The sequence below is a fragment of the Dendropsophus ebraccatus genome, chromosome 7 (assembly GCF_027789765.1).
Source record: "Dendropsophus ebraccatus isolate aDenEbr1 chromosome 7, aDenEbr1.pat, whole genome shotgun sequence".
Taxonomy (NCBI): domain Eukaryota; kingdom Metazoa; phylum Chordata; class Amphibia; order Anura; family Hylidae; genus Dendropsophus; species Dendropsophus ebraccatus.
In genome coordinates, this window is record NC_091460.1 from 103604046 (window position 1) to 103676134 (window position 72089).

Consider the following 72089-nt stretch of genomic DNA (forward strand, 5'->3'; position numbering starts at 1 on the left):
CAGCACTGATTCAACAATTAGGCTGAAGGAACAAGAGGATGGTGAGGGGTGTAGTGGTATGATGATGGAACAAGAGGATGATGAGGGGTGTAGTGGTATGATGATGATGGAACAAGAGGATGATGAGGGGTGTAGTGGTATGATGATGATGGAACAAGAGGATGATGAGGATGTAGTGGTATGATGATGGAACAAGAGGTTGATGAGGGGTGTAGTGGTATGATGATGGAACAAGAGGATGATGAGGGGTGTAGTGGTATGATGATGATGGAACAAGAGGATGATGAGGGGTGTAGTGGTATGATGGTAAAGGAACAAGAGGATGATGAGCATGTGGTATGATGGTAAAGGAACAAGAGGATGATGAGGATGTAGTGGTATGCTGAAGGAACAAGAGGATGATGAGGGGTGTAGTGGTATGATGATGAAGGAACAAGAGGATGGTGAAGGGTGTAGTGGTATGATGATGAAGGAACAAGAGGATGATGAGGGGTGTAGTGGTATGATGATGAAAGGGCAGGAGGATGAGGTATTAGATGATGATGGAGGAGGATGAAGGGGGTAGTAATATAAAGATGGAGGAGCAGGAGGATGAAATGGGTAGTAGTATTATGATGGAGGTGGTTGTAGTATGATGATGAGGGGCAGGAGGATGAAAGGGGTAGTAGTATAACACGGGGGGGGGGGCATCTATAAGGGGGATTACACGGGGGTGAATACAATAGGGCATGTACTATAGAGGACCACACAGAGGGGGGCATATACTATAAGGGGGTCACATAGAGTCAGCCTACCCACTAAATGAGGGTGTAAAGGGGCCAATACAGATGTGCGTGCAGTTTGTAAAGAGATGAGGATGGTGCCAGAGTGAGGAGTCTAATATGTCTGTCTGGCAGATTCTGTGGATTCGTGGCTCGGAGAAGTTCTCATAACGGCCCAGGGCAGATGGAGACGAAGATGAAAAAGGAAGAACTCCAATCAGAGAAGACGTCTCCTGTGAGTCACTTGATATAACTGCACGGTAATGTATATGGTGTATAGAGCCTGTGTAGAGCTGGGGCTACCTCCATATGACTATATAATATTTGCCCCTTGTATATTGGTATTATTGGTAATATTGGTCTCAGTATACAGGATTTGTATACTGGTATTATTGGTAATATCGGTCTTGAGATATATATATACCAATAGCATTGAGGAAGGGGGGGCCCAAGTTGACCTCTTGCACCAGGGCCCAAGAGACATTAGCTACGCCCCTGGCCATAGCACTTGCATTTTTTCACCTAGAGACCCACATGAGTCCTTTTTTTTGTGCCACTTATTGTACTTTGCAATGGCAGGCTGAATTTTTTCATAAAGGACACTACAAAACCAGAAAAAAATTCAATGTGTGGTGAAATAAAAAAAAACCAACTCATTTCTTTTATTTATTTATTTTTTTCGTTTTTACGCCGTTCGCCCTGGTGTAAAACTGACTTGTTATATATGTTCCTCAAGATGTTACGATTACAACGATATATAACATGTATAACTTTTATTGTATCTGATGGCCTGTAAAAAATTCAAACCATTGTTAACAAATATATGTTCCTTAAAATTGCTCCATTCCCAGGCTTATAACCCTTTTATCCTTTGGTCTATGGGGCTGGGTCAGGCGTCATTTTTTGCCCCATAATGTGTACTTTTGATCGGTACCTTGATTGCACATATACAACTTTTTGATCGCTTTTTATTACAATTTTTCTGGATTTGATGCGACCAAAAATGCGCAATTTTGCACTTTGGTTTTTTTTTTGCGCTTACGCCATTTACCGTGCGAGATCAGGAATGTGATAAATTAATAGTTTGGGCGATTACGTACGCGCCAATAACAAACATGTTTATTTATTTATTATTATTTATAACATGGGAAAAGGAGGGGTGATTCAAACTTTTATTAGCGGAGGGGGCTTTTTATTAATAACAACACTTTTTTTTTTTTTTTTACCTTTTACACTTATACTAGAAGAACCCCTGGGGGTCTTCTAGTATAAGCACTCTGATCTCTTATTGAGATCTATCCTGTATACTAATACAGGATAGATCGATGAGATAGGCACAGCCGGAAGCAATTGAGTGCCGAGCCGCGATCAGCGCCATTACGGCGCTGAGCCCGGCGGCAGCAGGATGTGTGGATCGCTCCTCTGGGACAACGTCTCGGAGGAGCGATCCACCCCACTAGACACCAGGGATGGCTGCATTCAAGTAACTCAAGTTCATGTCAACTTTGACAGCTGCATCCGATTACTTTATTGGCGGGCACGGCGATCGGACCGTGCCCGCTAATAGCCGCCCGGTCCCGGGCTACATGCCGCACCTAGGACCGCGGTGGTTCAGAGCTAAGCCTCTGTTTGGTTCCGCTCTGGGCACACGTAGGCGGCCCTGGACGTACGGGTACATCTAGGGTTGCCTAAGGGTTAAAAATACCCCAAAGCCCCTCCCCCAATAAAAGTTAAAATCATCCCCTTTCCCATTATATAAATAAAACATATAAAAATAAACAATCGTCATCGTGAAAGGCGAACGGCGTAAACGAAAAGAGGGAAAAAAGTGCCAGGATTGCCGATTTTTTTGTTACATTATATATAAAAAAATTAATAAAAAGTGATCAAAACATCAGAGCTACACTAATATGGTAAAAACTAGAGATCATGGTGCAAAAAATGACACCCCATACAGCCCCATAGGTGAAAAACTAAAACCGTTATAAGCGTCACAATAGGCCCATTTTATTAATAATTGCAAAAAAAAGGATTTCATAAAAAAAAAATATATTACATTAGAGAATCTGTGTAACCCTGCATATGGTTGTGTTCTGACTGACCTATAGAATAAAGATATGTCATTTTTACTGTATAGTGCATTACGTAGATACAGGAAGCCCCCCCCAAAGTTACCATATTGCATTCTTTTTTTTACGATTTCACCAATTTATATTTTCATAAATAATATTTTTGGGGTTCCATCATACATGCTATGGTAAAAATGAAAGACGTCATTACATAGTACACCTATTCTTGTCAAAAACAAGCCCTTACATGTCCTGTAAGCCCTGTAAATAGAAAATTGAAAGTGCTAGAGCTCTTAGAAGGGGATGAGGAAAAAACGAAAACGCAAAAATGAAAATTTGGGCGGTCCACAGTGTCATTTTGGGCTTGGTCTTCAATGGCTGCAGGACGTCTGACACAGTGTTCTCTGCGGCCACATCTATCCATGTCAGGAACTGTCCAGAGCAGGAGAGGTTTGCTACTGCTCAGAGAGCACCATCTCAGACTGAAAAGTGCTGTAAGACTGGAGATTTTTAAATAGAAGTCATTTAAAAATCTGTATAACCTTGTTATGTCAGTTGATCTCAAAAACATTTTTTTTTTTTTTTACTGAAGTACCCTTTTAGGCTATGTTCCCACTCAGTATTTTTGCTCAGTATTTTGCAACAAAACCCAGGAGTGGATTGTGATCGCAGCATATATAGGGTTAACTGCCACAATCTGAGCTCGGCTCTTGGCAGTTGTGGTGGGTGCCTGGCTATCACTGACAGCTTGGACCCGCCGTGAATGGAATGGGGGCTGATTCTGCCCAAGTTTCATCCAAGAATGTAACTGTACGTTCATGAGGTTATGCACTGCAAAAATGAACATACAGCTGTGTCCTTGGTCGGGAACGGGTGAATTTAAAAAAAAAAAAGAATGTGTCATGTTACCAGACTCATACAAAGGAAAACTCCGGTGAAAAGCTTTTCCATAGTAATTGAAACACATTACAAAGTTATGTAACTTCATTATTTGCTTCAATCACCTATCTGCCCCCCTTTTCTATCTTTTCCCCCTCAACCCCCCCCCCCACCACCACCAGGAAGTGAAGTAAACCCATTCTTATCTAATGACTGTGTGGTGTGGTCCAGGCCTCAGCCAGTGATGGTACTATTGTGACGCGATTGCTAGTTCAGCACACAGGTTGGGTGTTACACCTGCTTTGGTTTTTCCCTTGTCATCACATTGACTTATAGGGTCACTTAATATGGTGGTTTAGGTGGTTTCCTTACAGGAGCCCCCCCTTGGCTGGGTCCTTCCCGGAGGGATATCTGGCTAGTCCTGTGTTTCTAGACTCTTTGATGAGGCTCCATGAGCTCTTCTTTTGCATATTCATGTTTCCCAGGGGGCAATGCACCTAGGACTTCACTGCTTTGAGGGCTTTCACTAACAGCCGGCAGTGTTGTCGTTTGGCTGGTCTCCCTGAGATCAGCAATCTGTTTCTCTTATGGCTCTACTAGGCATTGCTCCCACCTAGCCAGAATCCTGCTCCACACTCATGAGGGGCAACACCCTGAAACAGCTGTATGTGGATGGTTACCTGGCCTTGGTTTTTCCCTTGTCATTACATTAACTTATAGGGCCACTTAATATGGTGGTTTTGGTGGTTTCCTTATAGGAGCCACCCCTTGGCTGGGTCCTTCCCGGAGGGATATCTGGCTAGTCCTGTGTTTCGAGGCCCTTTGATGAGGCTCCACCGGCTTCTTTTACACCTGCTTTTATGTTATGGCCTGTCGGGTTGGGATGGGCATCTTGGGCTCTTGTCACAGTGGTCGGGAGTGGGAACATGACCCACCCGGACTGTCGGTATCGCCGCCCACTGAAAGGGGAAATGTAGCCGGTATGTTTGGTTGCTGGTCCAATGATTACTGAGTCCCAGTATAATAAATAGAATGGTTTTACTGTTAAAGTGCAGAGGTAGAGTAGCAGTGTTGGTGTAGCTTAGCGTTGAGGAGAGTAGAGGAGTTTGTCAGGAGAGCCCCAACCCAGTCTAGTAGTGTGCTCTGCCAGAATTTGAGAAAAGAGTATTGAAGAGAAGAAGACTTGAGAAGAGAGTACTTTTGCCCAAGTTTTCTAAACCACCTTCTGCCCTGCAGTGTCGGGGTACCTGTCCTACGAGGGTAACACAAGCCCCAGACTATGTTATTTGGGGCGAAGCGAAGTGTCTGAGCATGTCCCGGATTCATCTGTGCTGTGAGATAGAGTACAGAAACCTTGGTTACGGTTGCTTTACTCTATTTGGGATACTTCCCTGCACCTTTAAGAGAGGTTCACGGCATGGGCTGGGGTGATCTCTAATTTGTCCTCCTGTAGTGGCTTAACACTGCATAGTGTCTGTAGTTAAAAGTTTAGGAAGAAAAGTCTCTGAGTTCTCCATACACATGTGTCTCTGACTACTTCACAGCTGGTCTGTCCCGGACAGGGAACCTGGCAGAGCCAGGCCCTGGCTAAGTACAGCAGGGATGCCTGGTCTCTGTGTGTCCTACACCTAAGAGGATCAGAGGGAAACTAACTTGAATGACGCTACACTTCCGTTCCCCATGTGACTACTTCCAACAGGGTGTGTAAGGGTCCCTGTGAGTGGTGGAGAAGAGAGTGCACAGAAGGAGAACAGAGATAGGTAGAAAGGAAAGAAGCATCTCCACTGGTCCACAGAATCACCTAACAAAAACAGTACCTGGTCTAAGCCCTGTTAGGCCAGCCTCCCTTTTTCAGATGACTCAGCTTGCTCTGATTGGTTGAATGAATGAAGGTTGTGTTAGGATCAGGACAGAGAGACACAAGGACAGGTGAGCCCTGAAGCTGGCACCCACCCCACTGCCCCTACCTACCTGCCTCAGATGCTCTAATTAGCAAACGGACAACTGGACAGCAGTCCCTGATCTCACTACAGTGAATACACAAAACAAAACAAGACAATACACAACACAACACAATAAAGGGAAGGTCAGAAGTCTGAGTCAAAACCAGCCAAGCAACAAAGTACCAAAATGTGTCCAGAAGAATAGTCAAGTAGTCAAAGCTGAAGTCAGGTAACCAGAATATGAATGCAGGAACGTTAGATCAAGTAACACTAGGCAAGCCAGCGACTTTCACAGGCAAGGCAAAGTAGACTGGGGAGGATACTTGTAGGTCTCAGACTTAAGATTACTGACAGGTGATTGGCAGAGTCAGCTGTCAATCTACAATCAGTTCAACACACAAAACAGCTATGCTGATGAGCCAGAGGAGTGAAACCCTGGCCTCTGCTACAACATGGAGTAGCAGAGCAGAGTAGGTAAAAAACATGAGAAGCAGTCCGGCTGCTATGGACGCCGTCGGTCCCCTAGCAACCGGCCTGAGCGGTTATGTATGCTTTGGCTGCATGCATCGGCAACGCCGGGAGCCGGATGCACGGTCCAAGTCCTAACAGGTTGAATGAAACCAGGCTGATGAATACTGTTATCTCTTTCCTCTGTGTAGATAAGCAGTTACACAGGACTGCCCTTCTCCCCCTCTCTCGGAGCTCAGGTAGTGAATGAGTCATTTGCTCTTTCCTCTGTCACTGCTGCCTGTCTCCCAGCATATCAAGCAACTGCACAGGACTCCTCTCCCCCAGCCCTGCAGCCCTGAGCTAATGACAATCGGGTTTCACTTAGTGTGTGTGTAAGTGTGTTGGGGAAGGGGTGGAGTGAGATTTAGACATCACAGGAGACAAAGTGCATCATGGGAAAACCCAAACCAGGAAGTGAAGAGGAAATGAAGACACCAACTGGAGCTTCAGCGAACTGCAAACAGTGAGAGATACAAAGGGAGACAGACTCGGGAAGAATGGTAAGTGTGTAAACTATGTTTATAATAGATTTTTATTTTAATTAGCACCAGAGTTGTCCTTTAATAATTTTACCAACATGCACAGTCACATGATATTATACTGATCCCAAGCATTAAAGCAAGTGGACCACACTCATGGGGGGAATCAACAAATAGCAATGAGGAACTATAGAGGACAAGCTTGGAATAATACATAAAGAAAATACCTCTACATAATCTAATTAAGGGCCCATGCACACAGAGCAAAAAGAAGTGACTTGTCAATTCTTTGGAGAGCGGAGGTGCATGAGAAATCCCAGTGAATGTATGTGACAGGCAGAATTTCAAATGGCAGGCTCTGCTTGAAACTTCCACCTCTTTTGCTCTGTGTGTGGGTCCTTACAATGCATGCATTGCGCAGCTGTTTATTACACAAACCTTCCCAGCCTCTGTCAGCTGCTACTAAAAAAATTATACCATGTGACCAGCTTAGGGATCCTAATTACACATAGGGCATATGCTCCCCACTCCCCCCTCAGCTATACCCCTGGCCCTGCTCCAGATTACATAGACACGGTATGGCTTGGTTCACATTTTGGTCAGTATTTGGTATTTTTAGTCAAATCCAGGAGCGGGAGTCATGGTACAGCTACTGCCTACTTACTTTTTATAAGTTAACAGATAGTTAAAAACAAAATATAAAAATTCTAAGTCAAGTGTAGGAAACTAGAAAAAAAAACAACGGATAAAGTAATGGATAACGTCCCAGAATCCCATTCAATTGAATTTCATTCCAAATGAATGTTGTTCTGTAAGTCCCACAAATTGTATTCTTCTTATTTTCTGCAGAAGAAACTTTGAAAACTTTACGAGGTGGAACAGAATGTCATTCATCAGTCTGCTAACCAGTAAAATAAAATACAAGACAGTGTTGGGCAGGCCACAATGTAATTTCATCAGCTTTGGGACATTATAAATCTTGTGTCTAACCATCAATATTGCACAGATTATGGCTTCAAAATAACACGTATTTTAACCTATTAATGAAAACAATAAGCCTAGGGCGATTCTTGTTCTAGGACAGCAAAATAAATGATGAGCATGGTTATTGCCTGTGGGAGACTGTCGAAAGATTGGTATTAATCCTTGTCATCTTGAGGGTTTCACTAGGGAAGGTCCATGATCTCCTCTGGCCTAACAAAGGACAGTCCTTGAACTTGAATGTACCCATGTTAACTTGAAAAATAGTCCTGTATGTACAAACCCCAAATGAGAACGCTAGAGCACTGCACATACTTTTTCATTTATTATGATTTGCTGTGGTTTTTTTTTTACGAAAACGAATGTTTCTTGACAAATACGTGTGTGTTCTCTCCTTGTCACAGTATTCTAATAATAGATGCACAGTTTGTCCTTGACACAGACATTCTAGTTTATATCCACTAGTTTAGTTTATATGAAATCTAGCCTTTATTTTTTGACATAGCACTTTATTTGAATATTAGGAAAAATAAAAGATTTTAATATATTTAAAGTGTACCTGTTGTTATAACTTTCAAAATCGAAATCAGTAGATGTGAAATAAAGCAAGTTTGCAATATACATTCATTATTTTCTTAGGCTGTAAAACAAAGCTGAACTTACCAGAAATCCAGGTCCCGTCTCCTGAAAGCAGATTTTCTGACTAGTGCTGGTTGAAAAACACAGAGAGTCGCGGCTCAATGTGTCAGTCAATTATATGACTGCCTTCTCTCTGTGAGCCCTCAGATGACCTGGGAAACACTGGACTTCCTGTTTTCTGACTGTTTCCTGTTTTTTGAGAAAAAAAAAGAGAAAACAGGAAGAGCTGTGTTTTCCATGATAACTAAAAAAAATAAAAAAAATGATTGGAAATTGCAAACTTGCTTTATATCATATCTACGGTTTACTTAGATTTTAAAAGTTATAACGACAGTAACACTTTAAAGTATACCTGTCGTTACAGCACTTCCTGTGTTTAGACTTTTTTTTTCTCTCAAAGAGTCTAAACACGGGAAGTCCCGAGTTTCCTTTTTTTCAAGCATCAAAATACTAAATCTGCCTTTAGGAGATTACAATACAAGGATACAAGAAATGGTGTGTTTACATGGAGAGATTTATCTGACAGATTTTTGAAGCCAAAGCCAGGAACGGATTTGAAAAGAGGAGAAATCTCCCACTTCACATTCCTATCCTTAAAATGCACTAACATTTTTAAAAAGCTGTATTGTGTTGTTTTTGATATGTAATTTAATGCGATTTAAAGGAAAATGCTAATAGTTGCACGTACACTGAAGGCTGAAGATTATGCCTCCTTTTATTAACCCCTTAAGGACAGAGCCAATTTCGATTTTTGCATTTTCGTTTTTTCCTCCTTGGGCTTAAAAGGCCATAGCACTTGCATTTTTCCACCTAGAAACCCACATGAGCCCTTATTTTTTGCGTCACTAATTGTACTTTGCAATGACAGGCTGAATTTTTTGCATAAAGTACACTGTGAATCCAGTAAAAAAATAAATGTATGGTGAAATTGAAAAAAAAAACGCATTTTGTTTATTTGGGGGAAATGTGTTTTTACGCTATTCGCCCTAGGGTAAAACTGACTTGTTATATATGTTCCTCAAGTCGTTACGATTAAAACGATATGTAACATGTATAACTTATATTGTATCTGATGGCCTGTAAAAATTCAAACCATTGTCAACAAATATACGTCACTTAAAATCGCTCCATTCCCAGGCTTATAGCGCTTTTATCCTTTGGTCTATGGGGCTGTGTGAGGTGTCATTTTTTTGCGCCATGATGTGATCTTTCTATCGGTACCTTGATTGCGCATATACGACTTTTTGAGCGCTTTTTATTACACTAGACACCAGGGAAGTGCTGCGTCCGGTAATCGGATGCAGCTGTCATGTTTGACAGCTGCATCTGATTACTGTATTAGCGGGCACGGCGATCGGACCATGCCCGCTAATACCGGCGGTCCCGGGCTACAAGCGGCACCCGGGACCGCCGCGGTTCAGAGCGGGGTCGACGCGCGGCCCCGCTCTGAACGTCCTTAACGGCATCAGGGCGTAAATATACGCCCTATGTCGTTAAGGGGTTAAAGGAAAACTATCAGCATGTTTGTGCAGAAAACCTCCTGACAGCTCCCGGTAGCTGCTTACCTCCTCTTGCCGCTGCTACCTAAAGAAATAAGTAAATTAGTATGTTAGGAGCACTGGGGGTGTTCCTTGGCCACCCAGAGCCCCATTAAGTAGGAGGAAACGGGCAGGCTGAGGAACGCCCTCAGTGCTTCTAATGTACTAACTAAGGATGGTCCGAACCTGCCGAACGTTCTGCATCAGATTCCTGCTGTCTGGCCGCTCCGTGCAGCGAGTGGATACAGCGGGAGGACCGCCTGGAAAACTGGGGTACAGCCTATGGCTATGACTGTATGCCAGTTTTCCAGGCGGTCCTCCCTCTGTATCCACCCTCTCCACGGAGGAGGAAGACAGCGGGAATCATTGCCGAGAGTTCGGGTTCCTACGAACACGAACCTCGGCAGGTTCGGACCATCCCTAGTACTAACGTACATATTACTTTAGTATTAAAGTCTGCGAGCATCAGAGGAGTGTCAGCAGGAAGGGGAGGTGAGGAGCTACTGGGAGCTCTCAGCAGCTTTGTCTGCACGAACCTGCTGATAGTTTTCCAGTTTGCAGCTCTTTTGTAAAAAACTGTTTTATTGACATGCAAATAAGGCTCTTAGTGTACCAATATGGCTGCTTGCCTGCTTCTCTTACCATACTCCTCTATGAATACCGTGTCAACCAGTGCACCTAACAGAGGAATGGCACAACGGAAGGCTAATAAAAAGTAGTGTAATCTTTAGTGTAATCTACTACTACTAGCTTCTATCAACAGGTTAGGATGGCCTTGACACAGGTTTGGGAGTTTTTTTTTCTTCAAATCATCTGGTTTAAGGAAATTCTATAGATTTGTAGTTTACCTCTATTTAAAAATTCTCAAGTCTTCCAGTACTTATCAGCTGCCGTATGTCCTGCAGGAAGTGGTGTATTCTTTCCAGTTTTACACAGTGCTCTGTCCATGTCAGGAATTCTACAATAGCAAATCCCCATATAAAACCTCTTCTTCTTTGGATTGTTTCTGACATGGACAGAGGTGGCAGCACTGTGACTGGAAAAAATATACCACTAACTACAGGTTATACAGCAGCATACACAAGTCACATGGAAAAACATAAAAAAACATAAATCAAAACAAAAAATAAACAAGTAACTCAAACAGTTTACTTGACTTCATATATACAGTGGTGCCTTGGATTACGAGTATAATTCGTTCTGGGACTGCGCTTGTAATCCAAATCTACTCTTAAACCAAAGAAAATTTTCCCATAAGAAATCATTGAAATGCAGACAATTGGTTCTACACCCCAAAAATAATGATTTTTTATTCTGAACAACATGTAAAACAAATGAAACACACATTTATAAACAGCTTTTGAGATTTCTATGGACCGACTTCTCCTCAGAACTAACTACGGACGTACAGAGTTTTTTCCCACCCGACCTGGAGTGACAACATTCTTTCCCTTACGTCCCATTGGCATCACAACATATGGGGTAAATTCGCCCCTGCGAGCCCCTGGGACGAAGGAATATTTAATGAAAAAATAACAATTAAATTTTAATCCCCTCCTCCATGAGGTATAAATAGGCTCCACCTCCCCCTAGACCTCAGTCTTTTTTTACTTCGTTGCTGTTAGCCCTAGGGGACTTTGTCCCTCCTCCGTTTTTATGCTTTGTTAACCTGTTGTATTCAGGTTTTCTCTCCAGGTAATGATTGCTGGGATGCCGCTGGAGCCGGTGTCCAGGTAGTATCCTGATATTTGCTTCTGCAGGTCTTAGCTTTTAAGTTTTTCTTACCTAGTGCGTCTTGGAACGCACTCTGCGTGTCACCCGAGCCACTGGCTTTTCTTCCAGTCGCGTTCGACTGTGGAACGCATCAGCGCTGCGTGCGTCTCAGCACTGCGGCGTCGGCGTCATGTCACTTTCGGGGGCCGGCAGCGGCGCGCGCTCTCTGCATGCCGGATTAGCTGTGTGTTCAAGGCAGAAGGTAAGCTGTTGCTACCTCTAGGTCTGGCTGTCTTCCTCTGGAAGGATTTTCTGTGGCTCATTTGGATCTAATAGAAAACATCTGAGTGCAAAGTGCTGTGATCTCTCTTCTATATGCTTAAAAGTAAGTGTTGCTGCCACCTAGTGTCTCTTTCCGATATCACTCTAGCCAGGCTAGTGGTTTATATGTATTGTAATACATTGATTATTTGCAGATGTCTGAAATGGAGACCAGTCCTGCTGCTGGCAAAAGACCTTCTAAGGAAGCACTTCATGTGCCGAGTGTGAGACTCCACTACCTGACGGCTATGGATACCGTAGGAGGATCATTTTTTCCAGATAAGATTCATCCTTTCTTTCATAAAAATATTTATGAATGCCTAAAAATATTTATAATGCCTAAGTACACTGTCCTTCATGCAGACCTAAACCTATGAGGAGCCTGATGTTCAGGATGTAGTTGTATGGGTCAAGGACTATGTGCAAAAGACTTTAGCGGCTAATGAGAATCGCCGCCCGTGTCCTAAGTTAAAGACCAAATGGAGTATTTCTCTCTCTACTCCCAGCCTTTGAGTATATTACTTTATGGCTGTAGGATTATGGTCATTTTCAGTTTTACTGTGATTGATGAAGTTAAGTAACATCCTCTTCTTCTGAAACCTCTTCTACTTCTGAAGATGAGAAAGAATTATTCAGGGGGTATTTCACAGCTGATAGAATTCACAAGCTCTGCTAAGCTGTGCAGGCTGAAATACACCCTGAGGAAATAGAAGAGGATAGGATTGGTCCTCCTCAAAAAAGCCTAGGGCTTTTTCTGTGGGTAAGACTTCAGTGTCTATGTTACAGGCGGAATGGAAGGAACCGGAAAAGGCTCCGGGTTTGAGCAAGAGGTTTAAGACCTTATATGTTCTCAAGGAAGAACAATGTAAGGACTGGATTGAGCCTCCAAAGGTGGACCCGGCCATAGCCAAACTGTCGAAATGTACTGTGCTGCCTGCGGAGGACGGATCCAATCTTAAGGATCCGATGGATAGAAGGGTGGAGGTAGCCCTCAAGAGATCATATACGTCAGCGGCAGCCCAAGGGGCAGTCTCCATTTCTTCTTTGAGGTTTCTAGAAGCCTAAGAAGATGGCTGGCCAAGGTCCAGGAAAATTTGGAAGGTAGAGCTAGCAGGGACAAGGTGCTTCGCTCCTTAAAAAAGGTCATTATGGCCATTGACTTCCTCTGCGATGATGCATCTCAGGGAACCAGGTTAGCGTAAAAAAACTAGTACGCTCTCGACTGCTGAGGCGCTATGGTTAAAACCCTGGGTTGGAGATGCTAACTCCAAAATTCAGCTCTGTAATATGGAGTTCCAGCCAGGTAGGCTGTTTGGCTCTGAGCTGGATAAATTAATGGAGGAATTGTCTGACAAGAGGGAAAGTCCCTACCATTGTCCTATAAGAGCGGTGATTCCTTTCGCAGAGCAAAATCTCCTCAGCGAGGCAAAGGGAGATACCAGTACAGAGGTTGAGGAAGAAACTATTCCAGAAGAGGTTCCGGGAAGCAGCAGAATAAGGACACCAACAAGAAACCAGACTTCTGACGCAGAAGCTGTCCAGTGGGAACACGTCTGAGTTTGTTTCTCCCTGCCTGGGAAGAATTAAGAAAAGATCACTGGGTGTTAAATATTATTCAAAATGGTTATGTCCTTCATTTATCATCTCTTCCTCCTCCAAGATTTCTTCTGTCAAGAAATCTTTAGCCAGAAAGACAGTCAGTCCTAGAGACAGAAATTCTTTACCTCCTTTCCATTGAGGCTCTAGAGGATGTTCCTCTATCTGAGATCGGTCAGGGAGTTTACTCCCCAGTGTTACTAGTGCTGAAGCCATCCGGAAATTGGAGGCTTATTATAGATTTGCGATATCTCAACAGGTGCATCGTAAAGAAGACGTTCCACATGGAGAACATAAGATCAGTAAAATCTATCCTCCAGGAGGGAGATTTTATGGTCACCATAGATCTACCGGATGCATATCTTCATGTACCGATTCTGAAGGCTCACAGGAGAGCCTTCGCCATCCAAATCCAGGGGAAGGTAAGACACTTACAATTCAAAGTCCTTCCATCCGGAATACCTCCACACCCTTTGTTTTCACAAAGGTAGTGTCACCATGATGGTTCGCTTCCGTTTACAGGGGATAAAGTTATCCCTTACCTGGACGATTGGTTGATTATGACTCAGACTCAGGATCTTCTGAGAGTTCAGTTGAACTATGTCCAGGACATACTTCAACAATTAGGTTGGCTTATCAACATAGAGAAATCAGACTTAATTCCTAATTCCTCCTTGTCAGGTATCCATAAAAACATAAATGCGCTTTCTAGGGCTCCTTGCCTCAGCTGCGGACGCGGTGCCATGGGCGTTATGGCACATGAGATTTCTTCAGAGAGAAGCACTAACAGTATGGAACCGAGGACTGAAGGACTTGAATGCGATGCATGTTCTATCGACTCAAACAAGACATTCTCTAATGTGGTGGAGACAAGTCAAACATGGAGTTTATTTTCAGAACCACACTGGATAACCATCACGACAGATGCTTCAGGAACAGGTTGGGGAGCTCATCTGACAGTCATCACGACTGCAGGATCTTGGAGTCAACAGGAATCCGCTCTGCCCTCCAACGTGAGGGAGCTGAGAGTGATTTACCTAGCTCTTCTTCATTTTTCTCCTATTTTACAGAGAGCAGTCAGAATCCGGATAAACGACAGGACCTATGTGGCATACCTAAACAGGGAGGTACCAGATCCCCTTCTCTCCTCAGGGAAGTAGAGAAGATTTTTCTGTTGGGCAGAAACCAGAATAACCAGACTCTCTGCGATTCATATCAGGGGTGTCGACAATATATTGGCGGATTGACTGAGTTGAGGCCTGACATTACCGGGGGAATGGTCTCTCTCAAGGAGAGTGTTCATTCAGTTAACCCAGAGGTGGGGGCTTCCTCAGAGAGACCTCATGGCATCAGCAAGCAATGCCAAACTGAGGAATTTCTGTTCCCTTTACAGGGCAGACAATCCCACGGTAGTGGACTCAATGACAATACCATGGACATACCAGCTGGCGTATAAATTTCCTCCCATAGCCATGATTCCCAGAGTTTCGCGAAGATCAGTCTAGATCAGTCGTCAGTAATAATAATAACTCCCTTCTGGCCGAAGGGGTCATGGTTCACCCTGCCCATGAATATGAGCAGAGGGGAATTTTGGAGATTACCTCTGCATCCGGATCTAATATTCCAGGGTCAACATCTGTGCAGGAATCTTTCCAGCCTCAGCTTGACAGCTTGGAGACTGAGAGGACCGTATTGGACTCTGAGAGTTTTTCTGAGAAGGTATAGTATACCCTTTCTCACGCTCGTAGTAGCACTACAAATAAATCTTATGCACGTATTTGGAAGATTTTCAAGATTGGTGTGCAAGCAGGAGTATTGATGGACTTAAACCTTTTATTCCACAGTCATTGGAGTTTTTACAGGAAGGCTTCTATAAGGATTAAAACCTAGTTCCATCAAGGTGCAGATAGCAGCCCTCTCTGCACACCTGAACTCACGTTTCTTTCAGATCTTGGAGGTAAGAATTTTGTTAAGGCTAGACTAGGCCTAACCTGGTAAAGCAGGTAGACCCATGGGACTTATCCTTTGTGTTGAGACGCATGTGTCTTCCTCCCTTTAAGCCTTGGGAGGAAGTAGACTTCAAGTTAACATTGAAAGTTTCTCTTTTACTAGCCATTACCTCTGCTAAGAGAGTTGGAGAACTTCAAGCCCTTGACTCCGCACCTCCATACGTGATTTTTTTCCCAAGACAAGGTTATCCTCGGGTTCCTTCCAGGATTCCTGCCTATGGTGGCTTCATTTGCCAACATCAACCAGCCAATAGTATTGCCTGTATTTTCTCCTACTGGATCATCTAAAGAAGACTTGGATCTTTCTTTATTGGACGTATCCAGAGCTATCAAGATCTATCTACATAGAGTAGGTGATTTTCGTAAAGACGAGAATTTCTTTATCCCTTTCGCAGGAAAGAACAAGGGGAGAAAGGCTTCAAAACCTTCAATATTCAGATGGATCTGTGACTCCATTGCCTTATGTTACTCCTGTGCTGATCTGGATTCACCAGAATTTACCAGGGCTCGCTCTACTAGAGCTGTGGCCTCCACTTGGGCAGAGCGTGCCGCTGTGCCACCTGAGGACATATGCCAGGCAGCTACCTGGTCGTCTTTGACTACCTTTGTGAGATATTTCAGGCTGGATACTTCTTTCTTGTCAAGAACAACCTTTGCAAGATCTGTTCTTAATGCGGACGTAATAAATAACCCGCCCTTTGGGTATATTGCTTGCTAATTCCCCATTTGTTGTGATGCCAATGGGACGTAAGGGAAGCTAAAATTATTTTTTTAATTTTTTTTCCCTAAGACCCATTGGCATCACAAGACTCCCTCCCTGTGTTTTATGTTTCTTTATAATTAGACTGAGGTCTAGGGGGAGGTGGAGCCTATTTATACCTCATGGAGGAGGGGATTAAAATTTTATTGTTATTTTTTCATTAAATATTCCTTCGTCCCAGGGGCTCGCAGGGGCGAATTTACCCCATATGTTGTGATGCCAATGGGTCTTAGGAAAAACAAATTAACATAATAATTTTAGCTTGTTGCAGTATATGTGGGTATTCACACTCTGATTTTTCACTACAGCTATTCTTGACATAAAGCAGTGGTGTGCAGCAGCCGACTCCGCCTATCATTCTATTTATTTTATTATATATACACTTTGTACTGTGTATGCACTATGACAATATACACTTACTAATTCATATGTATATTTTGATGCACTATTTTGTTCTATTTTGGAACCTTACATGTGTACACCTGTTTTTGATTGTTTCACCTTAATCACTAGCTAATAAGTTATGTTATTCACCATTTATAAAGCATATGAGTCACTGATTTTGTCATGCTTGAGAAAGGACTCTGGATGAGACAGAAACATAGCACTGGCTGATATATTTTTTTGAATAAACACTAAGATTTTTTTCACTTTATGGAAGTGCTGCAATTTCTTGAATTTATTAGAGAGATAGATAGATAAATAGATAGATAAATAGATAGATAGATAAATAGATAGATAATAGATAGGAGATAGATAGAAGATAGATAAATAGATAGATAAATAGATAGATAGATAAATAGATAGATAAATAGATAGGAGATAGATAGAAGATAGATAGATAGATAGATAGATAGTCAGGAGAGAGAGAGGACATAGACAGGCTTACCAGCAGGGGCACAGATAGGCATGGAGAGGATGCTGCACGGGGGGGAGAAGGACGGAGGACGCACACGGGCCGCGCAGAGGTCACAGGTCACCACACAGATGAGGAAGCACGGCCTGTGCGACAGATAAGCCAAATCTGCCCACACACAGTGGACTGATTTACATTGAGCACAGTGCACAGGTTTGGAAGAAAGTTAGCAGTGTGTTCGGCAGCTGCAGCGCTGTTTTACACAGCCGTTTCCTTAATCACACACTGCACTGTCGGTTCCGTGTGACAGGAGCTGCTCAGCCCTGACCCTTCCTTCCTCTTCCTCTCCCTGATGCCCCCTGCCTACCCCATCAACCTGGGGTGCGTACCCCCTGTGCGTACCACTGGTTAAGAATCCCTGGTGTAGAGGGAGGACAGTGGGTCGGTGCTGGCTAGTGCATCATCTCAGCGGGAGGGGGGCCTGGCAGGGGGCGCTGTTGATTTAGTGAGTGTGGGGCCGGGCGCTGTCGGGTGCCGCAGGGCGCCCCCTAGCTGTCAGCGCCCCGTGCGGTGGCTCGGCCCGCCCGGTCCTAGAAATGGCCCTGGTAAGTGCATAAACCTGAAAGAACAGCAGCAGTTTGTAGATACAGGATGGAACTGCAGATCCCCATAATGCAGTAGTGTAGTACAACAGGCTAAAATAGAGAAGCAGGGCTGCTGTCAGAGGTCTGTGTGGTCACATGACAGCAATAAGGAAGGGGTGTGTGTTCAGCATGAACCAATCAGGACTGACAGACTGCAGGGAGCATGAAGGAATGAGCAGGGCCGATGTGGGCACATACATGCAGCACTCTCTGTCTGGGGAGAGAGGGGTTACAGCAATGAAGAGATCACCTCCACAGTCCTGTCCCCTGATGCAAGCCCCAGCCTGAAGTGGATCTGCTATGATTTGGAAGGTAAGGGAGACATCCTGGGTAAGAGTACAGTGCTGTAGACCCCGCTATGCAGACCATGCCCCTCCCCCACTCCGTCTCCCACCCAGTACAGGGAGTTCTTAAACCAAAACAATGCTCTTAAACCAAGTCACAATTTTGAAAAACTGTGAGCTCTTAAACCAAAACGCTCTTAAACCAAGTTACTCTTAAACCAAGGTACCACTGTATATTTTTATCTTGGTTATTTTGTGGTAATTACTTTCAACATCTTCCCCTTAAGTTATGATTTGCAATTGATTCCTTAATAGAACTAGAAAGCCATTAGCTCTCCATGAAGGTGTTGTGAATAATCACTACTGTAATATTACTTTTGTTGTATACTTTTTATAATATTTAATACAATATTTGCCAAACAACTTTATGTCCTCTTTTCATTAAATAAACCCATGTGGCTTCATGAACCTTTGCTCAGACAAAAGGGAAATATATTATATGAATGTAAATCATTCAGTGTAATATAAAAAGACTATTACCATTGCTGGGGAAGTTTCTTACAGTTTTCTAATGAGGTTAATAAGCTCCCTTGAAACTTACTTCAAAGATGTTTTTCTTTTCAACCAAATAAGACTATAGTTTCTCATTTCCTTTCTACATATTAAGAAAGGTTATATTGTATTTGAGTTTGTCTACTAAGGGGTACAACATACAGTATAGCTGTTGTGTTAAAGGGGTACTGTAGGTTGATCTGTATATATTTTCAGATCAACTGGTGTTAGTGAGTTATGCGAATTTGTAAATTACTTCTATTAAAAAAAATATCAATCCTTCAAGTAGTTATCAGATGCTGAATGTCCTGCAGGAAGATATACTACTGTATAATTACTGAATACTTTCCAGTCTGACACATTGCTCTCTGCTGACACCTCTGTCCAAGTAAGGAACTGTCTACAGCAGGAAAGGTTTTCTCTGGGGATTTGCTACTGCTCTGGACAGTTCCAGCCATAGACAGAGGAGACAGCAGGCAACACTGTGTCAGACTGGAAAAAAAGAATACACAACTTCCTGCAAGAAATGATAACTATTTCCTAAAAACTACTTACTAAAACTACTTTTTAGTAATTTACAAATCTATATTATTTTCTGACATCAGTTGAAAAGTTTAAAATGATTTTTTTCACTCCTTTAATACTGCCATGTTTATTGTATAGAATGGGGTGTACATTTAACCCCTTAAAGTGACACTGTCACCTCCTTTGTGCATTCTGACATCTCTACACAGGTGTAAAGGGTAAATTTTGCGGTTTTCATACCTTATTTCATATCATACGTCATGGTGTTTGTTCAAGTAAAAAGTCATCTTTTACCAACTGCAGATTGTATTAAGCGGGCGTGACCTCGTGGCATCAGCGCCACTTAACCCCGCCCACAATGGCACCATTGGTCCAGCCCCCTTGACACCCATTGGTTGGCCGACGTAAAGGGAGTGGAGTCTAGACCTTTCGGCCAGCCTGTTCCAATGGCCGGTGAGGGGGCGGGGCCAACTGTGGTGTCGTGGGCGGGGCTAAGTGGCGCTAATGCCGCGAGGCCCCGCACACTTAACACAATCTGCAGTTGATACAAGATCACTTTTTACTTGTACAAGCACCATGACGTATGATATAAAATAAGGTATGAAAACCACAAAATTTACCCTTTACACCTGTGTAGAGATGTCAGAATGCAAAAAGGAGGCAACAGTGTCACTTTAAGGACCGGTCCTAAATTGGCCTTAAGGATCAAGGCAAATTTTATGAATATGACCAGTGTCACTTTATTCATTAATAACTTGTGAATGCTTTTACCTATCCGGCTGATTCTGAGATTGTTTTCTTGTGACATATTGTACTTTACATTTCTGGTAAATTGAAGTCGATACTTGTAACGAATCTTTATGAAACAAAAATAATGTGAAAATTGCATTTTTCTAACTTTGAAACTTATCTGCTTGTACAGAAAATGGTTATGCCACATAAATTATATATTAAAAAGCATTAGCAGCATGTCTACTTTATGTTGGCGGCATTTATTAAACTATTATTCCTTTTTTTGTGGACATAAGGTAGCTTAAAACTTAAAGCAGAAATTTTAAAAATTTTCACTAAAATTTTAAAATCAGATTTTTTTAGGGACCTGTTCAGGTTAAAGTGTATTTGAGAGGATTATATTTTAGAAAGCCCCACAAAGCACCCCATTTAATAAACTGTACCCCTCAAACAATCCAGAAAGTGTTTTAGGTGAGTCACAGAAATAAAAGCTAAGTGTGTAAGAAATTTCTGTGCAGAAATTTTATTGTAATCCAATATCTTTCATAATTATAAACCTATTACTATAGAAATGCACCTTAATATTTATCGTCCTGTTTCTGCAGTTTATAGAAATACCCCATATGTGGGCCTAATGCGCTATTTGACGCAACCACAAGCCTCAGATATAAAGGAGCGCCTAGTGAATTTCAATGCCTTTGTTTTATTTGGTCATTTTTGACTGTACCTATTCAGGTTGGCAGAGGCTCTGGTGTGCCAAAACATAAATAACACCCCTAAAGGGACACCATTTAGAAAACTACACCCCCTCAAGGGGTGTTGTTTCCAGAATGGGGTCACTTGTGGGGGGTTTTCACTGTCTTGGCAGCACAGGGGCTTTGTAAATGCGACATGGCGTTCATCATCCAGTCTAGCCAAATCCAGCCTCCAAAATCCAGATGGCGCTCCTTCCCTTCGGAGGCTTTCCCTGTGCCCATATGGTGCTTAATGTCCACATGTGGGGTATTTACGAACTCAAGGGAAATTGCTCTACACATTTTGTGTTTTTTTAAAATCTTTTAACCCCTTGTGAAAATGAAAAAAATCAAGACTAGATCAATTATTTAATGTAAAAATTTAAAATTCTTAACACTAAATGTTGTTCTAGCCTTTTTTTTTCATTTCCACAAGGGGTTAAAAGAGAAAATAAATGCAAAACGTCTAGGGTAATTTTCCCTGGATACGGAAATATCTAACATGTGGACATAATGTGCCATATGGGCACAGGGCAATCCACCAAAGGGACAGAGCGCCATTTAGAGGCTGGAATGGAGGATTGAGGCCATGTTGTTTTTACATAGCCTCTGTGCTGCCAGGACAGTGGAAACCCCACACAAGTGACCCCATTCTGGAAACTACACCCCATAAGGAATCTAACAAGGGGTGCAGTGAGCATATGGACCCCACTGGTGACAGGCACATACTGTATGTAGAACATCTGATGTAAAAATGAAAAATAACATTTTTTTCATTTTCACTGTACAAATGTGCCCATCACCAAGGGGTCCATATCCCCACTGCACCCCTTGTTAGATTCCTTAAGGGGTGTAGTTTCCAGTTTCCTACATGGATATTCATCATCACTGGATGATGATGATGATTGATGATGATGATGATGATGAATGGAGGAAAGAAGGATCATCCTCACTGGCTGTTTGGTGTCAAAGGCAATAAGAGCCTCCTCCGCCGAAAACACACTGTGGGCCATCTTTAAATGGAGATTAGTATATGGGGTATGTAAATGTGTATTGTTGTGTAGTGATGTAGTGTAAACCTTTATTTCAAGTAGTGTAGTGTAATGTAGTGGTTTTTACGTGGTTTTTTTTAACAGTAAGAAATAAAAAAGAACCTATGCCATAAAAGGAGTTGCTGATAAATGCCACACTTATGTGCAGTACTTATCAGCAGACAGTGGCGGTAGGATATATTTTTTTTAAAAAAAGTGTTTTTTACCAGGAGGGGTAAAAAAAAAAGGACCAAAAAGGAGGAGTTGCTGATTAGCTTCGCACTTACGTGAGACGCTGATCAGCACTCAGTGGCGGTAGGGTGCGTCAAAAACAAACAAACACTACACGCAAACCCCGAAGCTACTGATCAGTGTATTATATACACTAATCAGCCGCTAGGGGGCAATAGAATGAACCTGGATAAAGATAGCCAAAATTGCTCTAATACCATGCTTATAGTGCTTTTATCCTTTGATCTATGGGGCTGTGTGAGGTGTCATTTCTTGAGCCATGATGTGTTCTTTCTATCGGTACCTTGATTGCGCATATGCGATTTTTGATCACTTTTATTACAAATTTTTGAGATTTGATTCAACAAATAATGCACAATTTTGCACTTTGGAATTAATTTTTTACGCTTACGTCGTTTACCGTGCGAGATTGGGAATGTATTAATTTAATAGTTTGGGCGATTACGCACGCAGCGATACCAAACATGTTTATTTTTTTCTTTATTTATTTTTATTTATAAAATGGGAAAAGGGGGGTGATTCAAACTTTTATTAAGGGAGGGGATTTTGTATTAATAAAACAACATTATTTTTTACACACTTAGGGTTATTCTCCCTGGGGGACATCTAGTATGACTGCTCTGATCTCTCATTGAGATCTATGCAGTATAGATATAGTATATATATATATATATATATATATATATATATATATATATATATATAGTATATACTATGTTCTGTTGCTTTCAGCTGCAATCCCCCCACTAGACCACCAGGAATGGAGCACAGCAAGTGTTTAGATGCAGCTGTCAACTTTCCCAGCTGCATCCAAATACTTAATTAGCGGGCATCGCGATCAGACCATGCCTGCTAATAGCCGCGGTCCCGGGCTGCATATAGCACCTGGGATCGCGACCGTTCAGAGCAGGGTCGCCGCCTGACCCCCCTCTGAACACCCCTAGTGGCACCAGGACATTCAGTAAAGTCCTGGTGCAGCTAGGGGTTAAGCTATGATTACACAATGTAAAAATAAGTGCAAAATACGGCTGTATTTTCACCTCAAAAATATGGCAGTCTAAGAATACAGCCAAATAAGGGCATTGTGTGAACATAGCTTATGAATAGAGATAAGCGAAGTTTTCAAAAACTTGTTTCACCAGGTTGACAAATATTTAGGGTAAAATTTATGAACTTACGAACTGCAATAAAACAGTTAAACAAGTGTTTAGCTGTTTTGGTGCAGTTCAACTGTTCACTCATCAATACTTACAGTACCTGTCCACACTACCCTGATGTCCTCCTCTGTGTCTCCACTGTCTTCAGCCCCCTCCAGCCTGCTCAGCCACTCACTGGCTGAAAGTTTTACTTCACCACAACTTTATAAAAAAGTACCAGGTCTGAAAAGTTTTTTTTAACTGCAGTCATTTACATATACATAGACATATACAACTGTATACGGGTACAGCTATACTGTATATAGGTATATTGGATATAGGTTCATGTCTCTGCATATTGCAATTATCCATATTGAGTTCTCATGACATTGAGCACTAACAAGGACAGTAATGAGCAGGTATGGTAACTATGGCTGAAAAAAGATCCAAGCAAAATACATACCTACAGTATACTTTGTCTGATTTTAGTGCTCAATGTGCACCACATCTACAAAGTCTTTTTATTGTTTTCCTTTTCACAACTTTTTTAATTAGAAGTCAGAAAATTTTCTTTTTATAAATTGCATTGCTGCTTTTCATTCCATCATTCGTATTTTTCTACCTCTAGATGATATGTACACATCTGCTTCCAAGTGGTGTCTGAGAGTTAGGAAATATATAAGGTGGAAGAAACAATTAAGATGCCATATCTGGATATTGCTTTTTGTTGGAAACTTTAAATGACACAAACAAAAGATGCACAGACCACAAACAAACAATTACTGTAGGTCTAAGGTTATCCAGCGGAATTGGAGATATATGCTGGAAGATTTTTACCCTTATTATAAAGCTTATGAAGCAGCCACAAATGTAACGTCTACTGCTAAATAAAATATATTGGTCACAATTTGCTCTTTAAACTCTGTTTAACCCCTTGATGTCAGCCATACGTCTATATACATTTCTATTGCCGATGCCCAGTGCAATAGGAATGTATTTATATGTTCCCGTCGTGAAGGGGTTTTAACGTGTTTGATCGGCGCCAAGGAGGAGGGTAATACACATACCTCCCTCCTCGGAGTCCCTGGAGCCATAGGGGGCTGTCAGTGTTAGATTCATCTGATAGTTTCCCTTTAAAGGGAGTCAGTGCCAAGAGAAGTACCTGTCATTGACTGATGGAGACCCTGTGACTGTGGGGGGCCAGATGACTCTTTCTTATGGGCGGAGGAGTAATAGTAATACTTACCTCCGTCTTGTTGAATCGGCAATCTTCTCATAGAGTCTGCGTAAGGCAGACTCTATGTGCAGATGACAATGCTGTCATTGTTCATTATATTTTGAAGAAAGCAAATTTACTTTTGCTCCAATATGATACCAATAAAAACTATAGATCATGGCACAAAAATGATTTCCCAACCAGCCCTGTAGGTGAAAAAATAAAAGCGTTATGGCTCTTAGAAGACAAAGAGGAAACTGCTTCATTGTGATCTGGATATACGGACATCAATGACCTTTGATCATAAAGGGGTTAAGCATATCCGTACCACGGAGATCTGTGTGCTTACATTTTCTGAATTCAGTGTACAAGCTCGGTTAAGTTATTTTTTTTAGAGGTGTCCTAGTCATGCAATGATCATTTTTATTTATCCATATTCTAACAGAAAAGCATTATACTTGACTGGGAAGAAACTGTGGAAAAAAACTATAAAAATATAAATGGGGGAAAAAATAGGAAAACAGATAAAATAAACCAAGGAATCATAAATCCAACATATAATAAGAACATTATAACAAATTCTCTTTTCCCAGTACTTCAGCCATACCTCCTAGTAAACACTCAATCTTTTTTCTTTCTTACTATTTTTAATTACTGCCAGCTCATAATTCATCATTTTATTCAGTAAGTTTCTCAGGAAGGCAAGGTCTTTACGCTTTCTTGCAATAACTAAGCAAGTTGTAAAAAATTGTTCATAAAGAATACTTAGATTCGCTATATCCCTTTCACCTCACTTAAAGTGTCACTGTCGTGAATTTTTTTTTTGCAGAAATCAATAGTCCAGGCGATTTTAAGAAACTTTGTAATTGGGTTTATTATCCGAAAAATGCATTTTTATCATGAAAAAGCAGTTTGAAGCTCTCCCCCCTGTCTTCATTGTTCTCCTATGGAGAGAGCTAAAGAAAAGACCAAAACAGGACAACAAAGAGTTAATCTACAAATCCCTCACTCGTTATCTGTTCTGACCATCACCAGTGACCTGTGTGAGCTCGGATTACAGCTGTCACCCAGCTCCGTGCCTGTAATCCTCTGTTATCTGCTTTCTGCTGCCGGCTAACTCCCTCCTTCCTCCTCCCCCCTCCCCTCTCCCTAGAACAGGGGACGTCTCCTGCAACAAGTCACAGTTTTCAGATTTTTCAGAGTGGATGAAAAAGAGGAAGGAGGGGGGGACCTGGGAAAAGGCTTTTTACATGCAGATAATGGCAGATTTGGCTAATAAACCCAATTACAAAGTTTCTTAAAATCGCCTGGACTATTGATTTCTGCAAAAAAAAAAAAATACGACAGTGACTCTTTAAGTTTCCTCCATTCCCAAATGCAAATGTATCACCTATTTTCATGTTTATTTGGCTTTTACTGTAACCAATATTTCACCCCAATTTTGCTTATTCTATCACAATCCCATCACTTATGCTCTAAGTCTGCCTTTACGGCAAAGCTGTTTTTTTCTCATTTTAAATAAACTAACAATAATTGTTGTATAGTTTAAGGGTACGCTCACACAGGGCAACTCACATCGGAAATGCTCTGTACGTGAGCTATTTTGTGACAGTGACATAATCAAAAGGGAGGCGGGTCTCCCTTTGCCAGATGTCTCAGGTTGCTCAGCTCTGATTGGCTGAACAAGATGTAACCCATCTAATAGTTTTACAGTCAGTTAGAGATCACATGAGACAAAGTGCATCATGGGAAAGCCCAAACCAGGAAGCGAAGAAAAAAATGAAGCCACCAACTGGAGCTTCAGGGACATGCAAACAGCAGGCAATTCAAATGGAGACAGACTCAGGAGGGATGGTAAGTGGGAAAACTATGTTTATAATTGATGAATTTTTTTTCTTTTTATCAGCGCTCTAGTACTCCTTTAAACATGTTGATCACGTTTCACATTCTTTTTATGCATGTTTAACTCACTTGAGAAACAGATCTCTGATTTCAGGGAGAGCAGGCAAAAATAATGCTGCCGACTGCTAGTGAAAGCGCTCAATGCAGTGAAATCCTAGGTGCATTGCTCCCTGGGAAACATGAATATGCAAAAGAAGAAGAACCCATGTTTGATTCAGTTACATTTTGTACTGTATTTTGAATTTGACCACTTGGAGGTCTTCAAGTCCTCAATGACACCTCAGGTAATGACGCCAACACCTCTGAAATGCAACTGGGACAGCAGTCCAAACACAATCTAACCTCTATGTAAAGTAGGAAAAATCCATGGCAACATTCTTTCCTTTACAGTAGTATGGTCAGAAAGGCACATTTTAAGCAAAAGAAACATTTTCATGCACCCCTTTAAGTCATGTTGCCTATGACAACCACAGATGGCATAGGCAAGGAGGAAATCAAACAGCACCCTCCACTTACTGTCATTGTGTGTGTGTGTGTTTGTGTGTGTGAATGCAAAACAGTAGTACCAACCTTTTTTTGGGCGACATTGAAAGAAAGGAGCTGCTGCACATGACACCTATGGCTGATACTAATGCCGCTAGGCTATGTTTAAAAACCAACGCCAGAATGTTGGTTTATAATTTGATCAAACCAAATTGCCCCATGTACCACATGCCGGTCTCCTGGTTCAAATGGGCCCTTCCGCTAATTCCACACTGTGTCGGTCAGCGACCGCCAACCCCGCAAAGCGTGCACATGCAGAGAAGGGAGGCCATGGAATTGCCCTGCAACCCCAATGTCACAGGACCAAACCCAAAATGCCCCCACCCAAACCCAGCCGGCACCACCGGCAGAGAAGGCTGCCCCCAAACAACACAAGTATGAATATGGTATTGCACTCACCATTACTGCTGCAGATAGAATGGGAAAGATAGGAGGTACTGACATGTGAGCACAGGTGTATCCTGCTAATTTAAGTCACGTGGGTCTTATGAAGGGGAGTGCCAACTGCTCAGAAAAGGGAGAAAAATAAAATGCGACATGGAGAGAAAGGAGCTGCATGCACACTCTCAGTATACAGCCATATACCAGATATATGATAAATGCCTACAGTCAACAGGCGTCCCAATGGTTTTTGTCAGGCTAGGTTCACACTATGTTTTTGCAAGCCTTTTTTTTCATCCGTTTTTTGTAAACAAAAGGGATTAAAACAGATCCGTTTTTTTAACATACATAAATACGAAGTCAACCTCATTTTTGTGTTTATTAAAAAGAACGGATCTGTTTTGATCAGTTTTTTTTTTTTAATGGAAGTCAATGGAAAAATGGATCAAAACATCTGCACACAATTGCATACGTTTTTTTCATCATTTTTTTTCCCAAAAACGGATGAAAAAAATGGATTGCAAAAACATAGTGTGAACCCAGCTTTATGCACAGAACGCAAAAGTAGTAGTAAATTATTAGGGTTTTTTTTGGCACACTCTCAGTATACAGCCGTATACCTGATATATGATTATTGAGAAATGCCTTCAGCCAACAGGCTTTCTAATGGTTAATGTTTTGCACAGAATGCAAAACAGTAGTAGCAAATTATTATATATTTTTGGGCACACTCTCAGTATACAGCTATATAACCTATATCTGAAGTTTTCACCAAGTAGATACACTGCAGCCTATTCCTAACAGTGAACTCCAGCTGCCTGCCTATTTGAGCACACTGACGTGCTGCTAGCCATTTAATAGCTGTATATATGTGTGATCAATCTCTACTATCTATAATTTTAGCCCTAACAAGGGCTTTTGGCAGTCTCTCTTGCCTAAAATCTTCTAACACCTAACTATCCCTGCTGTACAATGTCTCCCTGTCTAGCTCCAAGTAGCATCTGAAAATGAATCTGAAAACCACTATTCTTGTACTCTGGTGGTCACATGGTTTAGCCAGCCAATGAATGCAGATATTTTTTTTACTTCCTGTGTGCTACTAGTGCCTTTCCCTCCCACACCCGCTGCATAGTTATTGGTTAAAAAAAAAAAAACGCCAGGGGAGGTGGGAGGGTAATCAATTTTCTACTGTGTTTTTGATCAAATATTCAAGCGAAAATTAATATTTAGAATAGTGTACTATTTGACTGAATACCTACTTGATCGAGCAGTACTCGCTCATCTCTGTTCCTTACTAAACCATATCAGAGTATTACTGTTGACAGCACTTAATAGCCACCTGAAAGGGAAAAGTATACATAGCTTTGTTCTTGGTATATACGAGCTCTACACTAGCTCTGCAGACCATATAAGTGATTACAGTGCAGTTATATCCATTAAATCATAGGTGGCGTCCATCGAGCCTGAGCCATGAAAACTTCTCCCAGCCACAACTCATCTTTGCAAAATCAGCTAAATCAACATTTTGGGCTCTTCACTCCAGCATCATCCTCACCTCTTCACCAATTCCCCATCTATATTGTCCTCTTTGTGCCCTCATATAGTTGCTGAGCCCACCCACTATGTGTCCATTTAAGTGAGAGAGGTTTTTCTGTGGGGATTTCCAATTGCTCTGGACAGTTCCTTGCATGGACAGAGGTGGCAGCATAGAGCACTGTGTCAGACTGGAAAGAATACACCACTTCCTGCAGGACATACAGCAGCAGATTAGTACTGGAAAACTTGATATTTTTAAATAGAAGTAAATTGCAAATCTATATATCTTTCTGACACCAGTTGATTTGAAAGAAAAACTTTTTTTTCCCTTAGCACTCCTTTAAAGCTACATGTAATTAATTTTAAGTCTTTTATAGTGTATGATATTGGTCTGAAAATCATCAATAGCTCAACGACTAAAGCCTTCACCTATAGTTATTTTAAGCATAGGTTTTCCGTATCTGAACATGTCAATTTAGTAAAAATACGGCCTCCTGATTGAGTTGTTTCATTAACTCTATGAGATAAGACAAGCGAAACACAAGGGATAGAAATGAGATTTAGGAGCATAGAGAAAATTCAAAGCGATGATTTGAAGGTTATGCAGTAAAATCCTCGGTTTCTGCTACTAATTAGGGCTGCAGGGACAGTTGGGGAGAGCAGTTTCTAGGTCATAATAAGTGGAGAAACTTCATCTCTTTTAACCAATGGCAGAAGAAAAAAAAAGGGTTGGCAGAGCTATTTTACAATGCAATTATTTCCTTTCTTAAATTTGTCCATGTACTCCCGGTGTAAGCAGCCTACTGGGGTTTCAAGTTTAATTCTTTTTCTTGCTGGATAATGTGACTTAAAACACCGTCTTTGCACAATTGTCTCTAGGAGAGCTGAATTGTGTTTTTGCTTTAATAAGCATTGGACTATTGCAGTAAACAAATTAGGACAACTGTATTATTGCTGGCTACAACTGCGGTGATCAAAAGAGAAGAGATCTACAAAAAGTGACAGCGCTAAGCCCATTATGCAAAAAGATGTGCCCGAGAAAGAGTTAACATTTATTTAACTAAGAAATCTAACCTTCTGTTTAAGCACAGCTTGGCTACGTGCTCTTACAACACAAGTACAGTATGAGAACAGAAAACAAATGAATTGCTTAGTAGCCTGCAAAAGAGGGGTACTCCGGGCTGGGGTCCTTTTCAGTGTACGCCCGGGGAGGGGGTGGATATAGAAGCAGCCGGTCACTTACCTCCCTGGTTCCAGGGCCGGGTCCCCGATCGCGTGGCCCATTCTCCCGTCCGGCAGCCGCTTCCTGGTCTGAGCTGCGGCTTGAGACGTGACGTCTCAAGGCAGCTCAGCCATTCAGCAGTTGTAGCGGAGCCCTGCCTCGACTGCTAAATGACTGAGCTGCCTTGAGGCTTCATGTTTCAAGCCGCAGCTCATACCAGGAAGTGGCAGTCAGACGGGAGAATGGGGAGGGCGCGATCCAGGACCCGGCCGTGGAACCGGGGAGGTAAGTGACCGGCGGTTTCTATATCTACCCTCTCCCCGGCCATACACTGAAAATGACCCCAGCCCGGAGTACCTCTTTAAATACTTAGCGGATTCCGCTGTAAACTCACATCGTAAAATCTGCTGCGGTTATGGTATGTGTGAATCTAGCCTAAGGGTACATTCACTCAATGCAGATCCTTATGGTACATTCACTCAATGCAGATCTGCTTCAGATTTTCTGCAGCTAATTTCCAATGGATTTTGAAGGCGAACTCAAAAATGATTTTTTTTTTTCAAATCAGGTGGTATCAGAAAGTTATATAGATTTGGCAATGACTTCTTTTTAAAAATATCACGTCTTTCGGTACTTATCAGCTGCTGTATGTCCTGCAGGAAGCCACCTCTGTCCATGTCAGGAACAGTCCAAAGCAGTAGCAAATCCCCATAGAAAACCTCTCCTGCTTTGGACAGTTCCTGTCATGGACAGAGGTGGCAGCAGAGAGCACTGTGTCAATCTAGAAAGAATACACCCCTTCTTGATAAGCAATAAAGCCAACTTCCTAAAGCCAAACCACATATTAGCAGAGGCATGTAGAACCTTTTATAAAACTTAACAGGGAACATTACTAAACAGTAAGAAAAAATGCTGCTTTCCTTCGCATGGTACCATAGAGAGTTCCTTTAACTATCCAGTGTAAAATAACAGTAATAATTACTTTTGGGAGTATTCAAGTAAAAAAAATCCCTTAATTGGTAAATCATAAAAATTCTTAGGAAAATGGGTCTAATGTAACAATCCAACCATGGCTATGAACATCCCTCATTCAAATCTGTTTTTGACACCAACAATTTATTATTTTAATTTACTTTATAGTGCGCACGAGTGTGTCAAGCAATGCATTATTACAAGCTTAGTTTTCCTATACTTTATTAGAAAGATTTACTGAGCCATTATCATTGTAATCCTGCTAAAGATTCATAACCATAATTGATTTTATTAAAAGTTTAACTTGCCCCAACTGAATTAACTTTCTCCAAATCCTCTTCTTGTATAGCTTACATTTTTCTATTTAATACATTCCCTGATTCATACATTTTTTAAGGTTTATTTAAACAGGACCATCTAATTCTGCAACACATAAATTGCCCTTCGATCTCGGGGTTTGATTTACATCTTTACTTTAAGCTGCTGAGTGTTTGCTCATTATTTCAATTTATTGGAGTTACTGTAATGTTTCTTTAATTGTCAATTTATAAACATTTACTTTAAATTGGAATTTTATTTGGAATTTTAATCATGTCAGTTTTGTAATATATTACAGTGGTAAGGGTGCTGCATAATAGTCATTTGGCATTTGGTACTCCATTAAAATGCATAGATTGCTTTCTTTCTTTCGATATGGATGCACCTCAAAAGTGGTGTCATATTGACTGTCTGTTTATAGTGAGCGATGAGTAACTCAACTAACACATTGATGGTTAAGGTGGATCTTATTTATTCAAAGATGGCCACCAATTTATATATCCTGGGGGCATGTGTTCTACTAAGGCTTGTGTCAGTACTTAATTGACTAAGGTACAAAAAGAGTTACTTGCATAGCACTAGTGTTAACTTACATAAGCTTTAAAGAATGTAAACATCTCTACATGTTTAGAAGGTCAGCACCATATTGTAATGGCTTCACTAAATATACAAAATGTGACATCCTTAACACTTTAAAGGGAAACTGTCAGCAGGTTAGATAAATATAAATTGCTGATATGTCCCTATAGTGCACAGGGGGCTAAGGATGAAGGTAAGTTTCTTATTCAAGAAGTCAAAGAGGCGTTCCCTAGGTCCTGAAGAACAGAGGGCTGGAACATCTTCTCTCTTCCCTGTTTCAATCAGTCAGGACTCCAAGCCTCATTTCTAGACTGTGCATCTGAATTGAAAACAGGTGCATAATGTGGAAGCATCACAGATGGATATGTGAAAGGTACCATGTGTCTTCTTGCTCTAACAGCTATCTAACAGTGTCTTAAAGCATTTGTGCATTCTAAGTGAAGGTGTGTTTCTGTGATCCTGCTGGTTCTCCATGTATCCTGACCTTTGCCTATTCTCCAGATTATGCTTCCTGCCGGACCCCCTACTTGTAACGTGTAATTCTCCTGCCTGTTCTGACCCTTCACTTGTCTCTTACTAAGATACCCAACTCATCCCTTTGCCTTACTGACTAACTACATTTACCTGGCCTGTCCCTCAGTGCCTTGCATCGTTCTTGGGAACCAGCTGCTGCCCACACTGGGACCACGCTTGTGGAGTCACCTGGTGTCCTTTACCCATAGAAGTCTAGCTTCTGCATCCTGGGAAAAAAAGGTTAAGCCCTAGAGGGGACTTAGACTACTAATGTGGCCCAAAACCAAACCAGTTGAGTAGCAGAACGGGTCCACATTAGAGATGAGCGAACCTTTCAGACTTTTGGTCCGAAAGCAGTTCGCTCGATCGTGATGCCTGTGATCCCGGCCGCATAGTTGCGATCCCGAGAATATGCGGCCAGGATATTCCAGGGAATCGATCTGGAATTCCCTGGAATATCCTGGCTGCATATTGCCGGGATCGCAACTATGCACCCGGGATCACAGGCATCACGATCGAGCGCAGATGCCGTCGGACCAAAAGTCCGATGGTCCGCGCATCTCTAGTCCACATTGTATTTTGTATTGAGTGTCAACAGTAGTGATGAGCGAACATCCCGTTGTTCGATTAGAATCCGAACATGAGAAAAAAATTACTGTGATCGGTTTGTGATCGCGGAACATACAAGTACAAATAACGGACGTACAGTAGAAGCGAACGTTTCGGTCCATGCACATACGTACAGATTATCAGGGGCAAAGTGTAAATTACGAAGTTGCATATATTCGCAAGTTTGAATATGTTCAAAAATGATTGTTATAACCATTCCGATCATCGAACAAATTATTTGTGAACAGCGAGCACGATCATTTAGCATCATGTTTGTTACAACATTTATGAACATGTTCACTCATCACTAGTCAACAGCTGAAGCTATGTTCTATCAATCTTTATTGATCATGCTTCTAATTCTTCATAGAGAAAACCACAACATTTCATTTCTGTAGCTTTCTCATACGCCTGCCTCTTCAGCAGTCTTAAACAAACTCTCCAAACATATCCCTGTATCTTATGATATATTTTTGCATAATCACATTGCACAGATTGGGATGTTGAGCAAGATATACAACCTGTTCGTGTGTGTGCTTCCATTAATCCAAAGCCTGGAAATCTTTGACTTCGCTGCAGTCCCAAGTGAGTTGCTAATTCTTTAGAGACACAGCCCACATAGACAGATAACTAGTTTTGTGTGGGGAAATATTGAATGGAGAATGCATCAAGCTAGAACTATTTCAAGATGCTGTCCTATATATACAGTACGCTAAGAATGTGGATAGAAAACCCAATTGTTAAAAGACATACCAGACCAATTCATAAGAAGAAAACAACACATTAAAGATTAGTTAACCTCTCGCTAGACTTAAATCACATAAAGCATACTGTAGTTATAGCAATGATCATGTTCTTAATACATTCTCCTATCATCTTTACAGGAAAACAAAGTAAATGTTTAATCCTCCCATAAATCATACAGCTTGGTGAATACTGTTTATTGTCAAGCTTAATGATAGAAGTCTACCCTTCTTAATGAAGCCTGTTTAATAATCTATCATTCTGAACCATTAACCCACAGAAAATTTTGATTAATGACATAGTAGGAAATAGTGCAAAGATTTGCAACCATCATGTTATTCTTGTTACTCTGATAATACAACATCATTTACCTCCATCATTTACGCAGCTTTACATTTTCATTTATTTAATAGTATAGAACCGTATGTTTTTCCCACATAAAATGTCTACAGATGTGCTACATAATAGGAAAAAAAAAAAAAAATCTATCCACAGAGAAACTGTAAAAGTTCAAGGAGAAAAAAAAAACAAGACCAAATAGGGTTTATACTTTAAAGCGATCCTCCAGGCGGGAGGCTTTTTGCTTTTATTTGTATAGTGCCAGCTGATTTGGCAGCACTTTACATAGTTTGTCAATTTTGGTTCCTGACCCATTAGGGCTCACAGTCTAAACTGACCTATCTGCACGTTTTGGGTTACTCTTAGTAAATCCACCAGGCTTTATTTAAGGCCATCATACACATATACAGATCTTGATAAATCCCCTTGAAAAAGTATAGCTTGACATGCAGCTGCAGATAACTGTAGAATAGCACACCAACTTAAAAATGTTACCTTTTGTACATTAACCCATAGCTGCACCAGGACGTTATTGAACGTCCTCGTGCCGCTATGGGAGTTCAGAGGGGGGTCGCGCGGCGACCACCCTCTGAACTGCCGCGATCCCGGGTGCCGCGAGTAGCCCGGGCTCGCGGCTATTAGCGGGCACGGTCCGATCGCCGTGCCCGCTAATTAAGTACTTAGAAGCAGCTGTCAAAGTTGACAGCTGCTTCTAAATACTTGCGGTTATACATCCCTGGTGGTCTAGTGGGGGGATCGCCCCCCTGCGGCGCGATTGCGGGGGGGCGATCCCTGCATCCATACCGGGCCGGGGTCTGCTCCGTAATGGCGCTGATCCCGGCTCGGCATTCTATTGCTTTTGGCTGCAGCAGCCAAAAGTAATAGAACACCGATCTCATGGATTCATGCAGTATAACTATACTGCATGGATCTCTATGAGAGATCAGAGTGCATATACTAGAAGCCCCCCAGGGGGGCTTCTAGTATATGTCTAAAGTAAAAGAAAAAAGTATTTTTAATAACACAAAATCCCCTCCCCTAATAAAAGTCTGAATCACCCCCCTTTCCCCATTTTATAAATAAAAATAAATAAATTAATTAATAAACAAACATGTTTGCTATCGCCGCGTGCGTAATCGCCCGAACTATTAATTAATAACATTCCTGATCTCACACGGTAAACGGCGTCAGCACAAAAAAATCCCAAAGTGCAAAATTGCGCATTTTTGGTCGCATCAAATCCAGAAAAATTGTAATAAAAAGCGATCAAAAAGTCATATATGCGCAATCAAGGTACCGATAGAAAGATCACATCATGGCGCAAAAAATGACACCTCGCACAGCCCCATAGACCAAAGGATAAAAGCGCTATAAGCCCGGGAATGGAGCGATTTTAAGGAACGTATATTGGTTAACAACGGTTTGAATTTTATACAGGCCATCAGATACAATATAAGTTATACATGTTACATATCGTTTTAATCGTAACGACTTGAGGAACATGCATAACAAGTCAGTTTTACCCCAGGGCGAATGGCGTAAAAACACATTTCCCCCAAATAAAAGAAATGCGTTTTTTTTTTTCAATTTCACCACACATATAATTTTTTCTGGTTTCCCGGCACATTTTAGGCAAAAATTACATCTGTCTTAGCAAAGTACAATTAGTTGCGCAAAAAATAAGGGCTCATTTGGGTCTCTAGGTGGAAAAATGCAGGCGCTATGGCCTTATATACACGAGGAGGGAAAAACGAAAACGCAAAAATGAAAACTGGCTGTGTCCCCTAAGGGTTAATATCATCTAGAGGATTGGATTTGCTATCTTGACTTATTGGTTTCCTGACTTTGGTTGTGTCCTTGACCATGTGTTTGTCTCCTGACTTGGTCTGCATTTTTGTCCTCTGTTTTTTTTACTCTGACTTTTCTCATTAACTTTGTTTATTGCCTTTGTACTGGTATCTGCCTCTCCTGGTTTGACCCTAGCTTGCTGACCCACCCACCATAGTGTATATTGTCCTTGTTTCGTATCGTGTCCTGTTCCATCTATATTAGCATAGGGAATGTCTCCAAGCTGTCCCATGTCACCTAGGACACGTTGACACAAGTAGGCAGGGACAGTGGGTGTGGGACAGTATCAGGGCTGCACTTGTCTCTGCGTCATCTGTGTGTATCCTGACCTGTCCTGACAAGAAACCTATGTATTAATTAAAGGTGAAGTCTGGCAAAAGTTTTTATTAAAGTATTGTATTGCCCCCCAAAAGCTATACAAATTACCAATATACACTTATTACGGGAAATGCTTATAGAGTGCTTTTTTCCCTGCACTTACTACTGCATCAAGGCTTCACTTCCTGGATAACATGGTGATGTCACTTCCTGGATAACATGGTGATGTCTTGACCCGACTCCCAGAGCTGTGCGGGCTGTGGCTGCTGGAGAGGATAATGGCAGAGGGATGCTCAGTGTCCCTCCAGTGCCCTGTGTCCCTCAGTGTCCCCCTGCCATCATCCTCTCCAGCAGCCACAGCTCACACAGCTCTGGGAGTCGGGTCGTGACATCACCATGTTATCCAGGAAGTGAAGCCTTGATGCAGTAGCAAGTGCAGGGAAAAAAACACTTTATAAACATTTCCCGTAATAAGTGTATATTGGTGATTTGTATAACCTTTGGGGGCCAATACTTTAATAAAATTTTTCAACGGACTTCTCCTTTAAAGGATATGTCATAAGGGTTTTAAGGTTCTTAAACATATGCATGCAATGGAAACGGAAGAACATGCGCGAGAACAGCCTAACATATGGCACAGAATGTTGAAAAATTCACCTTTACCTACAGTACAGTGTCATTTACCTACATGGTATAAATACGTGACATGTATAAAGCAGCACAACACACATCTGGAGTAGTAGCACGTAATGTAGTTGCCTATTGAAGCCCATGTCAGCAGGTACAGCCCTTCAAATAGAGTCTTCACAAGGAAATAAGGATTCTTCTTTGACATGCTAATGTGTTACTTGACATTACTTGCAAGCAGATATTTCAGCATAAGAGAACATCTTCAAAGACCCTGTAATCTTAACCAATACCTGTTCAGAATACTATTGCACAATAAGGAGGTGCTCTTCACAACTTCTCTATGCAACTAATACATTATATTAAACATTTATATTTTATATTTATATTTCGTCTTTGTATAGACCCCAATGATGACAAATTAATGCCCTGTACATTAGCAAGCAGCCTTTCACTTTTTCACTAAGCCTAAAGCAGGGTAATTGTGAACATATGATACTGTCATAGCTCTTTTCCCAACTCTTTTTCTAAAATATTGTACAGGTTTTCTTAAAGGGGTACTCCAGTGAAATTTATGTTTAAAAATCTCAAGTGTTACAATACTTATCAGCTGTTCTATGTCCTGCAGGAAGTGGTATATTCTTTTGAGTTTGCACAGTGCTCTTTGCTGCCACCTCTGTCTATGTCAGGAACTGTCCAGAGCAGAAATGATTTTCTATGGGGATTTGCTGCTGCTCTGAACAGTTCCTGACATGGACAGAGGTGGCAGCAGAGAGCACTGTGTCAGACTACAAAGAATACACCACTTCCCGCAGGACATACAGCAGCTGATGAGTACTAAAAGTACTAAAATTTTTAAATAGAAGTACACATTTATATAATTTTTAAAGATGAGCGAACCTCGAGCATGCTCGAGTCCATCCGAACCCGATCGTTCGGCATTTGATTAGCTGGGGCTGCTGAACTTGGATAAAGCTCTAAGGCTATGTGGAAAACATGGATATAGTCATTGACTGTATCCATGTTTTCCATATAGCCTTAGGGCTTTATCCAACTTCAGCAGCCACTGCTAATCAAATGCTGAACAATCAGGTTCGGATGGACTCGAGCATTTACTCCTTGCTTCTGCCGCCTACTTTGGCCTTAATGGCTGTGCCATTTTACATTTTTTGTGTTTTTATTTTTGTCTCCTTGCTATAGCGCTTTTACTTTTCCACTTACTTGTTGGGGGTGTCATTTTTTGCATCATGATTTCTAGTTTATATTAATATTAATTAATTAATTATATAATATATAATTATTATATTAATATCATATTTACGTAGATTTCTCGATTATTAGTTTTTTTCTCATAGATAATGTGACAAAACTCAGCAATCATCACCATTCACTATTTGGGAATAATATTGTTATATTTTGCCAGATTGGACAATTATGCATGCTACAATATACACAATGTTCGTCTGATTTTTTATTTTATGTGTTTTATTTTCAAAAAGGTAAGGGGGGCTGATTCAAACTTTTATTGGGGAGTGGCTATGTCATATCTATCTATCTATCTATCTATCTATCTATCTATCTATCTATCTATCTATCTATCTATCTATCTATCTATCAGATAGCTATGCTATGCCATCTAAGCAGCTCATCTATGTGTCCTCTGTCCAGTCTCTGTAAAGTTTATCCCCCCTCTGTGCAGCCCTGTAGTATAGCCCACTTTTGTCCAACCTTTGTAATATAGCCCCCTATAGTATAGCCCCCCTTGTCCAGCCTTTGTAATATAGCAACCCCCTTTGTTCTGCCTCTGAAATATAGACCTGACCCATCTGTGCAATATAGCTCCCCTGTAGTATAGCCCCCCCACCCTTGTCCAGCTTCTGTTACATAGGCCTTTTATGTGTAGTATAGCTCCTTTGTGCATAGCCCCTCCATAGTGAAAGTTAAAAAAAAAAAAAACTGTCCTCTCACCAGCTCCTAGCAGTTTCCACAGCCTGCCCTCTCCCAACTTCCAGTGGGCCCTCTCCCAGCACCCGGAAGCGACCGTGTGTCTGGCGCAACGTTCCCTCTTGCTGTGCATGCATCTTAAGGCTATGTTCACACTGCGTATGAGTCCGGCCGTAGTTCGTACGCCGCCGTACATTTTGCGGCTGAAACTGAAACTGTAGTACAGTTATGCTTCCCTAGCTTGTTTCGTAGCGATCTGAAACAAGTCATTTACTTGGAAATCTTCGCCCAGCCCAATAAAACTCACAGAACCTTTTGGATCGAAAAATCTAATTCAATTTGGCTAAAATAAATGGTCTTGTTCATTTTTCACGGCGCCGTATACGATCCGGCCGTAAGCTCATACGTAGTGTGCATTGTGCAGGCGTATATCGTATACTTTCAAGCCAACGCATCAACCTCAAAAATACGTGCGTATATTCGCGGTTCGCACTATGAACGGAAACATACGCAGTGTGAACGTAGCCTAAAGGCGTATGCTAAAGGTCACGCCAGCTGACAGCGCTCGTTTGCTCCTCCAGTCGCCCAGTGGAATAGGGGCTTTAGGTGCAGGGGTCCTGCCGTCTCCTGCTTGCCTATTACAAGGTTCAGCAGTCAACAACAAAACCAGATGAGAATAGCAATGTGTGTGGTGTGTCCTGCTGACTGATCTGTGCAGTGAAAGTGCTAGATGATGGTATTTAACCCTTTAAGGACATGGCCCATTTTCGTTTTTACGTTTTCGGTTTTTCCTCCTTGTGTTTAAAAGGTCATAGCACTTGCATTTTTCCACCTAGAAACCCACATGACCCCTTATTTCTTGCGTCACTAATTGTACTTTGCAATGACAGGCTGAATTTTTGCATAAAGTACACTGCGAAACCAGAGAAAAATTCAAAGTGTGGTGAAATTGAAAAAAAAAACGCATTTCTTTTATTTGGGGGAAATGTGTTTTTACGCCATTCGCCCTGGGGTAAAAACTGACTTGTTATGCATGTTCCTCAAGTCGTTACGATTAAAACGATATGTAACATGTATAACTTATATTGTATCTGATGGCCTGTAAAAAATTCAAACCGTTGTTAACCAATATACATTCCTTAAAATCGCTCCATTCCCAGGCTTATAGCGCTTTTATCCTTTGGTCTATGGGGCTGTGCGAGGTGTCATTTTTTGCGCCATGATGTGATCTTTCTATCGGTACCTTGATTGCGCATATACGACTTTTTGATCGCTTTTTATTACATTTTTTCTGGATTTGATGCGACCAAAAATGCGCAATTTTGCACTTTGGGATTTTTTTGCGCTGACGCCGTTTACCGTACGAGATCAGGAATGTGATTAATTAATAGTTCGGGCGATTACGCACGCGGCGATAGCAAACATGTTTATTTATTTATTTATTTGTTTACTTTTATTTAAAACCTGGGAAAAGGGGGGTGATTCAGACTTTTATTAGGGGAGGGGGCTTTTTACTATTAACAACACTTTTTTTTTTTTTTTACACATATACTAGAAGCCCCCCTGGGGGACTTCTAGTATATACACTTGGATCTCTCATTGAGATCTCTGCAGCATAGATATGCTGCAGAGATCCATGAGATCGGCACTCGTTTGCTTTCGGCTGCTGCAGCCGGAAACAAACGAGTGCCGAGCCGAGGACGGCGCCATCTTGGACGCGTCCCCGGCCGGCATCAGCAACGGAGATCGCTCCTCCGGGACAAGGTCCCGGAGGAGCGATCTCCCCCACTAGACACCAGGGAAACGTTGCCTCCGGTAATCGGAGGCAGCTGTCAACTTTGACAGCTGCCTCCGATTAGCTAATTAGCGGGCACGGCGATCGGACCGTGCCCGCTAAAAGCAGCGGTCCCGGGCTACTCGCGGCACCCGGGATCGCGGCACTTCAAAGCGGGGCCGCCGCGCGGCCCCGCTTTGAAGTGCTAATGAGGACATAGGACGTACCGGTACGTCCTATGTCCTTAAGAGGTTAAGGTATTTAAATTTTTTTTTTTTTTTTTTAATTTCAAGGATACCAGCCCTTTCTTCTGGGTGCCTTGCTTAGTCTGGCCTCTCCCCATTGACCTGTCTGGCACGGGTGACCCCGCCAGGAGTATTACTCCCACCAGCTTAGCTCATTGTATCATCAAGGCACGCAAGCTCCCTCACCACGTCAAGGTGAAGGCACCATGAGGGAGTCCCTCCACCCTAACCCGATTACTCATTTCAACTCTTAATTTACCTGTCCTTTTCTATAAATTGAACCCCCGGCAGCACCTTTTCAAGCCCAGGCCTGTCCCAACCTCCTAACACGGACCCTCTCGGAGCTCTTCCCAGCCCAGGCTCGCCCCAGTCCCTTAACGTGGACCCTCCCGGCACCCTTCCCAGTCCTCTAACTCAGACCCTCCCAGCGCCCTTTGTAGCCTAGGCCCGCCCCATCCCCCTAACATGGACCCTCCCAGCGCCCTTCCCAGCCCAGGCCTGCCCCCTAACGCTGGCCTTCCCGGCACCCTTCCCAGCCCTCTAATGCAGACCCTCCCAGCGCCCTTCCCAGCCCAGACTCGCCCCCTAACGCTGACCCTCCCAGCACCCTTCCTAGCCCTCTAACGCAGACCCTCCAAGCGCCCTTCACAGCCCAGGCCCGCCCCATCCCACTAACATGGACCCTCTAGGCGTCCATCCCAGCCCAGGTCTCTAACCCCTAAGTTTGTATTTTTCACCAACAATAAATAGATTGGGGCAGATTGATGGGAATTGTTGCCCTTATAAACCAATCACTGCACAGTTTTCTTGTTGTATTTGGTTCTTCAGAAACAAGCTGAGCTGTGATTGGTTGCTATCGGGCAACAAAGGCCATTGCTACTGGAAGACGGCTTGAAATATCTCTTCCTATATATTCTAATATCCAGTCTGTATAGAGCAGCACAATCTGTCATTGAGGAGGCTGCAGACAACCCCATATTACTCTATGGGCCAGATTAGAGAGCTGTATGATCTGAATGGCGGCCATATATAACACTACAAGTTACTGGCTGCTGTGTCTTGGAGACGTCCATGGCCGCCATCACTAATGTCATCTATGTCTTGTACAGATTAGTCTGATAAATATCAGCTAGTTACATGGCCCCCTAACATGACCTGTCTCCCCCTATGACCAGTGTCTCCCTATGATCAGTGTCCCTCTCTCCGCTGTCCTGTGTGCGGTGTGTGTGGGTGACACTTACCAGTAGATTACTAGAGATGAGCGGACTCTTCGGATTTCTGGTTCGTGAGAACCAGAACGATCGGCGTTGGATTCCAGCTGTCTTTTAGCTCCGTGCTGCGGGTGGATACCTCCTAAGGAACGCTTGGAAAACTGGGATACAGCCATTGGCACTGGGTGTATCCCAGTTTTCTAGGCGTTCCTTAGGAGTAATCCACCTGGAGCACGAAGCAAGCAGACAGCGGGAATCCGACGCTGATCGGTCTGGTTCTCACGAACCAGAAATTCGAAAGGTCAGCTCATCTCTATTACCAGTGGGATGAACAGGGGAGCTGTGCCGTCCATCAGGCGTCTCTCTAAAGGAAAAAAATGGGCAGAAAATTTCCCCCCAGAGACCACAAGAGGCCACAAGATTTGTTCACAGTTCCAGTAATTGCGGCAGTTGGTCGCCAGCCTCACCAGCCAGTTCATAACATTCTGGTTGGAGAATGACTTTTTTTTTAAAATCTGAAATAGCTTTATAAACAACAGTTGTTTTTAACATTCATAAAATGTATTATGCAGCAGCTCCAGCAAAGGCTGGGTTCACACTACGTTTTCACAATCCATTTAACGGATCCGTTTTTTGTTTTTTTTTGATGAACAGAAAAATGAGGTCGCCCACATTTTTTGTCCGTCCCAAAAAATGGATCTGTTTTTTTTTTTTTTTATAATGGAAGTCAATGGAAAAAGGATGCACACAGTTGCATCCGTTTTTTTCAAAAACCTAGCCTAAGAGGCAGCACACCATAGATTATTATACATCCTATACATAGCATGACAGTATAACACAGGTGTCTCTACATTATACTGTACATCATACCACATGTTATATAGTTAGTTTTCAGCAGCAGCTTAGTAACATTTGTGTATCTCTGCCCATGGCATGTATATTTCCCATTAATATGCTATCACATTTTGTAATAGATTTGCTGGTTCCATGGTGTTTTTTCACAGTGGAGAATGCTGTAGGTTTATAGTATATTGTGGGTGTTTATTTACTATTTATAAGCCTATAGACTGATGAGCCATCCACAGGAAAGTTCCATCAGTCTCTGATCGGTGGGGTAGGCCATAGGTTGTATCCATGTTTCCCAGGACTCCCTAGGGCTGCATTCAAATTCTTCCGCCACCAGTATTCAAATGACAAGAGATTGCTGTTGAGCATACTCAAGTCGCGTTCATATCTAGGAGCGACCTGTAACCTCAGCTCAGCTTCCATTTAAATGACCAGGAGCTGATCAGTGATTGATGACCTATGCTGTGGATAGCTTATCAGTCTATTTTGACAGAAACACCCCATTAAAAATTGTGTCAAAACACCAATTCCAGGGCTGCATTTTATTCCCAGTCCAGCCCTGTAAATACCTGCACAGTATAAGAGGCACATTAACATTAATTACCTAAAGACAGCATATCTTAATGGGACACATAGAAAATGTGGGGTTTGGTTAAACTTTCCTTATAATAATGTAGGTCGCACTATAAGTCTCTGTTCACACGGAGTAAAACTGTCGGAATTCCGCAGCGGAATTCTACGCCACGCCTCCATGTCATAATGACAGTCTATGGGAGGCTCATGCGCTTCCTCTCTGCACACTGAAGAATGAACATATCCATTTTTCAGCGCAGAGAGAGGAGGCGCGCAAGCATCCCATAGACTGTCATTATGACTCAGAGGCTGGCGGGATCGCGCCAGTTTTACTCTGTGTGAAAGGAGCCTTAGGGTACTATTACACGGAACGATAATCGGCCGAATTGGCCCTATCCGGCCAATTATCGTTCCGTGTAATAAAGACGACGATCGTTGATATAGGTTCTGACCTATAATTGTCGGACGCCGACCACGCACCGCTACGTGTAATAGCGGTCCGCGTCAGGCGCTGACGATATGCAAAGAAGAATACATTACCAATGCAGGCTGCAGGGCTCCTCTTCTTCTCTGCTTCTCCCCGAGTCCCGAGCCAGTGATTGGATGAGCGGCCTGTCAGCTGAGACAGGCTGCTCTGAAGCTGGAGTGTGCGGACTCGAGGAGAAGCACAGAAGAAGAGCAGCCCTGCAGCCTGGACAGGTAATGTATAAAGTTTAAACAAGGGCTGCAGGGACATCGTTAAACGATTATCGGGCCCAGTAAACGAGCGCCTATCCAGCAGATCGACTCTTGTTTATATTTATTATCAGCCCGTGTAATAGTACCCTTAGGCTAGGTTAACACACTTTAAAAATGACGGGCCATTTAAGCTATGTTCCCAAAATATCTTTTTTAGGCTATGTTCACACAATGTCAAAAATAGAGAAAAGGCAGCCGCTTTTACTACTTGAAAAAATGTCTGTCATTGCCATGTGATTTAAATGACTGCAATGCAATGCATTGAAGTCAATGGCATGATGGACGTCCAATGCACACAATGTATTGAATAACCGACCTTATCGCTGCGGATGTCAAAATAATGATAATGACAATTATTTTTGTACGTCTTTTGCAAACAGCGGATATTTTTTATTAGTTGTTCACACCCAGTTTTTCTTTTGGCACTCTTCTTTCTCTGTTTTTACTATTATATTCAACAGACTTTTCAATTAAGCCGCACCCAAAGGCCAATTGGTAATCCCAAACTAGAATAATGTACTAACAACTGTCATTGCTGCAAGGGGAGCCCAGGCTGCTAAATTACGTCCGTTATTTTAGACTCAAAATGACGGATGTAATTTGAAACGGAGCTGAAAAATCATTGTGGGAACATAGCCTTAGGTGAAAAAATGGCTCTTGTTTGATGATTTTATACGAAAAACAAAATGAGGCTAGTGGCTGTTAAAAACAATAACTTTAATTATAAAATATGTAAGAAAAAACACAAAAATCCAATAATAGGACAGACCAGATAAGTGGCATTTAGCAGATAAGCATATCCGATTGTATTTATTTTCCTCTATGGTGAGTGTCTTTAACCAGTCCTTATATTCACTTACACACAGGTTAATGTCCCTCTATAGCTGTCTCCCATAATGGGAGTATAGTACCAGCCCATTAACACAAATGCACATCCATGAAGTAACGTCACGATCACTCACCCATCTCTTTTGCTGCTGTGTACCTCTGCCACCTGATCCCCCTCAATGCACGTTTCGGGTGTTTTGCTTCCTCAGGAGGGCGTGGCTTAACTTCCGTCTTAGTCTACTATTTATATGGTTCCGGAGTGACGTCAGCGGCGGGTGCTGGGCAGCGCAGGTATCACTCTGTTTTATCTGATGAAGAGGACATATGTCTTTGAATTGCATCATATTTGCGCTATATAAATTTTTTAACATATTAAATTCATTTATTTAAGCTTTCGGCTACTTGTGGACAGTGCTGACCCTGAGTACCAAAAAAACCCCTTTTTATTTCTTATACTTATTGTCTCCACAGGCCTAATTATTTTGGGAGTTCCCGTGTTTTTGGTAAGTCAGCTTAGCAGTCCCTAGAGATAGTAGACCCTTATACAGTGGACCACTACCAAACAGACCTTGGATCTGGATTTGTACCCTGTTGAGGGATGATATGCATAAAGCCCAAGTGGCGTCCAGTTGAGCACCTTCTCACAAAATCCCTATCCCCGGTATATTGAGGTATCACACGAGGCGCTGGTGCCCGTTTTTTCTTTCTTTTCTCCCTTGCGTGGGTATCACGTCACTTCCACTTCTGGCACTCAGCGCTGGAACACATATCCGCTGCGTGGAAACTGTGCATATTGAGGCCACTTTGGAAGGACGCCCGCACCTGGATCCCGGCTACTGGCGCACCACCACTGGACATAATCAAATACATTCTTTTTTCTGGTATGGCAGAATCTTCACATCAAATTTACCATGTAGTTCATCCCGGATGATTCCAAGGTAAGTAGTCAGATATTTCATAAACGACACAAAATTCACAAAAAAATACATAACAAAGAACAAAAGTTAAAACTAGAATTTTAAAAACTGACATTCAGGAATTATAGAAATTATACAAAACTTCTTTGCTCATTAAAGCCCCCAGAGTTGTTATCCACCTGCATTCTTTTGGGCCAGAATCCTTATTATATTTTCCCCTCTAATGCCACCACTGATCCTCTCTATGCCTCTTACATTGAAGAACTTCGGATCACAGTTATGAAATGTTTTAAAATGTTTGGGTATTGTTTTTAATTGCCTAAAATCCTCCTCGTCCTTTGTGGCTATGATCCCTCTCACGTGTTCCCTCGTCCGTATCCTCAACTGTCTCGAGGTCAGACCCCCATAGATCTTGCCAAAACCATATGTGGCGTAATAAATAACACATTTCGTACAACATGAAATGTAGTCCTGTATTTGGAAATTTCTCGTTTCATCAGCAGATGCAAACTCGCTGTTCTTTCTATGTTGGCACATGCCACGCACCCGCCACATGGGTAGCAACCCACCCTCTGGGTGCTGACACTACCAAAAGGACATTTCCTCTTATCCAGGTGGAATTAAAGGTATAACTCTTGTTTGATGATGACTACTGTTAATTATGAGCATTATTTGCCGCTGTTATTTTTTAAACTTTTTTTGTTTTACCTAAAAAGATGTGGGAACATAACCTAAACAGAAAATAATGGACATCGTATTAGCTTGTATATTCCAGCAATTATACCTAAAGAACAGATAAATCTAATTGTAGGAATTTAACATGGGACATCCCCAGTATCATTGAGTCTATATATTTGCATTATATATAGATACATTTTGCATAGTTTGTTAGTTTTTTGGTTGTTTGAGATAAAATCTAATTACTGGGTTAAATTACGATTGGTATTTTTTCTCAAGGATGCCGTATCCTTTTCTTCAGTGTACACTTCAACAGCAGAGCTATTATCATATGTCATTTCTAATATCTAGTCAGCTAGTGTGTTGTGAGCTTAGCGTCTGATCTATCACCATATGGGATTGTTTCCCATCTGTTTAATCCCACTCCAATCTGTGACCATGAACTGTATTTATTTACGAGCTCAATAAATACCTAATGTTAGTCAGGAAAAGAGTTTAAGGAATGGCCTAGAATTCCAAGTTGGCCATTTTGCGCAAATACTTTATATTTTTACCTCTTTAAAACTGACACAACATGTACATATTTACCCCATACCATGTGGAAACGGCAATCATTCAATGCCTTTGAGGACTTGTCAATGTCTAAGCCGAAGATATAAAATGTCAGAGGTGTCTGGCAGCTGTTTATTTCCCCATTGATGCTTAACCAGTTTCTAGAACATTGTATACACCTTAGTAAGCTTTCATAAAGATAAATGCAATAGCATTTTAGTAGAGAAAACCTGCATTACATCAAATATATAGCCTACCCTTGTGTCTAATTTGTTTTAACCATTTCCCCCATGTCTGTATGTTGGAGCAGCTAGTAATTCCCACACACTAGGGTACATGTATAGTAGTGTCATGCTTAGGGTTCAGGAAATGACCCCTCGTCATTGGCAACGTCATCTGTAGCATACGGCTGATGCTCTGCTGCAACGACTGGGATTTATTCCTCCAGGACAGAGGGGTCTGCTGTTCATTTGCCTTTACTTTTCATGTCCCTTTGGTCAATACCATAATCTCTTTATTTGCTGATGGTGTACTCCACTTGGGAGGAGTTTTGAACAGTTTCCTGTCCATTGCAAAAGGAATGGGACTAACTGGGGATAGGGGTATTTTTCTTCTGCCATAGCAGCAGCATTGTCTGTCTCTATGGCATTATGCTCCTGGTGTTTAACCCCTTAGATGCTGCAGCAACTATATAAGGTGGCATCTACTTGGTTGACCGAGGTGTTTTCTCTGTTCCCCATGGCAACCTCAGGGTGCTTTGGACAATGCCAGAATTACTGTTCTTTGTCCCCACCCAACCCCACTCCCCCAAAAATAAGAAAATAAAAAAATTAATAGTGATCAAAATAGTGCATTTGCAGTACCCAATATTATTTTCACAGTATGGTCAATGGTCAAAGTGAAACAAGAACAATGGTAGAAATGCTCTTCTTAAATTTCTCCTTTTTCTCTAAAAAAATTAAATAATAATAATAATAATAATAAAAAGCTTTCTTATATATTTTATGTACCTCAAAAAAGTGCCATTAAAAACATAACGTGTACCCCAGTAAGCATAATGAAAAAAGCCAATGGAATTTTTTTTATTTTATAACTTTTGGAACACAGTGATTGAAAATAGTGAAGAAAACCTACTAAAATCAGCCGAGTGTTTGATCAGTTCATTGGTAGATTTTGCAGTCACCCTGCAAGGTGCTTTTCTAAAAATTATCTCCTAATACACTTTAAGGCTAACACAACATAAGAGACCAGCCATTCCGTGACCCGGCCGGGTCACAGAACGGCCGGTCTCTGAAAAGATCATCTTTAGGGCTGCAGAGTTCTTATGCGGCCGCTTCCATGTGGGCCCACATTAGAACTCCCCACTGCACACTATGGAGCGAGCGGCCGGAGCTGCTCTCTCCATAGTGTGCACTGACAGGGTTTTCTGTAGCCGCTATTCACTGAATAGCGGTCGCAGAAAATTGACATGTCAGTTTTCTACAGCGCTGCAAGAGATCCCGGCCGGAGCATATATGTGTATACGCTCCGGCCGGGATCCCATAGAAGGCAAGGCAAAGTATGTTTTCCTACAAAGTACGGCCATTGTTGCAGATTGCAACAACGGCCTTACTTTTACGAAAATATACGTTGTGTGAACATAACCTAAGGCTATGTTCCCCCTCAGTATTTTTGCTCAGTATTTTGATCAATATTTTGCAACCAAAACTGAGTGGATTGAAAACAGAAAGGCTATGTTCACTCACTGTTGAAATTTTGTGGATGGCCGACATTTAATGGTAAAAACCCCCCATTATTTTAAAACATTGGCCATTATTTTAAAATAACGGTAAAAGATGGCCATCCACTAAATTTCAGTGTTTGAACATAACCTTTCTTGGTATTGGTTTCAAAATACTGACCAACATACTGAGCAAAAATACTGTGTGGAAACAACTGTTATTTTGAGCACCAAATAACGGTCATTGTTTAACATACTTTGGCACCCGTCATTGTACAGGTTTAGGTTGAATGATGTGCGCTTTCAACACCCTTTTGGGTGTGGCTATTTGTAAAAGTCCATTGAATTTTGTTGAAAAGGAGGTGAAAGAACGGCCAGAAAAAAAATCTGTGTTAAGAACTTCAAATAACGACCGTTGTTCAGTAAATAACAGCCGCCAATAAATGTCCTGAACATTAATTTGACAGCCGCTGCTACCATTATTCTATACATTGTGTGAACACATGGTTGTTGTTTCCATATTCTTCAACAGAAATCATTGAGGACAAAAAACAACAGCCATTTTATTTGCCTAATTTTAACTAAAAATACAGTGTGGCTTAAAGGGAACCTGTCACCCCCCGTGCCGGGGTGACAGGCTCCCGACACCCCGTTAGAGCCCCATATATTTACCTAATCCCGCCGGGTCCCGCTTCTGGAGGTGGTCGGGTGACGGAGATCTCAGCCCCTGCAGCCCGGCGCGCGCGCTGAGAGATGAGTCCAACACTCATAGAGAATGACAGGAGAGTCCAGCGCTCCATCATTCTCTATGGGTGTTGGACTCATCTCTCAGCGCGCGCGCCGGGCTGCAGCGGCTGAGATCTCCGTCACCCGACCACCTCCAGAAGTGGGACCCGGCGGGATTAGGTGAGTATATGGGGCTCTAACGGGGGGTCGGGAGCCTGTCACCCCGGCACGGGGGGTGACAGGTTCCCTTTAAATTCCACCATTGCCTACCAGTAAGAGGACAAGGTATGAAATTAAAATGTATAGAATAGACAAGAATGCAACAGGATACACCCAAAGAGTAAGACTCCCTTTATACTTCCATGGCCATTTTTACAGTCAGGAAACACTGATCAGGAAACCTTTCAGGAGGTGTCAGAAAACCATCAGTGTTTCCTGACCATAAAAATTGAGGAGAAAAAAAACATACTCACATGCAGGCTGCTGGAGTAATAATGGTACCTCCAGTTAAAAGACTGGTTGACAGGGTTGGGAGCCAAGGGCAGTATTTACTGCTGATTAGGAGCGCAACAGTTAAAGGGCCACTGGTAGCACCCCACAGCAGTTGCCTGGGTGCTGGCGCTGGCCTAGGCTGTCACTCCTCCTAAAAGAGGAGTGATCTGAAATCAGATATAGTTGAATCTTCTCACCTGTGTTAAAGCTGTGGTTTAGGGGTAAATCATCTGTACAAAGACCAGCAAAAGCTTTTTTCCTTTGGTTCGATTCCCCTGATGGAAATGAAATATTTTTTTTCTTCATCTCATTATTGAATAATTTTTAAAAGTGCGAAGAATTCCCAATTAGCTCCACATTAGTTTCAAATTCATTTCTTCTACAATGATGAGAAAAATAAAAATATAAACGACTATACTTCATTTCCATGAGGGGAATTGAACCTGGGAAAAAAAACTTATTGGCCAGCGATTTAGCTCTAGGCTACAGATCCAACACAGTGTCTGATTGCAGATCAGTGTTCTGTAGGCCATTTATGACTAACGTAAAGGTGGTGGTGAGGTGTGCCAGAGTGGTGACACAGAGAGGTGGTGACATAGAGGAGTGCTGAGGTGTGCCAGAGTGTAGCACAAACGCTGAACCACACCTCCTCTATGATTCTCCATTACAGTAAGAGACCTGAGATTGTGCTTAATCCATTCCATGGACAAATTACCAAAATGTAAACTTTAATGGGTATAGCTTCCTAAGTAGGGCTATTTCCCACTGGTCTTCACTGTACTCCCCAACAAAGCCACTACACAATGTCTGCCTTGGCTCTGGCAAGGCGAGGTAAGGAAACAGGTGTTTGGGCAAGGTCTGCATGAAAATCGCTAACAATGTTGCCAATTTTCAGGGTGTGTAATAGATCCTGTAATCAAGCACTGATCTAGCAGATTGGTGCTTGTTTACAAAAATGATCGGGCAGTAGTTGGCCCATATAATAGGACGCTAAGAAAAAAAGGGAATGGGAGCATATTAATTATTAATGATTTCGTCTTCTAATCTGATTGGTCCTTCTTCAATTTCTGTGTTTAGTAACTTTTGTTCAGTAACTTTGATTTGTGTCTTAAAACTTTCAAGGCTTCAGTGTCTTGCTGGTATCAGAATTACCAGCATTTTAACAAGAGTCTTTCTGTACTGATTGCCTCCCTTTAATTGGTTAATAAGTCTTGACTATCTAAGCAAAAAGTAAAATGCGCCCATGAATTTTAAAAACAAGAAAATGATACAATCTCAGCATGGATTCTTTTCCTTCTTCACAGAAATTACCTAATGTAACCTCATTAAGATGTAAGAAAATATTTGCTGTATCCCCTGCAAAAGACAGATTGGGAAAGCCAAATCACTTTTCAAGGTAAAATATGACAGGTAACTTTTGAATCTACTTCATTAACTGAGCCCTGGAGTTTTAATATTTGTAATGCAATTTGCATAATGAGCTGTTAACAAAAAAAAAAAGGAACCGTACGCCGGTAATTTAACGTGTATGATTGAGTTTGCTGCAAGATTTGTTCATGAAAGTTCCCATGGTGATATGTGATAGATGACTAATGTGTACATAACTCTTCTAATCCTTTTAGGCCTAATACAAAGTATATCCCTCAACAGCCACATCAGCCTTGGAGGAAGCCATTTAATACATGACGGGACCATTACAGCTCAGTAAAAAGGTAGTGGAAATGATTCCACCTAGGGATAGATAAGAAGCTGATAGCAGCAGGCTAATATGCTATATAGGAGTTAAACACATTTTTGTCAATGTATGGAGACTGCATAAATGTTATTTTACTTTAACATACAATAAAGAAAATAATCTTATAACACAGAACTAGCATGGGTTTATGAGGGATCGGTCCTGCCAGACTAACCTGATCAGCTTCTATGAGGAGGTCAGTTATAGACTGGACCTGGGGGAGGCCGTGGAAGTTGTGTGTCTGGACTTTTCAAGGGCATTGGATACTGTGTCACATGTAAGGTTGGTCAACAAAATGAGGATGATGGGACTAGGAAAAAATATATTTAAATGGGTAAGTAATAGAGATGAGCGAACCGGGTTCGGGTTCGAGTCGAGCCAAACCCGAACGTTCGGCATTTGATTAGCGGTGGCTGCTGAAATTGGATAAAGCCCTAAGGCTATGTGGAAATCATGGATATAGTCATTGGCTGTATCCAAGTTTTCCAGACAACCTTAGAGCTTTATCCAAGTTCAGCAGCCACCGCTAATCAAATGCCGATCGTTCGGGTTCGGCTGGACTCGAACCTGAACCCGGTTCGCTCATCTCTAGTAAGTAACTGACTGAGTGATAGAAAACAGAGGGTGGTCATTGATGGAATATACCATACCATTAACAGAGGGTGGTCATTGATGGAATATACCATACCAGATTGGGTAACAGTTACTAATGGGGTACTGCAGGGGTCAGTATTGGGTCCTATTCTTTTTATGTTTATTACTATATTTTTGCAAATGACACTAAACTGGGTGAAGTAATCCAGAGGAGGATAATATAATATTACAGAGGGATCTGGGGAAGCTGAATCCTTGGGCTGATAAATGGCAAATGAGATTTAATGTGGATTAAGGTGGAAGGTTATATACTTGGGCCGTAGAAATAATAAGTAAAGTTATGTGCTAAATAAAAGGACCGAAAAGTTTCTAAAAAGGACCTGGGGGGATTGGTGGACATTAACCCCTTTCTGTCCCATCACATATCGGTACATACAGGGGGGGGGGGGTAGGGGATATCAGAGACGGCTCACAGAAAATGAAAGGTGGAATCTGAATGGTTGCTAGGGGCAACTGTGCCAGTTTTACTTTACACCATGTTTGATAAATCTCCCCTTTGGAGTTTATTTACCGCCTGGGTCACCCTTATACAACACCTGCGGTGTACCATGAGTGCCTTTTTTATACAGATGGGGAAAAAGGGTGCTCCTAATATTTACACCCACCCGAAGCCTGTTCCCCTGCATTATGGTGAGCTGTCAATGCGGGTGTCTTGATTAAAGCTGATGACTTGTAAGATCCTGTACATAGAAGAAAGGGCCCTATAGTAGAAATCAAAATGAGCTTTTGATTTTGCTCCCAAGGTCAGAAAAGGCTGGTGTTTATTTTCCTTGCTTTACATAACCTTTTGATTAGTACCTGTAACGCCTGGAGTAGTGGATCCACTGGACCGTCACTAGCGATGGCACTAACCTCACCAGGGAGCGGAGTCTAAGGGGCCGCTGGTTTTCACCATAGCCCGCCGCAAGGCGGCATGGACTTGCTGCGGCAGGCGACCCCCAGGTCGCTACCCCTGGCTTGGTTGCTAGTGACGGCAGGCGAGGCGTGGCAGGAGCAGTAGGCAGGAGATGGTGCTGGCAGAGGTCTGTAGACGTAACCGCAGGTGGCAGGCTGAACACAGGAGCAATAGTGTAACAGAGGAGCAGGAACCAGGAACGAGGACTAGGGACCAGGTAGGGGACAGGAATCAGGAACAAGGACTAGGGACCAGGTAGCGGACAGGAATCAGGAACAAGGACTAGGGACCAGGTAGCGGACAGGAATCAGGAACAACAGGGAGCTGGGCCAAACGCTATGGAAAGCATGTAGAGGCTCCAACACCTGGAAGGGGGCAGGGCTGGAACTTATAGGGGAGTGATTAACATTCAGCCAATTAGGAGCGCACTGCCCCTTTAAATCTGAGACAGCCGGCGCGCGCGCGCCCTAGGAGGCGGGGTGACAGGAGCGGGGCGAGGTAAGGCGCCCCCCCGGGGCTGAACTAGTAGCAGCGCCGGGTCCCTGCACATGGACCTGTTGCATGGAGAGGTCGCGGCGGCGGCCCAGAGCACGGGACGCCGCCGCGGCCGTAACAGTACCCTCATGCCTTTATTTTATGATAATGCAGTTCCTAGGAGAGATGAGTTCTGCATACCAGTAGCTGGGCCCTCTCTGGTCAAGGGCCCAATAGCAACTACATGGTCTGGCTCTATGTTATGTATGCCACTACAGCAGTGTATCTGGATCTGCTGCCTTAGTGCATGGGTCATTACTTAACCTAACAGCTGGACACCAACCTGGTGAAATCACTTAGCTCTTGTGATACTATTTATTGTATAGAAAATGAGCCTCAGTAGATACAGCAGAGACTGTTAACTTGTTATATTTACAGAGAGCATATGTATCTATATATCTACACTAAAGCCCTTTTTACGTGGGGCGATGAGAAGGAAGCAATCGAGGGCCAACCTGTCAGGTCAGCGCCCACTTTCTCCTCATTCCCTGCTCGCTGCCATTGCTTGCTATTACACACGCCGGCAGCCAGCGGGCATGTGTGGGGGTGGGCGGGGGGATTAAGCTGCGGGGGGCTCCCCGGACGATCTTTAGATCATAGGAGCCCAAAGGAGATTCCGGGTATGCTGACGCCACTCCTATTGCACGTAGCAAATGCAACAGATCATTGCTATCTGCATTGTTGCTCTTTCAACATATTGAAAGACAACAATCAGCTGACATTGTGCATGTAGGTTGATCATTGTCTTCTATTACACGTAGCGATCATAAGCCGAATATGGCTGATAGTCACTTTGTGTACTAGGACCATAAGCTAAGGATTAAGAGATTGTCTGTGATCACTGCCATTGGTCACTGTTCCAATTAGGGCTTACAATCAAAATTACACATTAATTTATCAATATATTTTTGTGTGTCGGAGGAATCAGAGTTCCTGTAGGAAACCAATGCAAACATGGAGAGAACATTTAAACTCCACACAGATGTTGGCCCAGGGTATTTTGTCATGTTCTTATGTATGTTGTTAGACAGTTCATGTATGAAGACTATATAAATGTATGGGTGTGCACATCTTAGTGGTGGAAGTTCCACATTATGTGGAACTTGTAGAGAAATTTCCAAGTCTAGTCAGGGCTGCTATTGTTTGTGGGAAAAGCAGGTACTTGTAGTGCAATGAAAAAAATAAAATAAAAAATAAAAAGTGTAAAGTTGGAATAACAGTGCTCATTTGTAAATGATTTACAATAGCAGCAACAGCATACAGATGATGGTGAGAAGCAGTCTGTGAGCTTATAGGAGGGATCTAACAGGAAATTATTTCATCCTTAAGTTAACAGGAAGTCAGCAGACCCAGGACTGACCATTAAACACTCAAAAGAATGATGGTTGACCTCTGCGATATCAACCAATACACTGCAGAGACACTATCACATGTTCTCATTCTTTTGAATGCACTTACTAGGCTTTGCTCCCACTACCCACAATCCTGCTCCACACTGATAAGGGGCAAATGCCCCCCAAACAACTGTTTGTGAATGTATACCTTGCTTGGGTATTCCTAAAGTCACTGACATCGAGAAATATGTGATGGTGTCTTCACAGTATTTCTACATATTTGACCATTAAACACTGGTTTTCTATGGGACAGACTGGTAATCACATGACCCAGTTACAGTAATGAAATGCATGGTTATACTGGTGATAGTGGCTCTTCCCACCCTGGTGTTACCAGGCTGCTGTTGCTTGGTTTTTAACCCGTCTGGTTATGAAAATAGGGGGGACCATATGCGTTTTTTTTAATTTATTTATTTAAAAAAAAAGCATAGGATCCCCCCCCCCTTCCATAACCAGCCAGGTTAAAAACCAAGCGACAGCAGCCTGGTAACACCAGGGTGGGAAGAGCCATTGGTTTAGGCCCTCCCCAGCCTAAATATTACCAGCCTGCTGCCGCCCCAGTCCAGGAGCGCCAATTTTGACGCTCCGGGACCACTGGCACCCGGCTCTTCCCAGTACCCCTGGTGGCATTGGGTACTGGGGTAATAATGGGGGGTTTAGTGTTAGCCATTTTATACCGGCTAACACTAGGCCCGACTTAGTAATGGATTCCGTTTATCAGACAGCTTCCACTACTAAGTCTATAAAGTAATGAAAGAAAACACAACACACCTAGAATTTTTTTTTATTCAAATAAAAACACCCCCACACCCCTCGTTGACCATTTTATTGAACAGCAAAGTCCACCAGTCATCGACATAGTCCAAACGAATCCGACGGAATCCTCTGCATGCCGCTATCTGAAAAAGAAAAAAAAAACACACAAGCAAAGACAAACAACAAGTAAGGGGTTAAGTCCCTGGGAGCCAGACTGTAAGGGTACTATTACACGGAACGATAATCGGCCGAATCGGCCCGATTCGGCCGATTATCATTCCGTGTACTAAAGACAACGATCAGCCGATGATCGTTGTAATCAGCTGATCGTTGATATAAGTTCAGACCTAAAATCGTCGGGCGCCGACCGTGCACCGCTACGTGTAATAGCGGTGCGCGGCCGACGCTGATGATTAGCAAAAAAGAATACATACCTAATCCATGGTCCAGGGTTCCTCTTCCTCAGAGCTTCTTACCGGGTCCCGTGCGCTCCGGCTTCTCAGCGGCCTGTGTCATCTGACAGGCCCCTCGGCCAATCACAGGCCGGAACCGCTGCAGCCAGTGATTGGCCGAGCGGCCTGTCAGCAGAGACAAGCCGCTGTGAAGCTGAAGTGCGTGGACCCGGGGAGAAGTTAAGAAGAAGAGGAACCCTGGACCATGGATTAGGTATGTATACAGTTTAAACAAAGGCTGCAAGGACATCGGTTACCTGCTGCTGCTTCTTCTTCCTCCTCCATTGTTGATAGCTGTCCCGGGATGTCCCGGTAAGCTATCCCGGGACAGTTATCAACAATGAAGGAGGAAGAAGCAGCAGCCGGTAACCCCCCCATGGAGATCGCACTGCATCTGCCCCAGCAAGGAAGAGGGGCACTTAACCCCCTTCCTTGCTGGTGCAGATGCAGTGCGATCTCCATTGGGGGGGTGGGGGATAAATCATGCCTATTTTCAGCGTAAGCTAAAGTAGGCATGATCAGTCTAAGTCAGTGACATGTCGCTAAATTTTGCGCAGCTATGCGGGTGCGCAAAATTTTGCAACATTTTCACTCCAAGAAAATGGTCTAAAATGATGATAAATCTCCCCATATAAGTATAAAAAAGGGCAGAATTGCAGCAGGTGCAATTGTATGACTTTAAAAGAGCTGTTATAAACATTTTTATAGCTATGCTATAAAAATTTCTGTAATTAAATTTTTAATTTCTTTAAATGAAGTAGATAGGACAGGAACACAGCTATGAAAAAAAAGGTTAAAATTAATTAAAAACCTATATGTGTTTCTGCACAAAAACACCATTTCAAGTTGAAATCATGAAGAATTGGCCATTTTTCTGAATATATTAACCATACCTTATAATGCTGCGTTTACACGGAGCGATAATTCGCCCAATCGTACAATTAATGATTTCGAAAGAACAATGTGTTTTTTAGAACGATCAGCGTTTAGACGGAATGATATATCATATAGAAAAATCGTTATTGCGGTCATTTTACGTTTGCTTAAGCCTATCTCACACATAGGGGGAATCGGTGAAAGACTGTTTACACGGAACAATGTGCGAATTTTTTGCGAATGACAAACGACGATTTAAGAACATGTTGTAAGATCAAAATGAACGATTTTTTTGCTCATCGCTTGATCGATCGCTGTGTTTACACGGAGCGATTATCGCTCAAATGCGATCGTTATTGTGCAAATTCGCACGATAATCGCTCTGTGTAAACGCAGCGATTATTTTTATTTTCTGTTGGACAAAAGCTTATTTATCCACCAGTGTAGGGGAGCTGGGGAAGCATAACGGATTTGTATATAACTTTAGGCTGGCTTCACATTGCTTTAAAATCTCAGAAAATTGCCAATAAAAACACCATAGGGGAAACTTATCAAGGACTTTGCGTCTATTTTATGGTGAATAATTGGATTGTTCACCCATTGTTGGTTTAAAGGAGAAGTCCGGCGAAAATTATTTTTTTATATGTTATTACTGATGGAAAGTTATACAATTTTCTAATGTACATTAATTATGGGAAATGCACATATACTGCTATTTCCCTTAATTTAGTGTACCAGGAAGTGTTAGAATTCTCTCAGAAGCAGTGACGTCACGACGAAAGGTGTAATTCCTATGGAGTGTCCAGCAGGGGGCGCACTATATATAGTAGTCAATGAGTACCATTGACTTCTATATATAGTGCGCCCCTGCTGGACACTCCATTGGAATTACAATGGATGTGTATGTAATGTAATATACAGTGTTTTTGATTGAATACATTTATGAAATACTTTGGGGAGCAAGTGTCCTTGCTCCCCAAAGTATTCCATAAATGTAAGCAATCAGTACATCACAGTACCGAACGCCCGCCGCTGCCGCCACTGCCGCCGCTGTGGACTACTCTCAACTACTACTCTCCCCACCTGCTCATAGCATGTGCAGGTGATGGGAGAGTAGTAGCTGGGTTATATGGCTGAGATCGCAGCTGCGATGATGCGCAGGGGGAGCCGCTCATCACTGCAGCCATCATCCCCCTCCGCTCCCCCCTCCTGCTGCTTCCTTACTCTATGTGATAGCTGACTTCCTGCCTGGCCGCCACTCTCCATTCACACGTGCCGGCGGCCGGGCAGGAAGTCAGCTATCACATAGAGTAAGGGAGGAGCGGAGGGGGATGATGGCTGCAGTGATGAGCGGCTCCCCCTGCGCGGCATCGCGGCGGCGATCTCAGCCATATAACCCGGCTACTACTCTCCCATCACCTGCACATGCTATGAGCAGGTGGGGAGAGTAGTAGTTGAGAGTAGTCCACAGCGGCGGCAGTGGCGGCAGCGGCGGGCGTTCGGTACTGTGATGTACTGATTGCTTACATTTATGGAATACTTTGGGGAGCAAGGACACTTGCTCCCCAAAGTATTTCATAAATGTATTCAATCAAAAACACTGTATATTACATTACATACACATCCATTGTAATTCCAATGGAGTGTCCAGCAGGGGCGCACTATATATAGAAGTCAATGGTACTCATTGACTACTATATATAGTGCGCCCCCTGCTGGACACTCCATAGGAATTACACCTTTCGTCGTGACGTCACTGCTTCTGAGAGAATTCTAACACTTCCTGGTACACTAAATTAAGGGAAATAGCAGTATATGTGCATTTCCCATAATTAATGTACATTAGAAAATTGTATAACTTTCCATCAGTAATAACATATAAAAAAATAATTTTCGCCGGACTTCTCCTTTAAGTTCTATTTAAGTACAAGTATTTGACTGGCGAATATTTTTTTTGCCTGTTTTAAGTATTCACCCAAAAGTTCAAACATTCCGAGATTAGCACCCAATCATTTGAGACTTTTTAAAAAGTCGCACAAACAGGTGCAGGCTTACGTCTGGTCAGGACCAGGTGAATATGCCTGTGCAATTTGTGCAATTTTGTTTGACTTTTTGTGTGACTTTTTACTTAGAAACATTTACTATGGCAGTGCTACATTTTAATGAATCAGTCACAAGATATTGGAACAAAATACACACCATCCTCAGAATAGTTGCACACTTTAGACTCCTTAGTAAATGTCCCCCAATGGCTTTTTATTTATTTATTTATTTTGCAAAAACAGGTTTTATCTGTAAGTCAAAGGAAGCGTTTTAGATTAGGTTTTTTTCTTCTCTTTATGGCGTTTTTGAGGCTTTGTGGCAGTTTTTCCAAAACGCACCATGCTAAGGGTTTGGCTTTTTTGGCAAACTGTGGCATTTTTTTTCTCCCATAGACTTCAATAGGATTGTTCTAGTTGTCTCAAAAATGCCATTGCTGTGCGTATGGCATTTTTGTGGTCCAGCAGCTAGGTCATGTGATGGCAGAGGAAAAAAAAAGTTCAGCACATGTCAGTACCTCCTATCTTTCCTATTCTATCTGCAGCAGCATATTCACACTTGTGTTGTTTGGCGACAGCTTTCTCTGCCGGTGGTGCCAACTGGTTTTGGGGGGGGGGGGGGCACTTTGGATTTGGTCCTGTAACATTGGGGTTGCGGGGCCATATTATGGCCTCCCTTCCCTGTTTGTGCATGCTTTGCGGGATTGGCGGTCACTGACCGACACAGTGTGGAGTTAGTATAGGGACCCATGTGAAACAGGAGTGCAGAGTGCAGAGTGGCATTAGTGTCAGCCATAGGTGTGATGTGCAGCAGCTCCTTTCTCTCCATGTCGCATTTTACTAAAGGTATATTACTTTGTAAAGTAACAATTGAAATAAATGTATATTTAAAAAAAAATTCTTACACCATTTTACATTGAGTGACAGTGGCTAATGGCGACATTGGCTTCTATACTGCCACTAATGTTTTGGCTGGGAACTGTAAGGTGGTCCAAGCGATGATCCCCGCTGCACCACCTACCCAGCCGTGTCACATGCACAATGCTTTTGTTACAGAGCAAACAGAGCAAAAACCTAATACAAGCTTTTATGGATGTTGCTGGCGTACAATGTTGGCAATTTCTTCCTTAAAGGATTAATCTGGGCAGGGAGATTTTTTCCAAAAGTGCCAGTAGGATGAAAAAAAATAACATGCAATTAATCCTCTGTCTCCAGTGCTGGTCCCCACATACCACACCTCCAGTCCAATGCCCCCCCTCCCCCCGCCACTTCTTGGTTTGAGAGGAGACCTGGGACGTGAGGTTCCAGTTAGCCAGTCAGTGGCTCTAACAGGGTCCTGCCTCTGCTGCTGACTGGCTGAGTTGCCCTGGAACATCAAATCCCAGGTCTCCTCTCAAACCAGAAGCGGTAGGGGACTGTGGGAACAGAGCAGCGGTATGCTGGCACCAGGATTTTTTTCATCCTTCCTGGCATTTTTCTAAAAAAAAATCTCCCTGCCCAAAATTCTCCTTTAATATTTCTTCACTTGAACATGTGAGGTTGGGATTTTAAAGAAAAGGTTGCAAACATCTGCTTATTCTATAATTTTTTTTAAAACTTTTTATAGTTAAACAGTGTTATGATTTGTTTTTGTTACATTATCTTGCTATCTAGCATATACTACCGGAGAGGTAAGGATGTCTTCTGTATACAAACATAACTGATATGGACATATTTATGACAACCAGAATAAAAACATCTTTCACTTAGAATAATGAGAGTTTTGAAAAGTGATGCAAACTACAAATCTGGTTTATATGACAATGTTTCATCCCAGTTCAGAAAAGGAGAGGTTTTCCATGGGGATTTGCTGCTGCTCTGGACAGTTCCTGACATGGAGGGAGGTGGCAGCAGAGAGCACTGTTTCAGACTGAAAATAAAGAATACACCCCTTCCTGCAGGACATACAGCAGCTGATAAGTATTGGAAGACTTGAGATTAAATAGGAGTAAATTACAATTCTATATAACTTTCTGAATCCAGTTGGTTTGAAAGAAAAAAGATTTTCACTGGATAACCCCTTTAACATCCTGCTAACAATATCTTTTCTTTTTATAACCATTTTATTTCTACTTGTATAAAATTTTACATAAAACTAAATGGAAGCAACCGACATCTTTTGCATACTCGGTGTTGAATTTCCATTTTCTATTAATTTTGTATATTCTTTTTATTGTTTCAATTTGAAACTCACATGTTGGGATCATGTTTTATTTCAATTAACCAAGTCCGGCACCTTGGTCATTTGTCATTTACATTTCAGAATATTTAGCTATTTAATAAAATAGTTTTGAGTTCTATCTATGATTTTTATTTGCAAAAAAAAAAGAAAAAAAAAGAAAACTGGTTAAACATCCTCTAAATGCGGTGATTCCATAATTTTTGCAAGGGGTTGTGTGATTCAAAAATGGAATCTGTAGGTTACATCACCAGCTGCTGTCATATAATTCTCTATAAAACGCGATGTGTTGCGTTACAATGACACAGAATTTGCTAGATAAAGCATTCAATAAAATGTTGTTTATATAATAAAACAACAACCTTGAAAACAAATTTGCAGGGTTTGGCGTAAATCTTGTAAGCATACGTGTACAGGCTCTGACTTGCTTCTCTACGGTAATTCCTCACCTGTCTAGCCTCTGAGCTGATTGCTTTATGGCTTAGTTAATGAAGCCCTACATTCAATTTTCTTTGTGTGGTTCACGACCCACAGTATGGTCATACTATCCAAGAAACAAAAGCTTATTGATCGATTTTCCTTATAGAAGAACTGGAAGCAAGTAAAAGCAACTCAGTAGCACAGAATGTACTGCATAAATCATTATACGCTACATATGCAATAAAAGAACATAGTAAAACCACAATTACTATGTGAAAATGAACTCTAGTAATTGTACATCATTTAGATGACATAGATAAACAAAAACAATGGTGTCTATAAGAAATGTAATCTTTTCTGGAGTCTCTGCAGATGTTTTTTCAATATGTTTGCGCATTTACAAAGATTAAAGGTAATTCTTCACTTTGCATCAAATATCAATTAGCCAGCGCCAATGTCTTGTAGTCCATTAGTTATCTAATGTTCCATATACTTAAATGTCTGTTGAAAATCAGGGGCATAATTTGGAGTTAAAGACATTAGCTGCATAACTAACTTAAAAAACTGTTGTTTTCAAGACATAATGCAGAGCCTTTTGGCAGAGGCATAGCTAGGATTCATGGGACCCATCAGCAAAAACATGTACACTCCCCCCTTGCTTGTTAACCTGCCCAGTATTTAGCATCCCTCCTATTGGTAGTAATGTAGTGATCCCACTGTAGAACCCCTAGAGGTGAGCGAACCTCGAGCATGCTCAAGTCCATCCAAACCCGATCATTCGGCATTTGATTAGCGGTGGCTGCTGAAGTTGGATAAAGCTCTAAGGTTGTCTGGAAAACATGGATACAGCAAATGACTATGTCCATGTTTTCCAGATAGCCTTAGGGCTTTATCCATCTTCAGCAGCCACCGCTAATCAAATGCCGAACGATTGGGTTTGGATGGACTCGAGCATGCTCGAGGTTCGCTCTTCTCTAAGAACCCCCCCATTGCCCTCCCACATTGGTAATCTCACTGTAGTACCCTTTCCATAGATTATCCGACTGTAGGAAGCAATAAGCTACTATAGCGAACCCCATCTCCCCCCAAGAACCACCCAAATCTGCAAGGCCTTATCCCCCAATTGCACCCACTGGAGACATCCTTTTTTTGTAATGCATAAAAAATAGACAAACTCACCTGTTCCAGAAGTTCCCTGGTGTTTCTTATTTCTCTTAGCTCTGCAGCACACAGGTGACATCACTCATGCATCGGTCAGCTGGGACAGAGAGTGGCCTCTTGTGGTTGGAGGTGTAATGCCGCCAATGGCCGCCAGAGGCACTGGCAGGGCAGAAAGCCAATGGCTTCTTGCGCTGTTAGTCAGAATGCCACAGCATTTACCTGTGAGCACTCACGGTTAAAGGTCTTGCGGCACCCAGTCCAGGCCTGCAGGCCCTCCTAATGCATTGGCCCAGTAGCAGTTGCATGGTCTGCCTTCGTGGTAACTACAGTTAGCCACTGCCTATTGGTGGTATCATCAACTAGAAATAAATACAAAAATCTATCACTTTTTCTAGAAATCAATTAAGTTTTCTACACGGGTTGGAAAAAATAGTGATAATATTTTATTTTTACATAGTCATGGTAACCTTCTTCTGAGAAACCTCTAAGCACCAGTAATGTCCCTTTTTTCCTCAGCCATGTAATTATATTGCTGTTGATAAACCTTATTCTTTCCATCCTAGTTACAACTGTTTGCTGTTTTGCACCTGATAGGGGTGTTTGTTAGCAAAGTTGATGAATTAATGAGTGTGTTATGGCTTAAAGTCAAGGGGTTCTTCTCATCTCTGCTAATATAGTTATACTTGCGGGGCTGTATATTTTTTTCAAATTCATTTATTTAGCAAACTTGCTTCCTTCTCTTTACAAGCATGGTGCGGTCCGCTTCGGCGCCACCCTTCACTAAAGTCCTTCACTTCACCTGCTGATTGTGACTGCCACATTGATATGGTAATAATGTAGCACTTACAGGATGACACCAATTGGCAGCCAGAGGAAGTGTCAATCAGACCTGAAACAGGCCACACCCACAGCTCTCTCTCTCCCTTGCTATGTAAGCCAGACTGCACTACAAATAAATAAAGCTCAAAGAATACGGTGAATGCCACTTGTCTTTTTATTACTGTGGTTACTGGATACCTGTTTTTCCTTATATGCTGCTCTTTCCCTCCTATTGTTGACAGCTTGTTGTATACTGTAGGCAGGCCTGTATTTAGAGTTCATGCTGCCCTAGGCACTTTGCATGCCGAGGCGCCCCCCCTCGAACTAGTGCCCCCTTCCCCTCGGCACTGGCAGGTTACATGCATGGTGTGTACCCTGGCACAGCTAGCAGGCCGGCACTCCAGCACCCAGTACTACTGAGCGGCACCCCCCGACTGTCCGTAGTACTGGGGTGCCCTTTTGCTTGATGCCCGCTCTTCTCATCATCAGACGTGATGGAGGAAGGAAGGAGGGCGGGGACTTAATTTGGGGACAGCTTCTGTCCAGTGTCGGACTGGGGCACCTGGGGCTCACCAATATAGAACCAGTGAGACACAATATGCTGACCCCGTCCTTTCCTGGATTTATCTGTATCTGTGACAAATCTCAGAACACCCTCCATTTATACAGCTCTCAGGGTATGCTGGGAGTTGTAGTCTCTGAGAGGACAACCCTTTAATAAATCACTGTGTGCAGAGTCTCCTGGTGGCTGCAATCTGTGGGTGACAACCATCAGCCCTGAAGGTCCAGCAATACATCTGTCTACACTGTACTACAACTCCTAGCATATCCTGAGGGCTGCAGACTGTCAGTACATACTGGGAGTTGTAGTGCATGCAGCTGTTAGGTCCTAGGAGGCTTGGTGGAAGATCAGAATACAGAGATCTGTGGGGGCTCAGTGCAGGGAAGTGACCCCAGAACATCACTAATAGGGGATAGAACAACAACATCTACTCCTATCCCCTATTAGTGATGTTCTGGGGTCACTTCCCTGCACTGAGCCCCCACAGATCTATGTATTCCTATATGTCGTATAATGCACCTAGGACCCAACTAGAACAGCTGCAGGCACTACAACTCCCAGCATATCCCGAGGGCTGCAGACTCAGTACATGCTGGGAGTTGTAGTGCCTGCAGCTGCTGTAGTTGGGTCCTAGGTGCATCATACACTGGATGCTTTGTGGCATATAAGAATACATAGATCTGTGGGGGCTCAGTGTAGGGAAGTGACCCCAGAACATCACTAATAGGGGATAGGGGGAGATGTTGTTGTTCTATCCCCTATTAGTGATGTTCTGGGGTCACTTCCCTGCACTGAGCCCCTACAAATCTATGTATTCTGATCTCCCACAAAGCACCTAGTGTATAGGACCCAACTACAACAGCTGCAGGCACTACAACTCCCAGCATGTACTGAAAGTCTGCAGCCCTCAGGATATGCTGGGAGTTTTAGTACCTGCAGCTGTTGTAGTTGCATTCTAGTTTAAAAGTTTGTGCTAGTGTACTGTAGTGACCGCATGGCTGTGTCAGTACACTACCGCAAACCATACACTGACCCATTTAGACCCCAATGGTACACAGGCTCTGCACACTATAGAAGTGATTACAGTGCAGTTACTAATGACTCACAGGTGACGTCTTCTCCGATTGCCGTTGCTCACTTTTTTCTTTCTTCTCCATCTGGTGCAGCCATCATGATGACTTCTCCGACCACAACTGGTCTGCAGGCGGGCAGAGCAGGGTGACTGGGGAAGGGAGGCAGCTGGGGGTAACTGGGGAAAGGAGGCAGCTGGGGATGGCAGGAGGAACAGCTGGGGTGATAGGGGGAGGGGGAGAAGCTGGGGAGTAGCTGGAGTGACAGGGGGAGCAGGAGAAGCTGGGGAACAGGGGGAGCAGCTGGGGCGATGAAGGAAGCTGGGGCAATGGGGAGAAGATGGGGTGGCAGATGGGGTGGCAGGGGGAGGGGGATAAGCTGGGGTGACGGGGAGGGCGAGAAGCTGGGGAACAGGGGGAGCAGCTAGGGGTGGCAGGGGGAGAAGATGGGAGGGCAGCTGGGGTGGCAGGGGGAGAACCTGGGGCGACAGGGGGAGAACCTGGGGCGACAGGGGGAGAAGCTGGGGAATGGGGAGAAGCTGGGGAACTGGGGGAGCAGCTGGGGCGACAGGGGGGCAGTCGGGTTAACAAGGAGGGGAGAAGCTGGGGAACAGGGAGAGAAGCTGGGGCGACAGGGGGAGAAGCGGGGGAATGGGGAGAAGCTGGGGAACAGGGGGAGCAGCTGGGGCGACAGGGGGGCAGTCGGGTTAACAGGGAGGGGAGAAGCTGGGGAACAGGGAGAGAAGCTGGGGCGACAGGGGGAGAAGCTGGGGAATGGGGAGAAGCTGGGGAACAGGGGGAGCAGCTGGGGCGACAGGGGGGCAGTCAGGTTAACAGGGAGGGGAGAAGCTGGGGAACAGGGGGAGAAGCTAGGGGGAGGGGGAGCAGCTAGGGGTGGCAGGGAAAGGCGGAGAAGCTGGGTAACAGGGGGAGCAGCTGGGGCGACAGGGAGGGGGAGCAACTAGGGGTGGCAGGGAAAGGGGGAGAAGCTGGGTAACAGGGGGAGCAGCTGGGGCGACAGGGGGAGGGGGAGCAGGGGGAGAAGATGGGAGGGCAGCTGGGGTGGCAGGGGAGCAGCCGGGGGGGGGGCAGAGGGACCAGCGGGGAGGGCGGGGGGATGGCAGAGGGACCAGCTGGGGGGGATGCAGAGGGACCAGCGGGGGGGGGGGGGATGGCAGAGGGACCAGCTGGGGGGGATGCAGAGGGACCAGCGGGGGGGGGGGGATGGCAGAGGGACCAGCTGGGGGGGGGTGCAGAGAGACCAGCTGGGGGGGATGCAGAGGGACCAGCGTCGGGGGGGGGGGATGGCAGAGGGACCAGCGGGGGGGGGGGGGGGGCGGTGGATTAGCCGGCCGGCAGGGACAAAGGCAGGCTGGGAAGGAAGGTCCCCATATGCAGGGCCGGCGTGAGCTTCCGGCATAGACTGTCACACAGGCCGGAAGCTCACAGTGCAGCCCCGCGATGCCCAAACTTCCCTGCTCAGCAGCGTGCGTGTGACGTCATCACGCCGCTGCTGAGCAGGGAAGTTCGGGCATCGCGGGGCTGCACTGTGAGCTTCCGGCCTGTGTGACAGTCTATGCCGGAAGCTCACGCCGGCCCTGCATAGGGGGACCTTCCTTCCCAGCCTGCCTCTGTTCCTGCCGCCCGACTGATCCCCCTGCCGACTGATCACAAGACCCCCCCCCCCCCCCGCCGCACCACCCGGGCGCGGATGTCAGCGGCGGGGCGGCGGAGGGGGTAAAAAAAAAAAATAATTAATAAAAAAAGAAATGTGTCCTGCGGGTGCCGCCCCCCGCAGGGCGCCGCCCTAGGCACCGGACCACGGGTGCCTAGTGGCAAATACGGCACTGACTGTAGGTTACCGACCGCCACTGTGCTCTAAACACACAGGTCTGGCTGGTACAGTATATATATATATATATATACATATATATATATATCTATAGTATACATGTTTATAGAGAATTTTTGGCTAAAACAGCTTGGCTAAGAAACTACGCCCCGGTAGGAGTGGAGTACTGCTGCGCAATTTAATAAAGTCAATAATTAAGTAGATAAAATGAAATCACACCGCCTCCGATCAGTTAAAAAAATAGAAATAAAAGGTGGCACCAATCCAATTACTCGAGCATGCATAAAGACATTAGCTGCATAACTAACTTAAAAAACTGTTGTTTTCAAGACATAATGCAGAGCCTTTTGGCAGAGGCGTAGCTAGGATTCATGGGACCCATCAGCAAAAACATGTATACTCCCCCATTGCTTGTTAACCTGCCCAGTATTTAGCATCCCTCCTATTGGTAGTAATGTAGTGATCCCACTGTAGAACCCCTAGAGGTGAGTGAACCTCGAGCATGCTCAAGTCCATCCAAACCCGATCATTCGGCATTTGATTAGCGGTGGCTGCTGAAGTTGGATAAAGCTCTAAGGTTGTTTGGAAAACATGGATACAGGCAATGACTATATCCATGTTTTCTACATACCCTTAGGGCTTTATCCATCTTCAGCAGCCACCGCTAGTCAAATGCCAAACAATCGGGTTCGGATGGACTTGGGCATGCTCGAGATTCACTCATCTCTAGTTATTTACACCATAGGCAGTAGAGATGAGCAAACCTCGAGCATGCTCTAGTCCATCCGAACCTGAGCGTTCGGCATTTGATTAGCGGTGGCTGCTGAACTTGGATAAAGCCCTAAGGCTATCTGGAAAACATGGATAAAGCCAATGACTATATCCATGTTTTCAACATAGCCTTAGGGCTTTATCCAACTTCAGCAGCCCCAGCTAAGCAAATGCCGAACGATCGGGTTCAGATGGACTTGAGCATGCTCGAGGTTCGCTCATCTCTAATAGGCAATGTTAACTTACGTTACATTACTTGTCAATTTTTTGCTGTTTATGCACTATATATTTATCATACATTACAGGTACTTTTTTAAAGACACATTGCAATCATGACATATTGGTTTTATTTAGTAGGTGAGATGGTAGCAGTCAGATGAGATTGATTGTACTATAATTGTGTTTGACCGTGGTGTTCACCCTTATATGAACTTCCTGGAGGGAGGATAGCATATTAGTTTCCTCTCCTTGTAACATATAACCTTAATGGTTTTTTAATTGTTTTTAACAAACACATCTCAGTGTCCCATCCAGAGCCAGGCTGTACCCAGCGTCTGAATGGGTCTTTTGGGGGGTGACCCTATCACTCTGTATGTCCATACTAATCACACAGATTGGTGTCACTTTCTCAATAACGGGTTACAGAAGAATTCAATCTCACATAGCTACCTTACATTTTTCTTTCTTTCTTTCTTTTTCTTTTTTTTTTTTTTATATTTTAGTATCTTAATTAGCTGTTGCAGTCTATTAGCTGTTGCAGTCTAGGAATGACATCTCCATTTATGTAGGACACAACAGGGCATTTTCTATTCATGTTTCTTATATATCTCTTTAAGATGTTGGGGTCATATTCATTTAACATTTTATATGTCACTCTGTATGTTACATTGGACAATTTGCAACATTAATAAAAGCATAATAGGATCTGTATCTGTATCGATTCTATGTCGAAATCAACAACAGAGTCTATACCAGGTTTCGCTACAGACGAGAGGTAAGGATCTTTCACCACATATGGGAAGCAAAGCCTTGGGACGAATTCGGCATCGGCTACCCGCATCAAACGTTCAGCAGTTACCATTAAATAAGCTTCAGAGTAAAGCCTCTGCCACACCAACTGCTGAAAACAGGGCCTATTCTTTTTTTTTTTTTTTCTCTCTTTTTTTTTAGCCTCCAGAGCGCGAAGAAGAGTAAGGCTCCGGTCAATTTAGAGATACATCACACAGTGTACCGTTTCATTTTGTGGTGTGTGCATTATTTTCTTTGTTTATTTGGTATTGTAATTTTATTTTTTATTTATCTTTGTATCTCTATTTTTATTGTTTCTATCTGTATTCTTCTTTTTTGTATTTCTATTTTATATTAATACTGTCAGGACTGGTCAGGATACAAACAGAAGACACAAAGACAAGTGTAGTCCTGGCACTGTCCCACACCCACTGCGCCTGCCTACTTGCCTCAACGCATCCCGACACAGGACAACTTGGAGATGTTCTCTGCACTAAGATAGGTGTACCAGGACACAAAACAAATAAGACAAATATGGGGCAAGGACAAAAATACTCAATGTTGGATAGTCAGCAAGCTTGGGTCAAACCAGGAGAACCAGATACGAGTACAAAGTCGCTGGGCAATAAACAGTCAATGAGGCAAACCAGAGGACCAAAATACTGACTAAATCAGAAGGAAAAAAACGTAGTCAGGAACACAAGCCAAAGTCAGGAAACCAATAGTGATGAGCGAATACTGTTCAATCGAATAGATATTCGATCTAATAGTAAGGTATTACAACATATCGAATATTATCGAATAGTTCGCTGAATATTCGATAAATATTCGATGAGTGTTACAATCCCCCTTTTTTCCCTCTTTTTTCCCCCTGTTTTTTAAGCCAATCAACATGCAGGGAGGCTGCCACAGCCCCTTGATGTACGTAGCATCGCAAGAAACAAGAATAACAACGATTGGATGACATAGTCACATGACCCAATAACATATATACGTGTGTTCATCCAGTGCTACGTGCTGCTACATCATACATAAATACAAAGGGTGGTACAAGCACTCTGCTCACCAAGTGCTTTGGGCTGCTAATACATGCTAGACTGCTAGATCTAAAAAAAATTGTAGTATGTTTGTTCATCCAGTGCTATGTGCTGCTACGTCATACATAAATACAAAGAGTAGTGCAAGCACTCTGCTCACCAAGTGCTTTGTGCTGCTGATACGTGCTAGACTGCTAGATCTAAAAAAAAGAGTAGTATGTGTGTTCATCCAGTGCTACGTGCTGCTACGTCATACATAAATACACCGGGTGGTACAAGCAGGCTGCTGTGCTACTATAAGGCACTCTGTTTACCAAGTGCTACGTGCTACATAATACAGCCGTCCAGCTTTAATTATAAAATATTCATACACCCCTTAATAACCAGGTAAGTCACCTGTATAACATCGACTTGTGACTTTATTACTGGCGATTTTGGGGTGTCAGATGGTTCCCCTGCTGTCCCAGTTGCATTCCAGTGGTGTTGGCATCATTTCCTAAGGTGTCATTGTGGACTTGGTGAACCTCCAAGTGGTCGAATAGATGTTTTTCAATAAACGAATACTTGTTCCCATAGATTTTAATGGGATCAAATATTCGATCGAATGATCGAATATCGGGGAGATATTTGCACGAATATTCGAATATTTCACTATTCACTCATCACTAGAAACCAATAAGTCAAGATAGCTAGCACAGAGTACAAAGCGAGTATAGGCACACAAAGTAATGCTATACCCAGGCCTCAGGCACAGTAACTGACTAAGTTTAAAAGGAAGCCAGGCCCTGGTCTCAGAGGTAATTCGGGCAGAGACACAAGAACACAAGACACAAGAGGAGGAAAGGGCTGTCAATCACTGGCAAGGCAAGGAGGTAACTGCAAAGATGCTGTTAAATTCACTCTAGAAGATGCAGGGCATTAACCAGAATGTGATCAATTAGGGCAAGACAGAATCCCACCAAGTTCAACCCAGTGAAATGCAAACATAAAAACAACTGTGGTGCCCCACTACGGGTGTTACTAGTATGTTACACCCCTTGCAAAAGTCTGTACTTAAAGTAACTGTGGTAATGAAGTAGCACCTAAGTTTTGCCACAAGATGTCGCTATTGTATGTAACTGTACTTGTATTTTTCACAACTTTAGGTACCTAAAGGGTTATTGTTTACTGTGATATGTACACCAATGAGGGCCTTCTCTTCTTCTCTACCTATCCCAAAGCTCCTTTCTTTGTATGCTTTATTCTCCACCACTCACAGGGGATATTACACCTCCTGTAGGAAGTTGTCACATGGGGAGAGGAAGCATACACCCACTTTTAGTCAGACTTAGTTTGGTTGTTGAGCAGAGAAGACGCAAAACAAGTTGGTCTCTTCCGTGGTCCAGCTGGCCCCTTTGCCAGGTCCCCACTCCAGAACTTTTCCGTAGTCTTAGTCAGGTTCAGTATACCATCTGGCTGAGCTATATCTCGACGCAACTTCTGCAGCAACTGCCTTAGCCGTTGGCCAGGGCTCGAGACAAAGAGTTTATCAGGTACAGACATGACAATTACTTTCCATACTTTTTCATTAACATAGGTTATCCTTCTCTTTACTGACTTCTATTGCCCTTATTTTATGAATGTGTTTCCCATGGTAAGCAACATACACCTGCCGCAATAATTTGAATAAAGTGTGCTGCATGCTGGAAGATGTAACTTTTCAGCTAAAGCCATTATGGAAAAAGCCTGTCAATTACAAAAACTTTAACTGGAGAAACTGAGCCATGTACAAGCTCTGGAGAGGGGTCTAAAAACTCACAGGGGATCAGTGAGTAAGCTGAGAGAGGTGTGAGGGAATTTGGTTTGGGAGAGCATGGGAGGAATACGGAGGAATTTAAGGACAATATTCAGACGGATGTTTTATTGTTCTTTGAACTTGATGGACAACACATCTTTTTGATAGAATGTGACTAATTATAAAATATAAATTTACTATCACCTA

The 72089-nt window shown here is 42.9% G+C and overlaps 1 long non-coding RNA gene across 1 annotated transcript; it reads left to right on the forward strand.

The window, feature by feature from the left end:
* Nucleotides 1–6248: 6248 nt before the first annotated feature.
* Nucleotides 6249–51655, forward strand: LOC138796940 (uncharacterized). Its single transcript, XR_011363854.1, has 3 exons — nucleotides 6249–6662; nucleotides 51160–51251; nucleotides 51478–51655. It is a non-coding gene; the product is annotated as an uncharacterized lncRNA (long non-coding RNA).
* Nucleotides 51656–72089: the final 20434 nt, after the last annotated feature.